Source organism: Hemisphaericaspora subhashii, assembly GCF_019202705.1.
Source record: "Hemisphaericaspora subhashii strain CBS 10753 chromosome Unknown scaffold95, whole genome shotgun sequence".
In the NCBI taxonomy this organism is placed as follows: Eukaryota; Fungi; Ascomycota; class Pichiomycetes; order Serinales; family Debaryomycetaceae; genus Hemisphaericaspora; species Hemisphaericaspora subhashii.
In genome coordinates this window covers 1-53,511 of record NW_026057261.1, presented here as the reverse complement: position 1 = coordinate 53,511, position 53,511 = coordinate 1, and the positions used below count along the sequence as shown (strand labels likewise).

Here is a 53,511-nt window from a genome sequence, read left to right as displayed (position 1 = left end):
CTAAAGCTAATTCTCTATTACTTCCAGAAACCAAAACCTTCTTTCCTGTCAATTCAACAGCACTCCAGGCTCCTTTTCATAATCCTTCGAGATCACGCGTCCACGACATTTTCCGGTATATAGACCGAATTTTCCTGCATATAATAATTCGCAGAACAGCTTAAAAGGGGGCATTTTTTAAAAATTAAATGTAACGGAGTGGATATATATTAGATGCTATATACACGACGTTACCTAAAAAAAAGGGGAAAATAAGTTGTGAAGGGGGTTGAAGTTTAGGCAATACGATGTTATAACGGTAGTTCTTCTGTAAGGCATAGTTTATAGATAAAATATTAGTTAAAATATTAGTTACTTCCAAATGTTCCGTTGTAAATCGCAAACCCAGGAAATCCGGCCTCTTATATATCGCAGGGAATATACACATCCTGCACACAGGGAGTTTACACGTCCTGCACCTAATGTCTGTCAACCTCTTGTTTTTCTAGCCCACTAAATCTCAAGCTACCTGCATATTGGTGTGATATCCACCCACAACACTCTCCCCCCCTCCAAACTCAGTGTCCTCACTGAGTCAATCCGAAACGACTGCAGTGATTTGAGCCAGGGGTGAAGGAGAAAATGCCAACATGTGATGGAAAGATCCGGTTTCAAAATAATCAACTAGCTAGGAATCAAATTTTGCAACCAAATACAGCATTGAGCAAGAATAAACCAGACACCAATGAATGATCAGTTCATAGTGAAAGACAATCTTTGGAACTTATGAAAAATAGTGTGGACCTTGGACGGCGGTAGTATAGCTTGAACCCTCCTATAACCACGGCTGCCAAGTGGTGCATTACGACTTATGCTACCGTTTCTAGATGGATAAGACTTCGATTGGAACACAAAAACATGGCTACTTATGCCTAAAATCGTGGCTACTATGGCCTAAAATAAACACAATCGAATTAAAAGCAAGGGCATTGCTCGCGTAGCAAAGAATTCCGTCACTAGAATTCGAAGGGCCAACCAACCCTGCTAAATGCGAATTGTCTTACCATCCAGACCCATAACCAACATACGGCAAGATTTCCTGATAGGCCAAGGAAAAGTAGACACAACTCACTTGATGACAGTTGCCCATCACCAAGACATATTTATTTACTACTTCCCCCATACTGTGACACACAAAAAAATAACAATATAATAATAATAATAATAATCTCAAATCAAAATAATCTCAAAATAAAACAAATCAAAGTGTAAAACACAAAACACATGGTATCTGAAACCTAATAACAAATCAAATATCTGCTGAATGCAATAGTATACTCGAATATCATATCTTAACTCAATAAAATGACTTTGATAACTCTCAGTAATATAATGAAATATCATATAATAATCAGTAAAATAACTTTGATAACTTTCAGTAATATAATCAAATATCAATCTGCTAATGATTGTAGTATCTGTAATTGATTTTCAATAATGATGCAAATAATAAAGTGTGTAATAGTAACTTAATCATATGCTTTCAATAATAAGATGACACAAAATGATATCGAAATAGTAATTCAATGATTTCAGTAATAACAATAGTAACAATAAGTCTCAATAAAGTTTTCAATTTGATGAAGATAATTCTAATGATGCAATACTGAGCACTATGAATTGACAAAATGAGGTAACGAAAACACTAATGGAATACAATATGAAATAAACTGATATTAATGAATCAATAAATATGATGAAAATTCAATATTGTAATTTTGTAGTAGTCAAAGCAAAGTGAATATCAAATTTCAAAAGTAACTGGAAATCACAAGTGTCAATAGTGTACTAATTGCTTCTTGAAATAATGATGACGTGATAATAATCAATTAATTGTAGTCCATATAATTGTTAATAATATTAGATTGTTCAAAACTTCAATGAATAAATAATCACAAATTAAAATAATTGGACCTAATAATAATACTCAATTCCTAAAGCATAATTAATGTGAATGCTAATTCTGATGTAATAAACAAATTCAACTTCGTGACTTCTTCTGAAAGCTAAAGTGTAAACTAAAGTAAAAACCAAAATTGTAACAATGTCAAAATCTAAATCAAAGATGAACATATTGAATTTCATTGGATGGTAATGAATAATAAGTAAAGCCTGATGTAAAATCAATAACCAATAAAACTTTCAATTAAAACTTTTAATTAACGACTTCATGAAACAATAAACAAATCAGATTTCATTGCCAAGTTGTAAAGCTAATAAGATAATTCACTTCTTTGAATTCTGAAAGTTGTAAAAAATTGATCATAATATAATTGATATAAAGGTAATGAGAATGGTAATCAAAACAAAGCATTGCTAACTAATAAAATGTTCGAATAGTAGATGAGTTTCCATTAAGTAAGCTAAACTGAATAATGAATCAACAATGTCAAATTCAAAGGGATAGTAAATGAAAGGGAACCTCCTGACCAATAATCAATAACAAATAATGAATAATCAATAATGCAAAAACGAATAATCAGATGTCAATAAGCAATAAATGAATAAGTCAATGGGCAATAATCAGTAATCAATAATGAATAGTCATAATCAATCATCAGTAATAACGAATCCATAATCAATAATCAATAATGAATAGTCATAATCCATCATCAGTAATAAAGAATCCATAAGCAGTAATCAAGAATGCAATAACCAAGAATTAATACTCAATAATGAAATAATCAATAAGTAATAATCAATAAGCAATAAGCAATAATCGATAATCAATAATCAATTGTGAATGTCAATAATAAATAATAGATAATCAATCATTAATAATAAATAATGCAATAATCAAAAATCCATAAGGAATAAGTGGTGATCAATGATCAATAATGCAATGAGCAAAAATCAATAATGAATAATGTATCAATCACTAAAAACTTTCTTCTGAGCTTCAACAATTTTCAATAAGATTTCCAAATAAATGTAAGTATGCTAACTCTTGAAGTACTAGTTTCTGCAACAAAATAAAATAAAACGAGTTCTGCGAATCCAAATCCATCAATAATGTGGTTGTCGCTTTTGACTCTGTACATTTGAGATATTAATCTAATGATACTTTGCCAACAATAACTGAATCAAACTGGACATTTCTTTGTGACTCTTCGAAAATGTTATGTATATGTGGCCTATAGTAATCTTGATAATCTTCAAATATGTACCAATTAAACATGAAAAAAATGTGAATGAATAACTAACTCTTCAATGATAATGTAAACGTCAACAGTAATTCATAATATAGTAGTATATTCACTTTCTTCTTCAATTATTAGTTTCAAACAAGAAATAAACTTCAGCTGAAAAAAAATTGTATGGAAGTCCACATGGTAGCTCTTCCAATTTGTATGTACCATGGTAACTCTGAATAATTCTGCAATCCAATAGGTGTGATTCATAAGATAATCCACTTAATAGAACAATTTCTTCTGCCAATAATAATGATAATATTTCAAACACAGTTGTACAATGTCAGGTTCAACTTCAATTAAAATAATGATTCAACTGTAATTTAAAAATGTAGCAAATCCTGAACATGCAAATAAGTAAAATATTGATGATTCAATGAAGACAATGTGGAAATAATCAATAACAATAAGGGAGCAAGTACCAAGCTGGGAATATGATGATGTATATAATGATAACTCAATGAAAAACTACTGAAACTCAATAAAGATAACATGAAAATAACCAATAAGAATAATATGATAACCGTGAAATAACTGCAATGAAGATAATATGGACATGACCAAGAAGGTTAATAATGATAACTTCAATAAAGGTAATATGGAAATAACACATGAGAACAATATGATAAGTACCAATGAAAATAAACTTGTAATGAGCTTCAATAAAAGTAATGATTCCTCAAACACTGGAGATGACAAAGACAAATAATGATTCTTCAAATAAACTTCAAACAAAAGTAGTGATGTTTCAAACATTGGAGATAACAAAGACAAATAATGGTTCCTGAAAAAAATTTCATAATGGTTCAAATGTCACTAATAGTTGTAGATGATCTGAAACGATTTGTAGTTGAAGACAAGGTGAAACAATTTCTAATGTAGTGGTCGAACTATTTGAGCAAATTGAGATATAAATTCATAAATACAGAAGAGATTCAATAAAATTTCTCATTCCTCTTGGTGATGGTGGTGATGGTGGTGGACATTCCTATATTGATGTTGTATGACATTCCCGTCATTTTGCACTGCTTCAATATCGTGATCCTTGACGTCAAATAATAATAAGTTAAATATTGATAAACAAAACGAGTATCAATAAAGCAATGGGCAATAAACGAAAACAGGTGTAAAGGATAAAACAAAACAAGTGTAACGATCGGATAATAACAGGCAATAGGGTCTCATCTCACAACGATAATACTTCAAGTTCACAAATAGGATATCAATATATAAGGTCTGTATCTGAATAATGAATAAATGCTCAATCAACGAGTGGTAATAGGTTCTGGATGTTAGCTAAAACTTCACTAATTCTGGTAACTCATCCAATGAATAAAATTCAAATCATCAAATCAAGTAACTCTCCAACGTATGTAAGGTTTGTTCAATAATATCAATGTTTTCCAACATAATTCTCCAATATATACAAGCTTTGTTCAATCATGTCAATGTTCTTCAATATCATTCCAAGTAGATAATAAATTATTCCAAGTAGATAATAAATTCTATGATCAATTTCCAAATAATAATTTCAATGTATTCACAGTATAATATCCAATAATCAATGCATTTATTGTTCTCCAAACAACTGACTCGAAAAGTAACTGGTTCTTCAAATGCCAAATAAATCTTTTAATTGATAATATCAAATAATCCACAGTAGTTGTTGTAAAGTTAACTAGTTCCAATATAATTATAATGCATCTGACACAATAATATTAGATAGATTCCGATGTTGAATAAGTTCTTCTGGGGAGGAGGGTGGGATAATAAACAAGTATAAATCAATGATGATATAACAATAATCTCACTCTTGGATCAATAATGTTCGAAATTTCAACCAATTCTCTAGTCTTGATAATGCAAAATGAAGTTCCCATCTAAGTTGATGAATACTAATCCTTACTTCAATTATCTCAATTGTAAAATATTCCAATTCTATTCAGTATAATAAAGTTGCTTTCCAATGATTGCAAAAACTTGATCTTGAAAAAAATACTCAATTCTCCAAAACAATGCTGCAAAATCCACAAAAAATGCGCGAATTGGTTTGACTTTGAAAAAAATCCAAATTCTAAGATCTTCAAAAAATAATTCTTGCTCGAAAAAAACAATTTCCTAATTAGGACAAAAGCACGCCAATTCTATTGACAAAAAATTATGGCTTTCCTTCTGAATTCTGACAATGATACGGGGGCAAAATTTGTTGATTATTTTCATCGAAACCGATTCCCCAACAATTTGCCTTGTAAAAAAAATTTGCCTTCAAAAATGTAAATCTAATAAACTCTAATGATGTCTCTCTAAAAAAATCTAACCTGCGGGCTACCAAAATGTAACGGAGTGGATATATATTAGATGCTATATACACGACGTTACCTAAAAAAAAGGGGAAAATAAGTTGTGAAGGGGGTTGAAGTTTAGGCAATACGATGTTATAACGGTAGTTCTTCTGTAAGGCATAGTTTATAGATAAAATATTAGTTAAAATATTAGTTACTTCCAAATGTTCCGTTGTAAATCGCAAACCCAGGAAATCCGGCCTCTTATATATCGCAGGGAATATACACATCCTGCACACAGGGAGTTTACACGTCCTGCACCTAATGTCTGTCAACCTCTTGTTTTTCTAGCCCACTAAATCTCAAGCTACCTGCATATTGGTGTGATATCCACCCACAACATCAAAAAAAATTTTAGCGGCCGTTTTATAATGAATTTTGGTCAGAACGAAAATTCTGTTTCTAATGGGTTTATTGGAGAGTTATGGATGTCTATATCTTTCTAGATGGCACATTATGTGATTAAACTTGTTTTGGAAGTTCTCTTATACGTCAATTGTGTGGAATTTTATGGGTTTTTATTATCTGAAGATTTTGGTAAAAATCTCAACAAAAAAATATATTTATAGAGGTTTTTAAAATGGTTGCAAACTTATAAAAGGTCGAAGAAATATCACTAATGCTTGCTTACTTATACTAAAAAGTTTTCTAGATACCTTCAGATTGCTATTGATACCCAATATCCAGCTCAATTAATCATTCCTCTGATACAGGTTATTATATCTTCTAAAATTTCTTGAAAGATGAGGTTAGTAAAATACTTACAAACTTCTAATGGTAGCCAAAGAGTAAACAGCATTTCATAAGTCATTAACCACTTCAGAGTATAGTCATTAAACCCATTCTACACTTACCCATCTTAAATAGTTTTAGTGTTGATGATTAAGATACATACTATCCCACTTTACCTATCGCCCTTCTCTGTTGTTGTTGGTTTCCCCCAACCATCGCATCTTTTCTTCTTACCATACAAATTTTTTTGCAGCACAAGAGAAAAAACTCAAATTCAAACTCATCATGATCATCATTTAACCACATTTACTTTTGACATCAACTTATAATTTACACTCGCTTTTTTCAATTTATAGTTAATCTAAAGACTTAGATGTACATATAGTAATTAATTACACAGAACCAACACAAACAACACACACACACTCACACCCACATCCATGATACGACATACATCACTCTTACGATCATTTCTACCTTTTCATAAAAGAGTTGTTTCTTTATCATCAACAACTTCATTAAGATATTTGTCATCCAATGAGCAAGCAAGGGTCAATCTAGTAGGGATTCAATATCTATCAGAGAGTTTACATAAGAAACTTTTTCCAACCACTGGTATTTACGATTATAAAAAACAAGAAGGTAGTGAGTTAGGAAATATAGCTCAGGAACATCTTGAAAACAACGACTTACTTGGGAAGAAAACTCAAATAACAGAACCAATAACAATTAATAGTTTTCCTGACCTAATAGGGAATTCACTAGATGAACATTTTAATAAATTAGGACAAAGATCCTCGGAACATTATAGATTGATGGCAAATGAATTCTTTCATAAAAAGAATAACATTCCTCCATTACCCCAGGAAGGTACTTGGTTATTTCAACCTGGTTGGACTAGATATACTTCATCAAAACAACCAGAACTGGTACCGCATCCATTAGAAGATAGTCTAGTATTTGATGTTGAAGTTGTTTATAAAATATCAAACTACCCCGTGCTTGCCGTCTGTGCTTCTTTAGACGCTTGGTATGGCTGGGTCTCTCCTGTACTTATGGATATAGCCAAAGGGAAACAAGGTCCTGAATTGGATTGGAATCATTTGATTCCTATGGATTGTGCCACCAAGAAGAAATTAATCGTTGGATATAATGTCAGTTATGATCGAGCAAGAATATTGGAAGAATATAATATAAAACAAACCAAAGCATTTTATCTAGATGGGATGGGACTTCATGTTGCAATTAGTGGTATTTGTTCTCAACAGAGACCGACATGGCAGAAACATAATAAGCTGAAAAAAATACGACAGAATCAAATTGATAATGGTGAAGATGACGAATCTGTAATATCCACAGCTGATGATATCGTAGCTGATATACAAGCTCAACTTGAGAATGATCCTTGGTTAGAAAAAGGTGCCCCAAATTCATTGGCAAATGTATATGAATTTCATTGTAATTCAAAATTAGATAAAACCGATCGTGATTACTTTAGTACAGAAGAACCAAAAGATATAAGTGATAATTTTAATAAATTGATGCATTATTGTGCTAAAGATGTTGAAGCTACTTATAAAGTATCTAAAAAATTATTCCCCATTTTTCTTCAAAGAGTACCCCATCCAGTATCATTTGCAGCATTACGTCATATGGGGACTTTAATATTACCAACTTCGACTAAATGGGAAGAGTATATTAAATCAGCAGAATCATGTTATGAAGAGAATAGAGCCAAGATGATGAAAAATTTACAAACAAGAGCAATGGAATTAATCGAATATATCGAAAAAGATGATCCTTCCTTAGAACCAGAACACGAGACGGACCCATGGTTAAGTCAATTGGATTGGACATTAAAAGAACTAAGGATAAAGAAAGATGGAACCCCTTGGGCAAAACAAGCATATTTGACTGGATATCCAGAATGGTATCGAGATTTATTCAAAACCAGGAAAGATAAAATGAATGTCTCTTTAAGAACAAGAGTGACTCCGTTATTACTAAGATTAAGATGGGAAGGATATCCATTGTTTTGGCACCCAACTGACGGTTGGTCTTTCAAAGTCCCATATGATGAACGAGAAGCCATAGAAAAGAAAGGGTATACAGAGATATCAATATCAACGAAGACTCCAGAATTGTTTCAAGCACTTAGACCAGCGGGGAAAACTTATCATTTATTCAAAGTCCCTCATCCTGATGGACCTGCCAAAAGATGTACATCGATCTTATCTAAACAATTTGGTCGATTCTTTGATGAAGGTACCCTAACTTCAGAATATGAATATGCACTGGATATTATTTCTCTAAATAATGAGGCGTCATATTGGATGGGGAATCGAAATCGAATAATGGGTCAATTCGTGGTTTATAATCAAGAAGGCAAGAATAAATTCTTTAAAACCAAGAAAGATCGATTAAAACATAAAAATATGGGTATCATATTACCCCAACTCGCCTCAATGGGGACAATCACCAGAAGAGCCACCGAAAACACCTGGCTTACTGCCTCGAATGCCAAAAAAAACCGAATTGGATCTGAATTAAAATCATTAATCCAAGCACCAGAAGGATATTGCTTTGTTGGAGCCGATGTCGATTCTGAAGAATTATGGATTGCCTCCCTAGTTGGAGATTCTAAATTTGGAATCCATGGTGGGACCGCATTAGGTTGGATGACATTGGAGGGGGAAAAGAGTGAAAAAACTGATTTACATTCCAAAACCGCCAGTATTTTAAATATATCCCGTAATCATGCCAAAGTTTTCAATTATGGAAGAATTTATGGTGCTGGGGTTAGATTTGCCGCTAGGTTATTAAAACAATTCAATCCCGATATCAGTGATCAAGATGCTGAGAAGACTGCGATTACATTATATGCCAAAACCAAAGGACAGAACGGATATTTGCCAAAGGACGAAGGGAAAGAGGGAGATAAACAAGAATCAACGAAATTCAGAGGAGAGAACGGATATTTGCCAAAGAAGAAAGGGAAAGAGGGAGATAAACCAAAATCAAAAAGATTATATTTCGGAGGATCGGAATCGATTATTTTCAATGCTCTTGAAGGGATTGCGATGCAGGATGAACCAAGGACTCCAGTATTGGGGGCGGCGATTACTGACGCGTTGAAAAAAAAACATTTAAAAGAAAATGGGTTTTTGACATCTAGAACCAATTGGACAATTCAAAGTTCCGGGGTGGATTATCTTCACTTATTAATTGTTTCCATGGATTATCTTACGGAGAAATATAACGTAGATGCAAGATTAGCAATTACGGTGCATGATGAATTGAGATATCTCGTGAAGGAAAGTGATAAATATAAGGCAGCATTATTATTACAAATCAGTAATATTTGGACCAGAGGGATGTTTTGTGAACAATTGGGTATAAAAGAAGTTCCACAATCTTGTGCATTTTTCTCGGAAGTTGATATTGATCATGTCTTAAGAAAAGAAGTCGGTATGGAATGTGTAACCCCATCCAATCCGGTTCCAATCCCACCTGGTGAATCTCTTAATATTGGAAAGTTGTTAGAATTATGTGATCATGGATCAATTTTGGATGAAAGTAGTAAACCAATATCATTTGAAGAATACACTTATGAAGAAAGACTGCCGGTTATTTTTGCATTAGATAAAGACTTGCCGGATGATATCAAGACAATAAAGCTTGAATTGGAAACTGCTGTAGACGAGAAAGAATTTAAGAAGATAATTCGGGAGAAGCTTATGACCTTAAGCGTGGAATCAAATAAAGCTATTTCTCTTTAAGTAGATTATGAAATTTTTGTAACAATAGACCGTATAAATATATTTCTTTATCTCACGCGCCATCTGTATTTTTATTCAAAACTTGGCTGTCCTCAAGGCGAATGCCTCGACACATCCTGATTCTTGGATGTTACATACATTGGCTTCTCTGAGTTTGTTCTGAGCCTTATTGATCACATCTTCCTTGTCCCAGATCTTGGTTAGTTTCATTGCGTAGGAATACTACCCCAGGTTAAAAGGCAAGAAGGTGAAACCATGCATTGAATTTCATAATTTGTTGCCTTCCTTCACAAGAAATAAACGTGGAAAATATTTTAGACTTTGTTTGCAGTTTCAAATCGCTTAATGACTGTTATTCAGTCATACTATAACATCAGGAGATCTTGCAAGTAAAGCATCATTCATATTGGTAATTTTATCCGGTATATTCGATGAGTAATGATTCACCAGTCATCCCAAATTTCAATTTTCCATTGTCCTAATGTCAAAAGAAAAAAATGTAATGTTGCAACCGTGCATTAAAAAATAAATTTAAAAGTTTATTTCCAAATTTAGAAAATGACTTCATTTGGAGTTTTTCCTCCAATTGATCCGAAATATAAATTTTCATTTCTTTTCCCACTATTTCATTTCACTTTCTTTTGAGTATTTCAAGAATAGGGAGTTCATGTCTCAGATGTATATAACTTACTGATAATAACCTCCCCCTACCACCACGACCACCCCCTATGATATTACGATGAAACTGTATCATCCTGATAAGTTTTACTTATCTCTTCTATCCAACCATCATCATCATTTCAGTAGATGGTTACCCAAATTAAAATATAAATTATCCAAGATTAAAGAATTAAAGTATAAAATAAAACATAAGCTACCATCACCAAGATCAACCAAACTGCAACTAGATCAAGAAATAACTACAACTGAGAAAATTTGTATTGATTGTGTTGACAAATATCCTCAAGATATCAAATATCCATTCCTGGATTCGAATTCATGTATGCTTATAATATCCCATGATCCAACCCCATCACCCATTGAACCTGTTAGTCCAATGACTTTCCCCGAAGAAGAAGAGACAGAAGTAGAGGAACCTGAGCCTCCTCCTCCACGTTCTCCTAGAACTCGTGCCAGATCGCCGCCACCAAGATCAAGGTCGCCACCACAACCAATTTTGTATAAATCTCAACTCAACCATCTCAGAGCGATACGGCAAGAACCAGAAGTGTATTTCAGTGTTAGTGAACAGTATAGACTTAATAAGAATACATTTGCTAATTATTATCTTATAGATAGACGAGAGTATTTATGTCGTGATTATGAGGAATATCTCATACCTGAGATTGAAAGATTATATAATATGAACAGGAGGATTGATATTGGGATTAGAATTGTTCAGGGTTTGACTATTTTGATAATTGGTTTGCAGATTGCTAGATATTTATAACACTATTTATTTATTTATTTATTCAATTATTTCTATGTATAGAATTAGAATAGCATATAATAGAAGATTCTTTTAGATTAGTATGGCAAATGGTTTGAGACATTACTCTACTTTCCTGGGACTTGTAATCCCTTTTGAACATAAGCCTCTTGGGAAAAGAAGTATTTAATAGATTATTATTCTAGATCCCCAAGTCTAAATCTCTGGGACTTTAAATCCCTTTTGAACATAAGGCTCATTCGAAAAATTATCAAACCATTTCCCAACCAATGGCCAATCATGAATATCAATATCCAACCACTTCAAACTATTAGCCCAACCAATCAAAGAAAAATCAGCAATTGAATAATGATTACCAACAAGATATAATCCATTCTCCTTATTTCTTCTCAAAATCTCTTCATAAACCCCATAAATCCTTTTCGTATCATTTTTATATCTGTTAATCCCATATTCGATCTTTTCAGGAGCAAACACAGCAAAATGATTCGCCTGACCCTGGATAGGACCATTTTCACCCACTTGAAACATCAAATATTCAAGCTGTTTCCAATATTCCGGCGTGCCTGGTTCATAACTGAATTTTCTCTCCTTGTCATAAGTTTCAGCAAGATATTGTAAAATAGCACCAGTTTGAGAAATGGTGAGGTTGGTGTTTGGATCAACAATAGTAGGGATACGTCCGTTGGGGTTTAGGGTGATGAATGGTTCTTGTTTTTGGACACCGGTACTGATGTCGATTGGGTGGACATCATACTTGATATTCAAGGCTTCTAAGAAAATGGAGATTTTGAATCCATTGGGAGTACCCCAGGTGTATAATTGAATAGCTTTTAAGACTGATGACATTTTTGTTAAATTGTTGACTTTGTTGATTTGGAATTGGAATTAAGATGCAATTGGGATTGATTTGACTTAACTGAGTGAATTATAAATAGTAAGTCGCATTCCATCCTTGCTGTTGTAATTTCATTCGTACTCCTTATATTTTTTCAGGCTTACGGCCGTACTTCCTATTTAGGAAATATACTTTCTTCGAGATTTCTTTGACATAATTTTAAGTATGCACAACTGACAATTGAATTACCATAGATTCAGCAAGGGTAGATGGACAAGTAAGGTTCAAAAATACTGGGGGGAAGTGCGGTTTTGCCCCATTTCATACCTGAGAATGGAATGTTACACGCGGTCATCACAATGGCCATGTGAATGGATATGAAAACGGCATGAAGTATATTCAGCATAACAAACTATCAAACGTCGAGGACTCAAAAAAGCGTATAGGGATAATGATCAGTCAGATCACCAAATGGGAAGAATTGTTTATTAATTTTACAAATTCTTCTATGAATCATCAAGAGAAGCTCTCGTGGAAATTCCCCAACTTGGTCTGCGGAAGTTGATAAATGTGAAAAACATGGAAATGCATAATACAGATATTACTTTTCCTCACTGTTATTTCTCATTTCCCCACTATTTAGGTTAATCGCTAGATATTTATTTGTTTATACCACATACTATTTATTCATTCAATTATTTCTAAATAAATTATATAATTGGAATAGCATTTAATAGATTATCATTCTAGATCCCCAAGTCTAAATCTTTGGAACTTGAAATCCCTTTTGAACATAAGGCTCATTCGAAAAGTTATCAAACCATTGCCCGAGCAATGGCCAATCATGAACATCAATTTCCAATCTCTCCAAACGGCTAGCCCAACCAACCAAGGCAAAATCAACAATCGAGTAATGATTTCCGACAAGATACAACCCATTCTCCTTATTTCTTCTCAAGATCTCTTCAAAAACCCCATAAATACGCTTAGTATCATTTACATATCTTTTAACCCCATATTCAATCTTTTCAGGAGCATATAAAACAAAATGATGAGCCTGACCCTGAATAGGTCCATTTTCTGCCACTTGAAAAGTCAAATATTCAATTTGTTTCCAATATTCCGGTGTACCTTGTTCATAACTGAATTTGCGTTCTTTATCATAAGTTTCAGCAAGATATTGTAAAATAGCCCCGGTTTGAGAAATGGTGATGTTGGTGTTTGGATCAACAATAGTAGGGATACGTCCGTTTGGGTTTAAGGTGACGAAGGGGTCTTCCTTTTGGATACCGGTAGTGATGTTGATTGGGTGGACGTCATATTTGAGGTTTAATGCTTCTAAGAAGGTAGAGATTTTGAATCCGTTTGGTGTAGGCCAGGTGTATAATTGAATGGCTTTTAAGGCTGATGTCATTTTTTGTTAAATTGTGTTGGCTTTAATTATTTCTCTCAGGTGATTATGGAGGGATCAATGAAAAAAATTCAATTGGGAATATTGATTGCTTTAAGTACAATTGAACTGAATTATATTCGTAAGCCACAGTTTATGTAATTTAGTAATTTTGGTTTTTTCTTTGCAATTGGTGAAAAAGTGGAGTCCCCCAGTATTACGCTTAGTTTAAGTTACGGCTGTAATTCCTATTTAGGAAAAACTCAGTTCCCCCGAGGATTTTTTTGACATATTTTCAAATATGCACAATTGAATTATCATAGAATCCAATATGGCTAGATTAGCTTAAAGGTTGTTTAAGACTAACATGGAAGATTCATAAATACTGGCGGAAAGGGTCGGGTTTCCCAATTTCAGAAGCAAATAATGTCAATAATAAGTTGGATCACCAAGTGGGAAGACTTCCTATTGACAATTGTTCACCTGGTCAATTTCTCATGAATCCTCAACAGAAGCTCATGGGAATTCTTGATCTACAGAACTTGACAGAAATGAAACAAGCAGAAGCGGAAAAATCAAACCACCAGATATTACTTTTCCGCACTGTTATCTTTCATTTCCCTACTATTTTGGCAATTGCAAGACATTTATTTGTTTAAAAGCATACTTGTATATTCATTCAATTATTTCTATATAAATTCCATAACAGGAATAGTCTGGAAGTCTGGATATCATATAACTGGAATAGCACTTAACAGTTTATTACTCGAGATCCTTCCTGGGACTTGAAATCCCCTTTGGACATAAGGTTCTTGGGAAAAGTTATCAAACCATTTCCCGACCAATGGCCAGTCGTGAACATCAATATCCAAGTACTTCAAACTATTAGCCCAACCAACCAATGCAAAATCCGCAATTGAATAATGATTTCCAACAAGATATAATCCATTCTCCTTATTTCTTCTCAAGATCTCTTCAAAAACCCCATAAATACGCTTAGTATCATTCATATATCTATTAATCCCATATTCAATCTTTTCAGGAGCATACATTACAAAATGATGAGCCTGACCCTGGATAGGTCCATTTTCGGCCACTTGAAAAGTCAAATATTCAATTTGTTTCCAATATTCCGGCGTACCTTGTTCATAACTGAATTTTCTCTCCTTGTCATAGGTTTCAGCAAGATACTGTAAGATAGCACCCGTTTGAGAAATGGTGATGTTGGTGTTTGGATCAACAATAGTAGGGATACGTCCGTTGGGGTTTAAGGTGATGAACGGGTCTTGTTTTTGAATGCCGCTATTGATGTCGATTTTGTGGACGTCATATTTGAGACTTAATGCTTCCAAGAATGTGGAGATTTTGTATCCGTTTGGAGTTTGCCAAGTGTATAATTGAATAGCTTTTAAGACTGATGACATTTTGTGATTGGCTTTAATTATTTCTTTGGAGATTATGTAGGAATTAGAAACAAAATCATTTGGGAATATTGATTGGTTTAAATACAATCACCGAATTGTAAATTAGTAAGCCATAGCTCATAGTTCGTGTATTGTTTAGGAAAACTATAGAAGAAGTTGAGTCCCCGGATTTGGTATTTTTTTCAGTGGTGTCTACGGCCGTAATTCCTATTTAGGAAATATACTGATCCCCCGAGGATTTTTTTGATAGACCTTTCAATGCACAATTAATAATCATGATCTAGTGAACAGTACTGGAAGAATACGAGAGTTTTATTGAAATTTGTGAGAACAATGAAGTTGGCTGAATAGTGAAAGAACTAGTCCCCGTCTAACATGAATCGACCGAGCGAATGTATATTGGAATTCCGAGATGAACCAAAGTTCAATGTTGTATATAATCTAAGAAGATAGATAGTTGTTCCCCAACCAAATCCCAAAACCTCTAAAGGGAGGATCCACAGGTATTTATCCTCGAGTCCTAAACAAACGGGGAAGGTAGCGGACGAATCGAAGCTTTTCAGAAATCAACTGTAGTGTAACAAGTTACACACAGGAACCACTTCCGGAACTTAGCCATACAACACACTCACTAACGGCCGACGAAAGTCTATAGTCTCCGTGATTACTCCTATCAGGAAGGAGCACATAACCACTCCTTACGGGTAGGATCCTGACGATGGTTGGTTAAGATCGGAATAGTAGTGAATCTCAAATGGAAATGTCAGATACTCGAGGTAAGTCATTGTTTCAAGTTTGGAGATGGAAATTTAATGTTTTCAGAATGACGATGTGGATATCGACATGAAAATTAACAAGGTACCATTAACGAAAACTTGAAATCCTAGAGCGCAGTGTCAACTTTTTGGATGCAGTCGAAGCTGTCGATCTTTAGCTTCTCTATTGGCTATACCTATTACCACAATAAAGTCTTTCCAAAAGTATTTTGAATCATTCAAATCAGATTACCAAAAAAGACAACCATCAATTGGATCACCAGGGAAAAATCGTTTAGAAACATTATTTTGATAAAATGTCGACCCACCAGTTCAACATCTCATTCATCAATCAAATTCCGCAACAAACCTCAATATCAAAACCTTAATCAACTAACCAACCTACTTTGTAATATCAAGGAAAAATGCATAGTCAAACCCCAGATATTAATTCTCATTTTTCCGCACTTTATTATTTACATATTTATTTGTCCCACTTATTTTTCCGCACTTTTCACTCCCATACACGCATACACTCTATTCATCTATGATGGATGCATGCATGTGTAATCTGGATGATCTTAAGCCTATATAATACACTCCGTTATCGTATGATTTATTTTTCGATCTATGATTTCATCGGTCTTTGTTGATTCTTGTCCGCGAATCTAAGCCTAATCCCCCGCGTTGTTTAGCATGTCCTAGTTTTCCATTTAAATTGAATAACTACAATATGGAAAAATAGGTGGCGCTTCTTCCGTCCATTATTGGGCCCATTATCGCCAAAACCAAAACCAAAAACACAGATCTGTATTATTTGAAAGCTATGGCATGATGGGTGGAAAAATAAAAGCGATTATCATCGATACATAGGCATATATGACATGTGGGCAATAAATATTTCATATATTTAGGCAAATAAGAGATCGGCTCGGTTGATATAAAAATTATTAAGGCGTAATTATACCTCTCGTATATCTACTACTACTGGTATTTTCTAGTACACTCTAAGAATTATTATTATTAGGGGGATTAATAAATCTCTGATAACAAGTAAAAAAATGCAAAGAAAATCCTCTTCTTTCGACACCCCAGATCAAGAAAAAAGAAAAGTGATTTATTGGATCTGGTTCACAAAATTAGCTTTTTGCGGAAAAGTCGAACTAGAAACAGAAGATTGAAATATCAGGCGATTTTTAATTTCTGATAGACATTTTGTGACACACAGATATACAGAGATGAAAAGAAATGGCTTGATAGATAGATAGATAGAAAAATTCAACTGGATCGGTATATTACGGACCGGAACAAAGTCCGTCTAGTCAAAGACAAAGAAGATGTGTGGGATATGCCCCTCCCCCGCTTTGAAGGGTTCGCACACATACACACAACTCCGAAGATTATTTTTGAGATGATGATGGAAAGGTGAAGGTAATACGATTTTGTGGAGTAATAATGTAGAATATCCGTGTGGAACTTACTAAGCAAACAATTTGATTGCACGAGGCACAGATTTTGACACATTGTTCGACACGGAAAAAGCAAAAAATGTAAATATTATTTTTTAATTCAGGGCGCGGATTTGTAAATAGTGCTAGTACTAAAAAACTGTAATATTGGGAAGAACGCGGAATAACCAAATGGAGAGTATTTTTTTCTTTTTCAATGTAAAATCGGTGATTTGAGTGGGGTTTCTTTTTAGTCCGACGATTAGCAATTAAATAAAAAAAAAATTCAAGCCGATGGATGGAGAGACACATAGATTTTGAAATAATATATAAATGACATTCAGATTCCTCAAAAATTTTCAAAATTCAAATTCTATTCTTTCTTACTCATCAATAATCTCAAACTAACAGTTTAGATAATAATCTCCAATAACAAAAAGCAACAAACAACAATAATGTCTCAACAATTTACTGATTACGTCAAGGAATCCTTTGGTGCCAAAGCTACTCCAAAAGCCAGAAGAATTCTCACTTCTTTAATCCAACATATCCATGATTTCACCAGAGAAAACCACATCACCGTTGACGAATGGATGTATGGTGTTAATTTCATCAACAGAATTGGTCAAATGTCCGACAACAAAAGAAATGAAGGTATTTTAGTTTCCGATGTTCTTGGATTAGAAGCCTTAGTTGACACTTTAACTCATATGTCTGATAACGCCGGTATTACTTCTTCTGCCATTATTGGTCCATTCTATCGTGAAAACTCCCCAGAATACCCATATGGTGGTTCTATTATCCAAAAAGAAGTTGGTGGTGAAAAGACTTGGGTTAGTGGTACTGTTACTGATGTTAATGGTAAACCTTTGGTTGGTGCTAAAGTTGAAGTTTGGCATTGTGCTCCAAATGGTTTGTATGAACAACAAGATCCAGATCAACCTGAATATAACTTAAGAGGTACTGTTTATACTAATGAAGAAGGTAAATATGCTTTTGTTTGTTTAAGACCAACTGCTTATCCAATTCCATACGATGGACCAGCTGGTGATTTATTACAAATGATGGATAGACACCCAATGAGACCAGGTCATATTCATTGGATGGTTTCTGCTCCAGAACACCATACTTTAGTTACCCAAATCTATGACCGTGATTGTAAATATACTAAAGATGATTCCGTCTTTGCCGTTAAGGAAGATATCATTGTTGATTTCAAGAAGGTTACTGCTGATGATCCAGAATTAGGTGACAAGGGTGTTCTTAACAGATTAGATTACGATATTGTTTTAACTTTAGAAGAAGAAGTTCAAAAGGTTAGAGCTAAGGCTACTGAAAAGCACAAGAACATTGAAGCTGAATTAGAAGCTCACCATAAGGCTGTTGCTGAAAAGTTAGCTAACATGAAGGTTTAAGGATGTTTCAAACAAAGCTGAGAAGTTTAATTTAGTATATAAATTAGGATTTTTCGGATTTGAGCTGGACTTGAGTCTCTTTATTCCCCATTTCTAAACTGTTTGTTAGAGATTACTTATTTATAGTTTATAGTTTATTATTATATATGAAAAATACAAGAAAAATACATTTATATTATTCATCGTTGACCGGTAGTTTCATTTCTATATACTTAAGAGGGTAACTACTCCCCTAATACAGGAAGATGAAAGGGAATCCTTCAGGGGTGCCTGCCATAAGAAGGGAAGCAGATAGTCAGACAGGCAGAGAAACTGGGGAAGATCAAAGGTAGAATTGACAACTAACCGGTTGGATGTCTAGAGTATGACATAAGATTTATTGGACCAACTCCCATTGGTTGAGAATCAGCAAAGGGGGCACCCCATGTATGGAGAATATAGGGCCAAGAACCTAACTTAACCGGAGATGTAGTCGCTTTTTCCTACATACTTCGGTTTGAAGTTCCACTACGTGCATATTATTCTGCCAGCCAGCTATAACAAAGGCTCCTTGCTATTGTTTTATTGAGAATATAGGGCCAAGAACCTAACTTAACCGGAGATGTAGTAATCTTCTCCTAAATACTTTGGTTTGTAGTTCCACTAAGCGCATATTCTGCCAGCTATAACAAAGGCTCCATCATATTGTCTTGCAGATGAGAGAATCACCGAGCCATTTTTTAAAGAGATAATAACAATATCGGTACAAAGCGGAGGATAATAATTAAGTGGCTGGAAAATATTTATATGTATGATTAAAAAATAAAATATTATTTATTTTTTCTGATTTATTTCTCAGATTTCCCCCCTCCCCACATTGCATACATAATAAATAAATAATATTTCTTAGTTATTAACCAGAGAGAGATATTTAACGACATGGAAAGATACACTATACTTGACCAGATCGGCTCGGCCTAAATATTTATACGCATATGCAATGAAATAAAAAATGTCTCCCTTTTGATGCATTTATATCTGCAAAGAATGTATGCTCTTGTGTAATAGAGAGTACATACGGACTAATACAAAACTCATTGTTTACTGCAATGGGGAGATGCATCCGTAAGAACCCCAACATGAATTATCTAAGCATGTAAATACAACTCCGAATTTATAAAGCTCGTGATTATATAGAATAATTAACCATTACAACATATAGTGAGAACTTGTGGTTTTTGTTTTGTGGAAGGGTCCGACCGGAGCTAAAATTAAGGTTGGGGTAAATCTAGTATTTCCGTAAAAATTTGCCCCACTTCCAAGAGTTTATTTTAGGGTCCTCCATAGCTTGGGTGTTTTTTTTCTAACCGTTCTGATTCCTATACTAACAACCAAACAATTGAAAGAGATACACATATATTCAACTAGTTTAATGTCTCCTATTCAAATTGAGGTGATACTTATTATTATTTCAATTGGGCTTAGTAATTAATTTTTGATTTGTGTGTTAAATAAAATATTTTTTAAGAATGACCTGAAAGACATTTTTTATTTTCTAAGCAAAAAAGAAATATTTTTCTTTGTTGAATCTCTCTTTTTTTTTTGTTTTTTTTGGAGACACTTATTAATTAATAATTAGACAGACAGAAGAAGAAGAATAAGTGACCTAAATTATTTTTATAAAAAACTTCCCATCGTAATTTTAATACAATCCAATCCAAACAGTCAGACAGACAATTAATAAATTAATTTTCTTTAATGGAAATTTGTCAATTTTAGATTTGTCATTTTCTAACGGGTTTATTTTTATTTCCATTTCCATTCAGACAGTTTCTGAACTTTGATACATCAAAGACAAAGAGAGAGAGAGTAAACCCATCAGTCAGTCAGACAATCAGACAGCCAGAGAGACAGACGTACAGTCGCACATACATCCAGACAGACATCCAGACAGACAGACATAGTGTAAATAAAGATGGAATCCAAGATTGAACCAAAGACATCCAACATTTCAATAATCAAGAAAGATTCAGTTAGTGATGGTACAACTCAATTTATTACAACTAATGAACCAAGAAAGAAAGTAAGTAAAGCATGTGATTATTGTAAGAAAAGGAAATATAAATGTAGTGGAATTGCACCATGTAATCTTTGTACTAAGAAGAAGATTCAATGTCAATTCAGTAGCATTGATGGTAGAAGTAAGAAAGGAAGTATCACCAGACATCATAACCAACAACAACGAGAACTACAACAACAACAAGAAGCATCAAGAACAACGATGATGACATCCAGTCGATCAAATGGATCAACCAATTCAACTGTAACAGATACAACCAGTCAAATATCAAGACATGAATTACCAATAATGGAAGTATCTCCAGGTACAATACGATATGATCCAACAGTACCTCAACAACAAATGTCAATTGGTCAACAACGAATCTATCCAACTCAAGTTCCATTCCCTCACTATCAAGAATATCAACCATCACAACAACAACAACACCAACTACCACCACCTCCACAACTAAACCAGAATGGAAGAAGCGGATACACACCCCTCCAACCCACCTTTTCATCCATCTCATCAATCAACACCACCACAACAGCACCATTACCACCACCAGTACCTTCCTCATCCCGAATGGACAATACCAATACAACATCCAGTAATAATTCAAATGCAAGCACTTCCATATCAAATCCATCTCCCGGATCAAATGATGGAAGATTAACCCCAGGGGGGTCGGATCGGTATATTCCAAAAAGCTTACAACCTTTGTTATCATTCCCATTAGAGGAAACAAAGGGAGCAGGGAGGGAGAAGGATGATAGTAGTGGCACGACTTCCAATTCAGAAGAGGATGATGAGGCGGAGCCGAATAATAAGACACAGGAAGGTGGTGGTGTGCAGATTGAGAAATCGATTTCGGGGAATAGTCTGAATGGAATAAGAGATGGGGATGAAGTTGTGAGAAAGAGGCGAAGATCGGAATTGAGTGATCATAGTGATAGTAGAAAGCGACAGGAACACCAGCAACAGTCGCAAGAGGTCCTGGGAGGAGGCAGTGGAGGAGGGAGTGTTACTTCCCCAACGGGTAGTACTAAAAGTGCTGGCGCAGCTTCTGAAACATCAGGTCCGAAACCAAAAAAGGGATTATCAAATGATAGAGGTAAAAGCACGAGATTATTATATGATTCAGCCGGTAATCTCCGATACATCGGAGAAAGCAGTCCACTATCCCTCCTATTCGATTGTCGTAACATCTTCACCGCCACCATCGGACAATCAGAATTCACCGGTGATCCTCAGGGGGTAAATATAATCGATGGTGCTGGGATCATAAATCAAAGAACCCCCATGCAATTACCCAAACGGGAACATTGTAATATCATGGTGAAATTCTTTGAAAATAACATAAATCAAACCTGGTACGTCTTCAACATGAAACATTTCAAAGTCTACGTCGTTGACTACATCTATGACAACCCCATCAGGGCTGAACCGGAAAAACTCGCGCTATTACATCTCGTCCTCGCCGTGGGGTTATTATTCGCCGAAAAAGCCCAAAACTACCTCATTGAAGAACTCGAACCCACAAAAGTCACCAGTATGGATTTCTTTGAGAGTGGGTTTAATCTAATGCGAAACATCATCGATGATGGGAAATTATGGCTCCTGCAGGCCTATTTCTTGATTTATTTCTATTATCAATCCACCTCCAAGAGAAGTTCAAGTTGGTTGATGTTAAGTACTGCAATTAGGAATGCTCAGGCGTTGGGATTACATCGAAAAGTCATAAATGAATCATTCCGAGATCAGGATTATATCACCCATAGAAGAAAATTATGGAAGAGTTTATATATTTGTGATCGAATTTCTTCGATTTTATTGGGGAGACCATTGTTGATTAGTGATTATGATTGGGATGATTTTGAATTTGGGAATAATACTATGGTTTATCATGTGGATGGGAGTGTGAATTTGGTAGATACTTGTTTGAATCAAAATGCTCATTTGGCAAGCATATTGGGCAAGATTATTCAACATTTTTATATTGATGGGATTGTTGATTTAAGAAGAGCGGAAAGGATAGCTATTGATTTGAAATTATGGTCGATTAATCTACCGTCGGATGTTCAGATTGATAAGATGTTAGTTGATTATCGTCCTAATCATGCCCCATCGCCTACTGATGAAGCAGTGAGGAATATCAAGCGAGATAATTATTCTTTGTTGTTGATGCATATGTCACAATTATATGGGATTATGTTATTGGGAAAACCGTTTTTCATGTATCAATTATTTAAAAGAAAGAATGAGGCACCGAATTATCATAGTAGGAGAAGTAAACAAGAAGCAATCATGTCTAATTTTTGTTCCGCCAGTATTAAATCTTCAGTATTAATGATTCAATTGATTCATTTTTATAAAGAACATAATCCACAAAGAATGGAACTGTACGTCACCGTGAATTGTTGCTTCAAGGCAGCATTGATACTTGGATTGACGATCTTGTATAGACAGACTAATGAATATGAACCCGATGAATATACTATTGATATCTTAGCCGAGAAATTAATGATTGCGAAATCGATTTTGTTGTTTTATAGTAGTGTTAGTGCCACATCGGCCAGGTTCCATAGTATTATCACCAAGATGTACAAGGCATTAGAAACCGCATTCAGACAACCCAAGAAACAACCCACCACCAAGAAGTCAGAACCAGTGTTCCAACCACAACAATATTCAACATATCCAATGAGAAGCATAAGTGAACACACCCAAATCCCAATCCCAACCCCATTTCAACAAAACGGCTCACCCATGGTCTCAACCCCATTCCTATCACACACCCACTCCCACCGCACCCAACCAGGTGGACATCAACATCCCTTACAACAAGAACAAACCCAAACATCAGACCTAAACCTAGATCAAGGCTTCGAAAGCCCGGAATCCGTCACTTCTAACCCGCCAACACAATTTGCTAGGGGTGCTGGGATTGTTCAATCACAACTCCAATCCCCACTGAGTTTCCCCACGACGTTTGAGATTGCCACCACGAGTGAATTAGAGAATTTGATGAATTTTCAACAGTTTTTTGTGCCTTCAGTTACGAATTCGTTGATGTCTGGACAAGAAGGCGGACGAAAACCACAAGAGAGACGAGAAGAGGAGGGGAATAACAATGGTACTGGTGGTGCGGTTGGTGTGAATGGTGGCGGAGTAGGAGAACAGACGTTGGATGCGTTTATGTATAATATCGGTATTAATGATTTACTTTTTGAAGGAAGTACCCATCTCAACTAAAAAAAACCAAACTTGTATTAATTACTCTATATAAATAATAATTGTATAAATAATAATATATAATGATTAAATGAATTCTTTAATAGCTTTCAAAACTGCCTCATCATCTTCAATAGCAATCCAATGTCCCACATCAAGTTCCACAAGACTCTTATTCGTCAATCCATTGGCAATCTCTTCCACACATCCCGTCCAAGGACTGGTCATATCTTGTTTTCCATAAATTATCAAAACCGGTTTTTCAACTTTACTATAATCAAAATCATAATCCATTCCACTGGCAATAGCATGACAATTGGCAATATATCCCTCCACTGTCTGACTTTGCAAAAGTTGTCTAATATATGATTTCCTGAATCCGGAACACTTATCCCCCGTGGCGGCATTTGGGATATTGTTGGAGAAATCAATTAAGGATGGTTTGACATTCAATGCTTGAATACGGTCCAAGAAAATCTGGGTGAGTTTTGCCGTGGGGTGAACGGGTCCAATAAGGACGTTTTTGATGATGTTGAGTTTGGTGGAGTGGAAGATGTTTATATAATTGACCAACATCCCGGACATTGAGTGTCCAATCAAAACAATTTTGGAGTCCTGGAGTTGGAGTTCATGGATGGTGGAGATGACGTTTTGGGATAAGTCTTCAAGAGTGAGTTTTGGGCGGTTTAATTTGGATTGGTTGGCACCTTCATGATCGAGTAATAAGACGTTGTGGGTGGAGGATAAGGCTGTGGCTATGGAGTAGTAGAAGTTTTGGGATGATCCGAGACCGTGTAAGAAGACCAAGAGGGTGGAGGTTGGGACCGGGGATTTGATTAAGGTGTAGAATTGGTTAGTGGAGGTGAAAGCAGCAATCATTGTTAGGTTGTCTATATCGGTATCAACTATAATCTTAGCGTTTGATAGTATTGGTTATAAGAAGAAGAAGATGAAGAAGAAATCGATGGATTTGATATCTGAGGAATCGTGGGGGATCAACATGAAAATTCCGGAAATGAAAGAAAAATCCCGATTACGGATATTCTCTTTTTGGAAAACCCGGGGTGATGACATTGGTAGCCCCCACAAAAACCAAATCCGCAAACAAATTCGAATGTGTTGATTTGTCAATGTTCCCCTGAACTCTGAAAATCCGTTCCTAAGAGCTTAGTAAGCATTAATCATCATTGTCTTCGGCGATTGGAATCCTTATCTGAATAAAAAATTCCACTGTGGAAAATTAGAAAATCCTATTGTTATCCGATTCTCAACATTTTTCAGTCCATCGAAAAGAAATATCATCAATTTCAATTTTCTTCCTCTTCATATTGAATGAACATATCAAGACTCATATCAACCCGAACCATCCACACAATGACTAACTACTCCCCCACCCTCGCCACCAACACCAAATTCCAAGACTTCGTCGTCTCCTTCTACAAAACCTCCGACACCGCCCCTCCATCATCCCCATCAGTCGACCCATATCTCCAATTCTTCACCCCTGAAGCACCATTAACAATGGCATCCAAACGTGTCGTTGGCCATTCTGAAATCACAGAATTGAGAAAGGGGATGTGGACCTCCGTGACCAAGAGACATCATGTGGTTGAGAATGTTGCTAGTGTTGACGATGAGACTGTGTTGGTGAATGGATATGTTGATTATAGATTGATTAATAACAAGGATATAACTACTGAATGGGCTGCTATTATGAAGTTGACTAAGAGTGAGGAAGGCGAATATAAGATGAAGTTCTATCAAGTGTATTTGGATCCTAGTGTTGCTGCTAAAGCTTTAACTGAATAGATTGAGTATCTCTGTATCTCTTAAGAAGAGAACCTGTGTATAGAGTATAGTGTGTATATTTATTTTTTAATATATGATGGAGTCGTTACTATAACAACCAGCAAAATTATGCATGCTGTCATATTACAGATTGGGTATTTCCGTACTTGCTTGGTAGTGCGTCAAATTGAGTGGGACAAAAAGAAATATAACGGAAATATCTCATCCTCATCTTTTACGGCCCGAATAATTTTTCCATAAAGTTGTTTACGAATGATGAAAAAGAAATCCATATCCGCGATATTACTAATAAACTCCTCCTCAATATAGATACTCGGTGTTATTGAATACCGGAGATACTTTCTTCCTGGAATTATTTTATGATTAATAAATCCTTGTAATTCCTGTTTAAATTATTTCTTAACTTCTGTTTTCTTTCTTCCTACTCACTAGCTATCATCATCATTACCTTTCGCTAAACCAACCAACCTACCCATTATGACTGTTGATTATTCCGCCTTAGAAGAAACAGAAAGAATCTTCTCAACATTAATAAATTCCAATCTTATTCCAGAAGAATTAAAATCCAAAGCAAAGCAAATCAAATTCTATAATGAACGTAAGAACTTAAGTGTCCCATGTCCATTAAAACAAACCGAAATGATCTCCGCCTTAAAGGCCTTAGAAGCAACCGTCGCTCTCGCAATCTCCGAAGAAAGATATGGTAAAACTGAAGATCAATGTAAGATTGATTTACAACATGCTTTATTATTCTTATTCTCCACTTATTGTTCCAGTGTGAATGGGTTTTTCAAGGGGGATAAATATGAAGTTCTCAAATATTTGAAACAAACTGATTTAAACCAAGCACAAAGTGATCCATATCGTAGAATGTCTGCCAATTTATACAGAACAAAAGAGGGAAATAGATATTATCACATTCATGGATCCTTGGAAGCTTCAACTACTTTGAATATGATTGGATTACCAGCTTTTATTCCCGGATTTACTGATTATGAAGCTATTGTGAAGAAATACCAGGATGTTTTGGATGAATATACTTGTGATGAATTAGAAGCTTTGAATACCAAAAATAATCAAGCTGGGGTTGAAGCTTTTAAACCAGAAGAATTTTTACAAACTCCTCATGGTAAGACTATTAGTAATACTCCTGAATATGAAGTTGATACTTTAGAAACCACCACTCCTCCAGTTCCATTTGTTCCAAGTTCTAATAAGAAATTATTGGAAGGAATTAAAGTATTGGAATTATGTAGAATTATTGCTGGTCCTACTATTGGGAAAATCTTAGCTGAATATGGTGCCACCGTTATCAAAGTCACCAGTGATGAAACTTTACCAGATGTTCCATTCTTCCAAGTTGATGGAAATATGGGTAAACATACCACTAATTTAAATTTAAAGAATGCTGAAGATAGAATCAAATTCGAAGCCTTATTAGCTGATGCTGATATTGTTATTGATGGATATCGTGCCGGTGCGATTGAAAAATTAGGTTATGGTCCTAAAAAATTAGCTGAATTAGGTATTGCTAGAGGAAAAGGATATATCTATGGATCTGAAAATTGTTTTGGATTAACTGGAGAATGGTCTCATCGTGCTGGTTGGCAACAAATTGCCGATTGTGCTTCCGGTGTAGCTTGGATTCAAGGTCAATCTTTGGGTAAGGATGAACCAATGGTTCCACCATTCCCAATGAGTGATTATGGTACTGGATGTATGGTTGCCATTGCTATTTTGGTAGCGATTTATAAACGTAATAAGTATGGTGGAAGTTATTGGGCTAAATCTTCATTAGTTCAATATGATTTATTATTAATGAATCAAGGTCAATATCCAAAAGAGATTTGGGAATCTCAAGTGATTAATAATCCTATTTTTGCTGATTTCTTAAAGTTGAATTATTATGATTCAGTTGATAGAATTAGTAATACTGCCTTGAGGGCTTTATTGGTTCAACAACCTGATATTTTAAAGAATGATCATTATTTCACTTCAATGGAATCAGAAGGGTTCAAGGGAACTATTAGAGTTTTAAGACCAGTTTGTGAGTTTGATAATCTTGAATTGGGATATAGATGTGTTAGTAGACCAAATGGTTCTGATTCTCCTGAATGGTGGTAGATCCTTACCATTACCCATTAGTTCATTATTAAATTGCATATTTTCATATTTATTTAAATCAGAGTTATTTATAAAATTGTATAAACAGAATATTATAAACAGAATATTATAAAATAAAATAAAAAAAAGTAACGTTGTATTTTTTGAAATTTAGCTTGTGTACTGCTTGTAGTTTTGTAAGTCTAGACTAGAGAAGATGAGATATCATTTGTCATCAAATGATGTAGTTGAATTATATGTGGAGGAATTACAACAATATTACTCCACTTACTGATTAAGAAGAAAGAGAACAATCTATGAACCCGAGGTATAAGAGAAAGACAAACGATAAACGACAATTGTCTGCCTTGTATTATTTGATAGATATTGTTTAATAGGAAACAATAACCGAATGCTCCATGTTGCCGAATTCATATCTGATTTGAAGATCTACATGTATTTATATTCACAGGTTTAGCCCTAAAATATCAGATCTCCGGAATTACTTACTAAATTAAGAATAACGCAACGTCGTGCGACTGAAACGTTTTAGTACCCGTTGTCTAATAAGGAATTCTCTATGCGGTTCATGTACAACACAAACGCGCGTTTTATGAATTAGCACAGACATATACCATTACACAATATTGAAACAATGTAAATCTAGATCATTCGGAAATGTACTCGGAAAGTACAAAATAATTATTGGTGCCTTATAAGTCATTGTTCTTGTTGCTTAAAAGGGAAATCAACCCCCCCACGTCCGAGATCTACAAACGACTACAAAGAGATCTTACTGTGTCTCTCTCTCTTATTCTTAACATAGCCCCCCCATACTTTGTACTATTCGCTAATTCTTCTATACGAAAGGTTATATGAGTCAAGGCGGAAGAGAGTTTCCTGTCTCTCTCTGTTCCGTCCCTGTCACAACTTTAACTACTTCTTCTTCCATCTTCTATTTTTTTTCTCTTTCTCTTCTTACTTTGTCTCTTTTTTCAAAAGGGTTCATATTCATTTTCCTGTCGTATATATCACTTGACACACACATACACATACACATCCAGACATATTGTTTATCGGTATACTCATCATACAGAATACAAAGCATTCTTCTATTACGTACAAAGAATCAATAGATACAAAGAAAAGCCATTCTCCTCCTCTTTCCCCCAAATTTTTCAATTTCTTTTTTTTTTTTATTCCCGATATTTGAACCGAGGTTAAGTTTATAAAATAAAAGAATAAAAAGACTTTCAATTCCAATTCCATATAATTCATAAGATTCTCCTAACTAGCCAATAAGCTTTTAAAAGAAAATGGATTCATCATCAATTGAAAGAACTAAAGTATCACGTGCTTGTGATTATTGTAAAAAGAGGAAATTTAAATGTAGTGGAATTACACCATGTGATTTATGTTTAAAGAAATCAATTGAATGTACTTTTAGTATAATTGATAGAAGAACTATACGACGTAAGAATAAAAAGAGAACTACTAAGAATAATATCACTAAGAATAAGATTAGTAAAGATGATACAATAATAGATAAACATATCTTGAAGATCTTATCTAAAAAGAATAATATTCCAAAACATTATCAACCGTTACTTACTTTCCCTTTACATAAAGTAGACGCTACAACAACTAAGGATGAGGACGAGGATGAGGATGAACATGAAGGTATAGATGAAGATAGACAAGATCATGAAGAAATCCTCAACAATAACCCCGTCTCCAAACACAATCCAGCTGCAGCATTATGCAACGATGGAGACAATGGAATATGCGAAGACGGTACCCTTGAAGAAGAAGACGACAGCAACAACCAACCAGAAGATTCCAAAGACTCTATACCCAAACCAAAGAACCCAACACAAAAAGAATTAGACGCATTATTAGCCGGTACCACCAAACAATCATCATCATCATCAAAACAGCGAGAACCACCAAGAGTCTTATATGATTCAACCGGAAATTTACGATATTTCGGTGAAAGTTCCCCCCTTGCATTTTTATTCGAATGTAGAAAAATCTTTAGTGATAGAATTGGAGAACTGGCATTCACATCCAATCAATCCAATGTAGAAATCACCGATATACCCGATGAATCAAGTGATGCTATACAAGTTGAATTACCCACTCGAGATATTTGTGATTATTTGGTGAATATTTTCTTTATGAACATATCTCAAGCATGTTATTTATTCGACATGAACCATTTCGTACTCAATGTTGTTGATTTCGTATATGATAACAAACACCCCGATTCATCCGCCACGTCGCCACCTCCACCTGAGAAAATCGCTTTGTTGTATTTAGTTATCGGACTCGGATTGACATATGCGGAATTATCCCTGGATGATATAATTCAACAAATCCCCAATCCGACAATCATGACCGGTAAGGCATATTTCGAATTCGGAATGTATTTAACCAAAAAACACATGAATAATGGCAGATTATGGATAACTGAAGCTTGTATAATTGCGTTTTATTATTATCAATCGGTCCAACAACGAAACACGGCTTGGTTGATGTTAGGTATGGCAATTAGAAACGCTCAAGCTTTAGGATTACATCGAAAATTCATTAATGAATCATTTCGTGATCAAGGATATATTAGACATAGGAGAAAATTGTTTAAGAGTCTTTATGTGAATGATCGAATTGCGTCGATTTTGGTGGGGAGACCATTGATTATTGATGATTATGATTGGGATGATTTTGATAATGAAGATATTTATGAATATGATACTCTGGGGAAACCGATAAAATATCAACGGATAACTTGTTTGATTGAGGCTACTAAGATTGCAAGACTAAATGGGAAGATTGTCAGGAATTTCTACGTTGATGGGATTTTGAATCCTTATAAAGCGGAGAAACTCGCTATTGAATCAAAAATATTATCACTTAATTTACCACGAAGTATTCAGATTGATCAAGTTGTTGAGAATAATTTAGTTCCCAATACTAATAATGAACAATTGATCAGAGATACCAAGATCCCATTGTTGTTAGTCCATTTGTCTCAACTATATGGAATAGTCCTCCTTTGTCGTCCATTTTTCATGTATTTAGTCTTTCACAAAAAGAAAAAGAAAGCATTTACCAAAAAACCAAAATCTCGTCAAGATATTGCCCTTTGCAATTTCTGTAAAGCAACCGTCAAATCATCATCCCTTGTCATCCAATTAATAGATTATTATATAGGATATATCCGTTTCCTCCCACAACGTGTTGAATCGAATGGAATTATCCATTGCTGTTTAATGGCGGCATTAGTTATCGGATTATCGATATTATATTTTGAATTGAATCAATATACTGAAGAAGAAGGATATCTGGCCCGAAAACAAATGGAATATTTAAATTCAGCAAAAATGGTATTTGAATTCTATTCGAAATCAAATCCAATATCAAAAAGATTTTATATAATTGTGGATGATATGCAAAAAGCATTAATGGAAAGGTTTGAATTGGATTTGAATGGGAATAAATTATCCATGGTCCCACCAACAGCACCTACATTTACAACAACCACAACCAATACTTCCCCAACGACAGCCAACACCTCCGTAACAACTACTATTCCAGAACAACAACCACCGGTTGCACCTCCAATCATCGCCGCCCCAATTCCAACCCAGCCCGTCCAACCCCAATTCGATCCCCTCCTCAAACAACAACCACAACCTAACTTCATCCCACCACCACCACCACCTCATCCAATTCCATTCCATGCAGCCCATGATCAGCACGATTATGTCACGTTCAATGAAGACTACGACAATTTTATCGATTCATTTGGAGCCCTACTCCCTATGGCAACTATGAGTCAGAGCATAAATCCAAAAATCCCCCTCATGATCAATCATCACCACCATCAGCATCATCAATTTCAATCATATTCGAATCCGAATCTGTCGTCATCGCCTACTACTTCGGATTCTAGTCGGGAAGGTCAGATTGTGAATAATGGTGGGAATGGGAGTGGGAATGGATCGGGGACGGTGAAAAGGGAACCGTTGGATATGTTTATGTATAGTGTTGGTGTTAATGATGTGTTATATGATGGACATGTTTAGTTTATAGTCTTTCTGATTTTTTAATAAATTGTAATAAGAAAAGATGATTATTTCTCTAGGAAAGGTCATTATTGTAATTACAGAATAAATAAGTTTTAATAATATTATAAATAAATACAGTTTTTAAATACATAGCCAACAAACAACATCACTATAAAACAACAGAAACAAGTAGGATATATAATTATCTATCCCATTAATCGTGATTCATTTTCATTCAAGAATTTTCTAATTTGTGCCAAACTACCACCCAATTTCTTAAATATACAAACTTTAATATTGAAATCATAAACATAATTCAAAACAATCTCACCAATCTTTAAAATATAAATCGTATTCTCCAAACTCTTATCACTACCAGGTTGTTCACCACCACCAGTACTAGATCCTCCATTGTATAAATGTAAATTAGTAAAATCTTGTTCTAACTTCAAAGCCATACTACTTGCAATAGTGCCAGCACCACCTGCAGCAGCAGCAGCAGCAGTCTGAAGCTTGACCTTAAGATAATTTTCAATCTTTTCTAATAATTTCAAAACCATACTAAATCTTTGATTCAAAGCAAAGATTAAATCGGGATTATTGTTATTGTTGCCAGGAGAATAAGCAGCATGTCCAGTATTATTATATTCATTCTTCTTTAATATATAAATTGAAAAGATTGCCAAGATTGTAAATACATGGAATAACATTTGTGAATGAACTAAATTACTTGAAGAACTAAATTCTTCAATTATTCTTAAATGAATATTCTTTTCAAATATAGCCAAACTATTTTCTTTATTCTCATGTAAATTATTCTCATCAGTGAATAATGCTGAGACTTGTTTATTATCATCATGAATGAAATTTCCATTATTATTATTCAAATATCCAAAATCAGTACTAAATGACGACTTTGTATCCATAGAAGTGTGTTGCAGCTGATGATGATGATCAGGTATATCTTCCGATTTAAATAAAACCAACTTAATAATCATCATACAACAATCAATAATCTTCAAATAATCATAATCATCAATTGGATTAGATGAATTACCAGGACTATTATCAATTAATACTTTATTAAAATTTCTGGTCAATTCTTCAAAATTACGTAACCAACTTTGTTCTTTAACTAATTTAAAATCAATTAATGATGAAATCTTAGTATAACTTGCTAATAAAACATAATCCAATTTTTCAAAATCTTTATGAATTCTTGAATCATTATTAATGGTAGGTAAGAATTTAGCCAATTCATCCAAAATCTTAAATACATCAATCTTTTTCATTTCTTGATATTGCTTTATTTCATATAATCCATGCACCAAACAAATGAAACCATATCTACTTAATTTCGATAATTGATTAATAATCTTTTGTTCAACATCTTGCAGAAGGGTTTTATCAGGATTACCAGCTTTGGTTAAATTCAATAATAAATTCTTAAATATGATAGGTTCACTAGAATTTAAATAATTCAGTAATGTCTTATTATTCTTTTGTCCGAATTCTTGAAATTCTTGATAATTCTTAAAACTCCATAATATTTCATCATCTTGATTCGAAATACATAAATTATTCAAATCATTCAGGGATAAGGTTAATGGAACATTATACATCATCAACAAAAAATTAGTTAATCGATAAATCATAAATACAATTCTCACTTGTGATTGAATATTAATATTATTCTTAAATTTCATTTCATCATTATGATTACATGAAAATAATGACATACCACCAGCATCATCAGAACCACCATGACCACCACCAGAAGAAGACAACTTATTATAAATCTCTTCATCCTCTCCATTAATACTAAACAATATAACCCGATTACTTCTAATACTAGTCTTAACCAATGAATTCAATGCATTCAATTGACGAATCACAATATAGACATTATTCTCATTATCAGAAAACAACCCATAAATAACCGACAAAGTCAATGATTGAATCAACCATAATGGATTCACAGTAGAACTATTATTATCCCCCTTCTCCTTCTTACTCTCATCACTATTACCACCACCAACTGAATTCTTCCGACTTTCCAAATATATATGAATAGTTCTTCTAGAGGCTTCATATAAATGTTCAGCATCATTCTTATTATTGGCCAATAATGCACCCATAGTGGCAATTAATAAAGGTAAACAAACTCGAGCACTTTCATTATTCATATCTTCATTCGAAGTCATATTCATAATTTCATATTCATTTAATTTGGAAATATGTATAAATGGGAAATGACTAAGAAATACTTGGATGAATGTTGTAAGATAAAATTCCAATTTTTCATTTGATGGGATTGTTGGAGTCATAATGCCACTGATTGGATATTTACCTAATGCTTTATTAATCATATGCCTCATATGATTGGTAAACAATTTATTCCGGGAATAATTATTCAATTTCAATCTATTCATCATTGCATGGTCAATATGTTGTGGTTGTGGTTGTGGTTGATGATGTTGTTGCTGTTGATGGAGTTGTTGTTGTTGTTGGGGATGGGGAGATCCATGAATATCAGCTAAATTTCTATTAAAATCAGGACTTCCAAGTTGTTGTTGCATTTGTTGAGACATCAAAATATTCTGACGATCATATCCATTACTTCCATTCTGGGGTGGTTCTGAAATAACACTACCTGGTTTATTCATATCATAATTGTTCATATTAGAAGGTGAAATCAAATTAATAGGTGAATTAGCATCGATGCCAGAAGAACTAGCGGAATGATTATCAACATATAACGAATAACCACCAGGTATAAATTTGGAATTAAAATCAAATCCATGATATAATTCATCAATATCATTAAGAAAAGTTAAATCAAGATCCATGTTATTTCCAGTATCATGGTTCTTTAATTTCTGTACTTCAGCCACAGGAGATTCAGATTCTTGTTTGATTGGAGTTAATGTTCTAAAACCTTGTATGGGATGGGTAAGTGGTGGTTCGGAAGGTAATAAATGTTCAGGAACGTCATAAAATGAATATCCGAAATCACTATAATCTTCAGTCTTGATATTTGAATCTTGTTGTCCAAGCGTTATTGGATGATTTGGTGAGGCGATATGCAGTATTGGAGTGCGACCCATTGATTGTTGATGTTGTTGATGCTGTTGCTGTTGTTGTACTTGAAGTTGATGTAATGGCGGTACTTGTTGTGGGTGTTCCTGTTGGTTCATGGCATTTTGAATTTGATTTGCAATTGCTGCACCTGGCATTATAAACGATGCATCAAAATTAACACTGTGTACACTTGTTGATCGTTCAGAACCAAGTTGATTTGATGCGAAATTTGCAGCATTTGTGAATGATTGTTGTTGTTGATTACCAAATTGTTGATTATTCATCATTGAATTAGAATTGTCTGATAAGCCTGGAATAGAAGATAAACTACCTAACCAATTCATTTCATCATTAAAAGCAGTTGGACCTAATTGAGGAGTCGAAAATTGAACATTTTCGGTATTTGGATAATTCTCAGTAAATTCAGGTTCACGGGCAGCATAATTTGGACCAGATTGTGCTGAAAATGAAGCACCTCTTCTCATTTTAACTCCAGAAATCCCTCTCTTGACAGCTTGTCTTTGTAATGGTGCAGCTAATGAATTCTTTCTAGTTGAATTAGTAGTAGAAGTATTTGAACCCCGTTTACTTGTTCCTATCATAGAACTTCTTTTAGAACTAGACTTAGTAATCTTTGATTTTGAAGTATTTACATCAGGACTAGTATCAAAAAGATTCAAATTAAACTCCACTGGATCATTATTTTTGGCTCTGGCTATAGGTGTAGTTTCACCAGAATCATCATCTCCCATGTCTGCATCATCATCTTGACCCAGTTGAGAACGTTTAATTGACTTTCTTCTTAATCTAGTTATTGCATCTGAACAACCTGCATGTAATTTCTGAGCATGTCTTAATAATAAATCACGACGACTGAATTTACGTTGACATACTCCACAACTGAATGGTTTTTCTTTGGTATGTGATCTTTCATGTCTTCGTAGATGTTCCAAACGAGCAAATGCTCTTGTGCAAACTTGACATACAAATAAACGTGGTTTACCTGATGGTGTTGTACCATACGCTGTTAATTCCAATGGAATATTCTTTTGTTTCTTGCCAGTGGTGGTAGTTGCTTTAGGACCGGTAGTTGTTGTTGTTGAGTTTGACGGATTGGAGCTAGATCCGATCGGAGTTGAGACTTTTTCATGAGAATGCTCCGCCATAGATAGTGATGTACTCAATAATGAAGTATCTGTTATACCTCCAGGGTTTGCTGTATTATAATTCATATGAAATGTTGGGTATTGAGCTTGAGAAATCATTCATTAATTTATATTTATGTATATATTATTGTTTCGTTGTCTGTACTTGACGTAGTTCCTAAAGTCAAAAAAAGTATGTTGAAACTTATCTTTTTCACTTTATCCATATATTAGTTAATTAGTTAATTAAATTAATTGTTCCCTTTTTCTTGGTTCAGTTCCACAATATTGTATTTGTAGTATATAAAAACAAGGGGGAAACTCTATTGATTTTTCTGTGTTGAATGTGGGGGGGATGGGGAATGGGAGATTGAAGTTGAAGTCTCCTTAAGAAATAACAATAGTTAACACTTCAAGTGTTTATAAAATGAATGATTGAATGGGTTTTATCTCTTTAGAAATATTAATCAAGTGATTTTCTAAAACTAAAAAAAATCTCGATATTCGTTTCTTTCTTTCTTTAAAAAAAAAAAAATGACTGATGATTCTTTTTTAAAAGACAGACAAAAAAATTCTAACCGTGTTGTTCGTGTACTTTGAATCAAAAAAAAAAGTTGAATTTGAATTGAATTGAATGTAAAGTTAAATTGTTATGCGTGTACCAGCTTACAAAAAATAATTTATTATTTTATAATAAAATTTGTGTCTGTTTTAAAAATAAATTTTAATAATAATGTGGGGGGGACGAAGAAAAAAAAAAACTAATTTGGTTTGCTATTTTTCTTCTTCTTTCAGAGTCTCTCAATGGAAAATCTTTTTCTCTCTCTCAGTGTAAAGAAAAAAAAAAGGGGTGGCGATTTTTGTGGAGTGTAAAAACTTTCAATCAAAATAGTTTTGTGTGTCTGTTTCAAATGCAAATAAAAAACAAATGGATGGAGTATGTGGTGTGTGTCTGTGGCGTAGGCTATCTCTATCTATCTAGATTGATTGATTGATTTCAAAAAAGTAATTGGTAGTTGATTTTCCAATGAGGAAGGAAGTAAGTAAGTAAATTATCCTTTGATGAGTAAAATTTTTTTTATACTCAATTGGAAAGAAAGAAAGAAAAGGACCAAAAAAATGAAGTTCTGGAAAAAAAAAAAATCTCTTTCCTTTTAAAAAGGGGAGGAGGGGGTGGAGCACTAGCGACAGGATTAAAATAAATCAGACAGAAAAAAAACTCTCTCTCTTGAACTTTCTATGTTTCTCTTTCTTTCTCTTTCTCTTAACAATAATATTATTTTATGATTTAAAGTTTTTTAAAATATTGATTTTCTAATTACGGGTTTGTTGGGTGTTGTCTTTTTTTTTTTTGGTTGTTTATTTTTAACTGAGTAATTTGTTGAACCCCTAAAATTAACACTTGATCTGTCAAAAGTAGTAACAATAAACGTGTGATTCGTCAATCTTAAGTTATGTAAGTCAATCTAGACTAGTGGAAATTGAATAGCGTTCTTTTGAAGGTATTTGTCTTATGTACAAAAGTATGTGAAGGTACAAGAAAGTAAGGTTTTAGTATATGCGTAATTTGTGTCTGAAAATTAACCGAAGTCCCAAAAAAAAAAAATGTCGCGGGAAAACTCCGATAAGCAAGTTAATCTCGTATAAACCTGTCGTATAGGATATGATTATTAAGTATCAGAACAGATTGGAGCCTTTGCTGGTTGTTGATGTCAAATTTATCGTCTCTGGTATGTAGTTTCTAAACCAATTGGATAACCTCCTTTAACTATCAGCAATTGAAATTGATTAGAAGTTAAAATATGTAAATCTGTTTCAGCAATTGATTTTTAAGGTTCAACTTTAAAATTTTGGAAATTGTTGCAAAACTTTCTAAAAACCTTTTAAGCAAATCAAAAACAAGCACCAGCAAAAGTAAAACAAATTAACAACGTATGTAATGGAAGAGACGGTAGTTACCTTTCAATGATTCTTCAATTAGCACTTCAAAGTATATGATTGATTGAATAATGATATGAAGAATAAGAACATTAAAGAGTAAAAAGTCAAATTTTTACAACCAAACCAAATCACTTTTGGCTGCCAGAAAAGAAAAATTAATGGCGAAGAACATTCATTGCAAATCCTGATAAGAGAGGCCTACTACAGAAATACTCTGATTGCCATGAATCTGACACTAACGCCATACATATCAATTTCTCTACTTGCAACCCATCCTTACTAATTGAAAACTCCTGACCATCGTATGCCCTCGCTTACTATCGTAGTCCAGGCTTTTTGTGTATAAAGGAAAAAGATGTTTGATTTCCAGCTTTATGTTTACCAAAAATGTCTGTAAGCGCAATTAAAACAGCACTCTCTCACGAGTCACAACCACCAAAGACAAAACCCTGATAAATGTGGGGTAAGGACACAAAATTGAAATACGTCACACAAAAAAAAGTGTCTGAAAATTTGAGACTTACCCCACTGCCAGTTTGTCATATAGAAATTCAACTCCGACTCCGAAAACTTCTTTTACGAGCTAAGGGAAATTTAAAATCATTACCTAACTCTATAAAAACACTTTGACATATTACAAAAGGGTGTTGTTACAGTTTATATGTCAAAATTGATATTTTAGTTTATGCTATGACATACATTAAGAGAAATAATCAAACATTTTGAAAGAGTCATTCTATTATCTTTCTGTACGTGTCTGTCTGTCTGATTGATATTTGTCTGATACCATAAAAATTTAAAAGGATAAATAAATCCAAGAAATTTATTTATTTCTTAACCAAAAAAAAAGCTTAATCCCATTAAAGTAATAACAAATTCGTTTTTTTTATTCAAGGAGTTATACATTACTCGGAGATGTAAAAAGCTGGGGGATTAGAAGATCACCCCTCTCTTATGCCCCCCCCTCCCCCAGATAAATTCAAGAAGTTGAAAGATGAGCGAAGATGAGCAATTGATGAGCATCAACGAAACCTTCGCGGTATGGAATAGCCGCGCCATTTCTTCAAGTCACTCATTTTCAAAAAGAATAAGCTAACTACAAACACCGGGCTTCGTTCCATTTAATTGATAATTAGCCAGCATAAAAACCATAAATGACCCCAAAGAGAATTGATTAAACTCCCGTATCAGGGATATCTAACTTGTTTTTCTTAATTGTCTTCGGACTTTAGGAATATGGTCGAGTAACTATTGTAATGAAAATGCATCTGCTCCTGTGATACGAATTAGACTTGATGATCATCGAAGGTCTCGATTACCGAACGGAACAACTCCTCTTCCTCGTCTATATTCATGGCAAATGAAACATGATATCTTTATGAGATAATGTCAATCTAGAGCCAAGAAACTTAATCAGCTATAGTCTAAAACCTTAGACCTTAAAAAAGGGATCAATAAACGCACAAAACCACCGATACGGTTAATATCACTGCAACAAATTAACCTAATCAATGATTGGTTAGTTGAGCTTGTCGAACTCTATTCATTGTAAATTTTTTTGCAACCAGGTGCTCAAATATTCTCATAAACTCTCATAAATTGAAGTTGACTTTCTATTCCTTTGAAGTGAGAAGAGCTTGCAATTTTATTCGATATTTATTGCCTTTCGAGATAAAGAAGAATACATCTCATCTGACTATATACAATATAATTATTACCTAGTAATAACTATTACAGTTGAAAACAGGTAAGTTACCAGAAGTCCCATATTTGTCGGAAGTACGCGACTAGTCACGTGACAATCGACAATTTTTTTTTTCTTTTCTTTTTTTCTTCCCTCTTCTAAAAATTAATAATCAATTTGATCAACCACAATTCCTATTCTCTTTAACAAATCTAGACATACATATACATTAACACCAAGGACATTTCACTATGGCAGTCATTGAAATCGAATCAGAAGAGCAGTTCACCGAATTAACCAAATCAGATCCATCTAAATTAATCGCCCTTTATTTCCATACTCCATGGGCAGCACCTTGTAAAACCATGAATAGTGTTTTTAAAACATTAGCAGAATCAAAAGCCACCGATCCATCCGTTTTATTTCTTTCGATAAATGCTGATGAATTGGCCGAAATAAGTGAATTATTCGAAGTGAGTGCAGTTCCATATTTTATCCTAATTAGAAATTCAACCATATTGAAGGAATTATCAGGTGCTGATCCAAAAGAATTCATTCAAGCTTTGAATCAATTTTCAAATAGTTCCCCAGCAGCCGCTCAAACTACAAATATACCACCACAACCTACTGCACAACAACAACTGGCAGCACCGGTAGGTTCCACACCTGCTGAAGAATCAGAAGAAGCACTTAATGAACGACTCAAGAAATTGACCAGTGCGGCTCCAATAATGTTATTCATGAAAGGATCCCCCTCGGCTCCACAATGTGGATTTTCAAGACAATTAGTGGCAATTTTGAGAGAACATCAAGTTAGATTTGGATTTTTTGATATTTTGAAGGATGATAATGTAAGACAAGGATTGAAGGCATTTAGTGATTGGCCAACATTCCCACAATTATATATTAATGGAGAATTCCAAGGGGGGTTGGATATTATTAAGGAAAGCATTGAAGAGGATGAACATTTCTTTGAACATGCGCTTGAAACCACTGCTTAGGGGGAATCAGTGAATCTACGAATATATAATTTATGTGTGTGAGTGAGTTATTTATCTAGTGTAATTAATCTATAGAAATATTTGTATTATCATATTCGTCCTTGGGAGATTAGGATATCCAATTCAGGATCAGACAGGAATCCGTCTTCATCTGTATCAACATTCTTCTCTGCCTCGGAGTCTTCAATTGGATCACTCAAATATCCTTCATCTCCAATATCATCACCATCATTGTCACCTCGCATCTCTTGATTAATCTTCTCGGCAACATCAGCCTGAAATTGATCATATTCATACATGATCCCCCCGCCCCGCCCATTCTCATTATGATTCTCAAAGATAGGCAAATCTTCATCGGCATATATCTCACAAAATCTCCCCCCTAATCGTCCATATCTCAATTTCTTAGGATATTTCCGATTATTTATCATCGGTAAATAATATCCATCAATAAGATTCAAATCGGAGAATGATACTTTGGGAGCAATATATTTCTGATATGATTTTATTTGTGACATGGTTTTACGTTCCATTCTTATCATTTTGAAATGTCTTGGAAATTTGATTTTTGATTTATATGTAGAATGAACATTATTGGTTGTTGTTGGGGTCTTACGGAGATTGATCCTAGTTGATCTGATTCCAATTTCTTGTAGTTGTGGCGTGGACATATCTGATAAACTCAAGTCATTGACTATATTACTGGCGATTTCGATTGGATAGTTTGAATCACGAAATATATGATAGTTTTCTAATAAGGATAGATTGAGTAGTGGAAGATTGGTGGGGAATTGAGATAGGACTTGTTCTACAGAATAGAAATCAGCATTATCTTGAGACAAACTGGCAAAATTTGATGAAGAATAGATGATTTTCCCAATTGCATAAAATAGATTTATCTGATTTTCTCGTATAAAATTAGGCAGAAGATTAATTGTTTCGCCCCCGTCTATTTCTTGTTCAGCTAATGTGAATATTGTCCACATTTGGAGATTAAATATCATAGATCGTATATCTCCAACCTTATACATTTCATCCAAAAATGCATTAAGTTTAGTCTTTGGTATTTGCCTGAAAACCTCATCCTCCAATTTGATTATTCTATTCACCGTCTTTTTTAAAAACATAGTAGCAATTGAATTAAACTTAATAATCTCCACTTGTGGTAATTGACTCAATTCCTTTCCCAATAAAGTATCCACCGTCAAATTATTCTCGATATTAAACCACATCACTTGATCCCCTCCTTCATTATATTCAATCTCACTCAAACAAATCACTAATGGCGGCAATTCTCCTTCATAATATATCCAATTCATCAATGCATGACGAAATTTCATCAAAGTATCATGATGGTACACATTTGGTAATTCTTCAAAGAGGACTACACTTAAATTAGACCCAATCTTATATCTACAATCATTTAAGAACTCATCCACATTATAATTCTCAAAATATTCAATTACCGGATCCTGAAATATTGAACTTGTCGGTATTAATTCCTTTGCTAGAAGCTTTATGGTTGTTGATTTAGAACTACCTGAAGGACCAGTTAGGATTAGAATTCGTGACTTCAGTGTACCCTTTATCATTGCCGATAGGGAAGATTTGACTTGGGAGAGTTTAGTTGGATTGATGCATATATCTCTTGTATTTAGGGGCGCGTATTTGTCTACCCATTGGATTGCTGATGTTGATGGTGGTGGTTGTGTTGATTTGATGGGGGATGGTTGTTGCTTAATAGGTGATTGTTGTTTTCTTGGACTAAGATATACTTCTTCATCAGTATCATCTTCTATTTCTTCAAATGACGATTCTATTATTGTATATTTTGGTTTCTTTCTTTTTGGTGACATTTATCTCATCTTTGATATAAAATTATTCAAATTCAAATCATAAAAGAAAATTCAAAATTTAAATTAAATGGTTGAAAATTCAATAAATTTGTGCGAACGATTTTTTTGGGAATTTTTAGTTGCAAAAAAACAAAATCTGGAACCAGATTGTCCCGATTATAACTGAAGGAATTATTAAACCCTATTGCATTTTAGCTAATCTCACGCAAGCACCCCCACCCTTTGTTATCATTGGAGCAATTACATAAGACACATAAGAAATTTGTGTATGGTGAGAGTAGAATTCTTATGACTAGAAGGAATGAAAAATGGCCCCGAATCAGTAATAGTCTTGAACAACCAGTGAGGTCATAGATTGACCTTAGAGCAGTTCTGATTGATCGGGGAGATATCAATATACAGTATAAAGTAACAGTGGGATGGCGAGGAGTTTTCTATTGAGTCGATGACTTAGATAATGAGGCAAGTTTAATTCCAGCACGCTAGCTCTAAAACTTTCAGCGTTTCTCATTACTAACTAAAGTATGTTACAACAGGGTGATTCGAGCAGAACCTCCTACCTAAAACTGTTCTTAATCAACACCATCAGCTACAAATTTACTTAATGTATTACTTGTAGGGTATGACAATATCCTAATAAATGATCAGAATGGATTAAGTATATCAAATAATAATAGATCTATCAATTAAATCTCGAGTCGGCGGCCGCCCATGAAATGAACTCTGCCTGGATGTCACCAGAAATATAAAAAGCGTACATTTCTCCGGAAATAAGAATCGTTTCTAATCGAACTAAGATGCATGATACATTGTACTGTTACCAAAATGGCATTTGGCACACTGATCACACTAAATATTCCAGAAAATCAAATTATTATTTACTAAAATATATTCCTTTAAAAAAATATCAAAAATGGTTGATGGACATCGCCGCCCCTGATTGAGTGAGATCTACAGGTGATAATGATTGATTTGACAACCTCGGTTTGTCCATTATTCAAGAATCCAAAACTCAATCCCATGAGATATTTCTCATTATCAATTTAGATTATCTGGGAATTTCCTTCAGATCTCTTTGGGACCTGAATTATCAATTCGTACGTATACATATAAATGTGCTCATGCTGGTAATACGAAAGTAATAAAATAATTATATCCATGTCATTGTCTCATGAATAAGTATCTTACAAATATTATTTATTCAACGAAAAATTATTTTTATTGATTTATATTTTTTTTCCAGTTTAAATTAATTTATTATTTATGATTTCTTTATTTTATCAGATTGATGACCATGACAGATCATCCCATGTAAACAAATGATTTAAATAATAAAAATATAAATTTCCTGTGATGGTTAGGAACTGACAAGAATAGTCTTATACCACTCGTCCAGTACTCCACGTCTCCAAATCCCCCCCCTTGATGAGAAAAAGATTGATGTTCTTTCAGCTGTTGTTAAATTCTTTTTTTTGCATTTAAATTAAAATTGATTTTTGAATTGTTCAGGTTTTTCTTTTCTTTTTTTGCATTTCGGATTGAACAATTTATATTTATTTATTTATTTATATTTCTTATAAATAAATTTTTATTTATGTTTTTCAACTAATGATGTTATTTTAAATCAAACTTTATAGACTAGTGGTTTATTTAGTCAAACAACCAACGATACATTATGGGGTATTAATTAAGCCTGTTCTTGATTGTGTCAACAACTCCCAAATCCAATCAAAACCTTTCATATTTCCTAAAATGATGGGCCACTATTTCTTGTTTACTCAAGATGATGACTTGGTACATCATTAATTTATTAATAATAATAATATTTCATTTTACGAAAATATGATGACTTTTGTTAAAAAAAAAATATATAAAATTAGATTGACTTTTTTATTTATGTAGTTACACTCTCTCTCTTTATTTAAACTTTTTATTTTCTTTAACTTCTTTTTTTTTTTGCAGCCCAATTTAATTTTATAACTCATCAGCATCATCAACATCATCAGATCATACCAGATGAACGGCATTCTCTTCTTGCATAAACAGTGCCGTATTGATTTTTTTGGTGTTCAGAAAGACAAAAGTCTTCAAGGGTTTGAGAGATAACTGTTTTTAAACTTATTATAAATACACTGGTAATACTAGAAATTTATCAATTCTCTTTCGACTAATTTTTTTTTTTTGGTAATTACTACTATTATTCAAGATAGCAATTTTTTCTCGGAATGCATAATTATTTACTTTTGCTATTACCACTACTATTATTCGATTCATTTTCAAATTGCCTAGATGTGGTGGGGGAACTTATTCTTAGAGGAGATCCGCAATTTGCTCCGAGATACTGGATTGCAGGTACATTGTCCATTGTCGATGTTTACGAAAGCAAAATTCGTCTTGCGATTATTGATGTTGAGAGAAGTGGAAAATTCTTCTTTTCTACCTCATTTCCGGACTACACTTATAATCTTCAAGAAATTCAATTTGAAAATGTTGTGAACTTTGGAACTTTCCGCTTCGACTGTCGTAATTATAGAATCAAGAATTTCCTTTTTCCATTCTTTGTAAACGATGGTGATATGGCACTTGTTAGCAATTTTCTGTTTCTGACAATGACTACCGAATTGTTCGCGAATTGGGGAAGTATATTTCTTGAGAATTTTGACCTACGCGTCGATTCTTTTGAAAACCATGGAGAAATCTGTCTCGTATCCGACAGCAAGTTAGAAATCTACGACCAATACCCCCAAGAAAAAGGAGATGGATGCATTAGTATGTCTCAGGGAAACATAATTACGGTTCCAGGAGATATACATTCCAGCTTTTGCTTTCCAACGGGTGGGAAAAATTCACTCCTTCGTGTTACTTCACAGACTGGCTATGGCTATCCTATTCGATTGGCAAAGTTTGGTGGAACTGAAAATTCCTTGAGTCTTATTGGTTTACTGAAAACTTCAAAACTCATCTACATTGCTCCATATTTAAAAATTGTGGATGAGAATCTGATAACCTTTACCTTTGACATAGGAAAAGGATATCTTCAGAATAAGTTTCAGAAGGACTACTTTCTTGACTTTGTTGAAACTTACATTGTATACAACGGCCCTGTTCCAGGTGAGGCTAATGTCTGTCGCTGCAAATGCAAGTTCACAAGTTATACTGTCCCAGGTACGATACCCACAATTTCAACTCAGACATCGTCTGACCGTACTCGAACACTTACAATTACCACCACTGATTATAGGTGGACCACAATTGTTGATCCAGATCCGGATCCATCAACGTCAGAAATAGAATCAACTACCTTAGATCCAGATCCAACTACGTCCGAAGAAGGATCCACTTCGTCAGAACCGGAATCAACTACTTCCGAACCTGAGTTAACTACTTCAGAGATTGAATCGACTGCTTCAGAAGATAAATCAACTAGACCAGAACCAGAGACCACTACGTCCGAAGAAGAATCGACTATTTCGGAGATAGAACAGACTTCTTCAGAAGATGACTCAACTACATCACAGCCAGAGACGACTACTTCAGAATCGGAATCAACTACTTCCGAACCTGAGTTAACTACTTCAGAGATTGAATCGACTGCTTCAGAAGATAAATCAACTAGACCAGAACCAGAGACCACTACGTCCGAAGAAGAATCGACTATTTCGGAGATAGAACAGACTTCTTCAGAAGATGACTCAACTACATCACAGCCAGAGACGACTACTTCAGAATCGGAATCAACTACTTCCGAACCTGAGTTAACTACTTCAGAGATTGAATCGACTGCTTCAGAAGATAAATCAACTAGACCAGAACCAGAGACCACTACGTCCGAAGAAGAATCGACTATTTCGGAGATAGAACAGACTTCTTCAGAAGATGACTCAACTACATCACAGCCAGAGACGACTACTTCAGAATCGGAATCAACTACTTCCGAACCTGAGTTAACTACTTCAGAGATTGAATCGACTGCTTCAGAAAATGAATCAACTACATCACAACCGGAAGCAACGACTTCCGAATCCAGGTTAACTTCTTCAGAGATAGAATCAACTACTTCAGAAACCGAACCAGCCACTTCAGAAAACGAATCCGCTACTCTGGATCCAGACTCAACTATCTCAAAATCAGATTCAAAAACTTCAGAAGTAGAATCCACAAGCACTGAACAAGATACCACTAGTACCGAACCAGATTCAATTATTTCAGAACCTGTATTATCATCGGAGACAGAAGAAACGAGTTCAGACACAACAACCCACTCATCAATGGATCCTGATCCTTCCGACTTTACCAACTCAAAAACTGATTCCGAATCAAGCACAATTCTGCAGACGGACTTTTCCTCCTTTACAGATCCAGGAACAACAGGACTCGAGTCTCGTGATAGCGAATCAACAACAAGTCTGATATATTCTACTTCCTCGGACCCAGACCCGGTTGAATCCGATTCATCGTCGAATCCCGTGTTCACCAGTAGTGAAGGACCAGAAACAGCACCGGACTATTCAATACTTAGTGAAACTAGTAACACCACCATTGATGAATCTAGTACCCCGCAAGAATCAATCAACAGTTCTAAGCTGGAATCTAGCACCACAAATCCTCATCCTGAACCTAGTACTTCTGATCACCTGGACTCGCCTCTGACGACAAATCCTAGTAGTGTTTCGGAATCTTCAACAAGTACTTCGTCTGTAACAAAAAGTACAATTCCAGTTACACAAACGATTACAGAGACCATTCTTTCCACAACACCTCGTGAAACTACCTCTGAAAATCCTGTCCCTACTAGTTCCTTTATTAGTGTAATAACAACCACGATTGATGGGACATTGACTACCGTCACTGGCACGATCACAGGGAGAATTCCTATCCCAGCAGAATCGGGTCCTAGTTTGGGAACTACTATCATTGATGGTACACTTACTTCTATGGCTCTACCTGCTTCCAAGACAGCAGTACAACATACTCCATATCAAACAGTAGTGAGAACGGCAATTGATGGTCAGGTATCAGATGTGACAATGACGATTTTGGGAAGTACAATACCTAAAACAGACGGGTATGCAACAAGCTACACACAAGGTGATACAACAATTCCCGCTGGCTCACAGATAACAGTTGAAACACTGGAGGTTACAGTTTTGTCTGTTGAAGGTTCCGGCTCTAAAGTGTTTGGTAGTGGTATGTCTCTCTTAGGAGCAGTAATTTTTTTGACTAATATTTTTATTTAGTTTGAAATAAATATCCCAATAAATAGATAGCACGTAATAGAAATTTCAAATTAATTAAGTAGTTATCGCTTAAATCCCGAAATGACAGCTCACATTAAATGGTTTCTAGATGGATCTGGCAAACACAAATGTCGGGAGGACATAAAGACGTAGATTATCCTGATACTAATAAATTTTTTCAATGCAACTAAGTTGCCTGATACATCGTACTGTTGTCGAATGGCATTCGAGACAGATGACCCATAGAGATTCAAGAAAACTAACTTTTATTTACTAAAACATATTCATTAAAAAAAATATCAATGATGTTCGAAGGGCATCGCATGTCATCCCTGAAGGCAAGCTTGATTTTGACCTATGTCAGGCGTCGACAATACAATCCAATGAAATAAGCATTTATAAGTTTTTTTTATCCGAGTTGTGATTCAAGAAGGATCGGCAAGGGAAGTTTGCATAATAAGAGACTTAGGCATTTGTTCATTTAATTTTTTTTTGTTTTGTTTCTACAAACTAACCGGGCATTTACTGATATATATGCTATATAAAAAAGGTTATATACAATACCGTCAAAGTAGCTTACCAAAAAGATTGTACATAAAATTTAAAAGAAGTTAAAATCCTTAAGTCGAGAAGACCACTGGCTCGGTAAAATATTTTATTGCTCGCCTATTATTATTTTTTGCAAAAAAAAAAAAAGAAATCATTGCCTAACAAATGTGCCCGGAAAAAATCTTAATTTCGGAACAATTAAAAAAAATTATTTCTTTTGCCAAGCATCTATATTTAGATCTGTTGATCAGGTCAATCCAGTCTTAACCCGTGGTTTCCGACCCAAATATTGATCATCAGTATTGATAGTAATATAAATGACATTGAATGTATGGGATCCCCTAGCTATTCATCTCAGCGATATCCATGAGCCTTACAGATAATGAAGGTGTTACTTTAACTGACAATATGGCATAAAATATGGGCCAACACATTCTTTTTTTACACAGAACATTTATTTTTTAACATTTCAAAAAGACACATTTTAAACTAAGAAATTTAGTGAATTATTTTGCTGCAAAATTATTTTTTATTTTTAGCAACATCATCCGTTCAACCATTAATTGTAATTTATATTATTATTATGACATTTTCGGAATGTCATGGCAACTTATTATAAATACACCCGCAATACCGAAATTTTCTCAACTATCTTTCATCTATTTTTCACTACCACAATAAAGCCAATCCCAAATTTTATTTCACAATGTTTAATTTTTTACTTTTGCTATTACCACTATTATTATTCGACTCACTTACAGTGAGCAGGGAAGTCATTCTTAGAGGAGCAACAGAAATCGATCGAAATTACGATGTCACTGATATAACGTCCCTCGTTGATATCTATCTAGATCAATTTGACATCGATTGCCTTACAATCTTTGATGGAGGACGATTCTTCTACGTTTCAACAATTCCTGGTGTTCATAACGCAACTTCGTTAAGTATTTCAGATATCGCGAATCTAGGAACTTGCCACATCGACCTTTCTGTCGGTCAAAACCATTTTGACTCAGTTAAATTTAATCGTATAGCCAATTATAATACCACTATCCTTAAGGGTATTCAAACAACTGACCCTATACAAGTCAACAATCTCCAGAATTCCGCCAATGGTCGTCTATATATTGAAAATACAGATTTGACAGTAGTTAACCAATTGTACAACTCAGGGACAATCTGCCTTGGACCCGAGCTGTCACTCACGATTGAAACCGATGACTATACGAGTCTCCAAAAAGGATGGATCAAGCTATCACCAAGGAGCATTGTTACTGTACCGGGAGATATACTTTCAAATTTTTGCTTTCCAGAAGAGAACGGTTATCTTTCGGTCACATCAAGTATTCCTGATTACATTACCTTAACCAATTTTTTTGGTAAAACCAATAAGATCCTTCTCAATGAATCTTCGATAATTACCGAAGGATCACTTATCTACGATGAACCATATTTAAAGCTTATATTGAGCGGTCACATGACCTATTTGTTTAATATCGGAAAAGGGTATAATCCACTCAGATTCGTTATGGCACATGTATTGGGTGGGTTCGAGATTTACTACGACCGTGAAGCAGAAGGGGCACTTCCCTGTCCCTGTGATTGTAAGATGCCTACATATACTGTACCAGGTGCGACTCCCACATTCTCAACTCAAATACTTCAAATCACGACTACCAACAATCATTGGACCACAATAACTCAAGAAGATGGGACCAAAGTGACTCATTTGGCAACTTCTGCAGCAGAAACTAGCTTGGAGCCAGTGCCAACTACTGGTAGAACCTAAAATCATAAATAGTTTTATAATGATTATTAGGATGTATTTCTAAGTTTGAGATCAAAATTATTCATATATATATATAGTCATTGATAGCTTTTTGTAAGTACATTATCTAGAGTACATGCAAAAGTAACTAATTGCATTTTTTTTCCAACCCTCCGTATGTGGTAGTGTCGAAGTAAGTACAATAACTGCTTTATTAACTAATTGAATAACCAATTGTACTCACTTCAGAGAGATTAATGTGCAAGGAACTAGAATAGCGCGGTTGCATTTTCGGAGTGCACATCCTTCTTTTTACCCTTCTGAGAAATGTGGGTTTCTTAATCTAATCACTGGAGATGATGAGGAGGTGCCAGGCTAAAGAAAAACCTGGGAATCTAGAGGTTTATAGTGAATTAAATAACTGAACCATCGGCGTGTTTTATATGCAGTATATTCTGAATAGTCAGTATTATTAAAATTGAGACCAGAAACATCTACAAATAAGTTGGAGATGTGTGATTAACATAATTTACTGGTATAAACCATAATATAATGCCTTGTTCACTTATTGTGTTCATCGTTATCCTTAAATATATATGACTATTTATAATTCAACTTTATGGACACTGTCCACCTTGTGTTTCAGAACGGTACGACGATACACTTGTGTTCGGTTGAGTTTAGGCCTAGCTTCGTCTGTCCCATCTTCGTCATACCGTGTCTGAGCTGACTTGGATAAATATCTGTGGGCTTTCCCCTTCCTCGAATTGGAATCAGGAATGGATGAACAAGAGTCCTTCTACGGTTCTCTCCGCCGTTCTCGACAATGACGACTTCTTAGCTTGCATATAAAGAACTATGTTCACCTCCCGTATTGCAATACATAATCTCTCAGTTCCTCTGCGAACAGAGAACAGGTGCCATCAAATATGCTTAGCATCCATTCCGGCCAAATGTGGCTTCCTTCTTAGGGTCTTTACCCTTGGGTAATGTCTCAAACATCGACTAACAAAAGATGCAGCTGGAAATATTTTTTAAAGTAAAAAATCTAATGAATTATTTTTTGTGTATTATTTTTTTTTATTTTTGCATTTATTTTTTGCAACATCATCCATGAATCGTAATTAATATAAACTATTATTTTGACTTTCTAACCACAGTAGGTCACGGTCAGAAATTAACGGTCATCCATACGTAAAGTAGTACTCGCATTTATCAACTGTTTTGCAACTATTTTGTCATTTATTTCAAGCAATCTGTGATATAAACCTATATGAGCGGTTCGGTTCCAATACAATCCAATAGGCCCTGTTTCAAAAAGTGTGTAAGTCTCATTGGTGTTACATCTTCCTAACTCCCTTTGTTGTAGATGTAACATCCGATGGTTTGGGAGTATTCTCGTCCGCCGTGTTATCACGCTGGTAGCCTCCGACAACGGCTGATGTCGTGTTATCCGAGAGTTGGTGGTTAAGCTCTGTAAGTCTCGATATCGATATAAATAGTCCTTTTTATTCCCTTTATTTGTTTTAGTCTTTGCATATCTTTTTATCAATCAGCATTAATCATTTTATTTACATAAGATAGTCTTTAATCTGATACAATCCAAGAAAAACATTTTGCTCAGAATGTTCAATTATTTACTGTTGTTTGTGCCTCTATTATTACTCGATTCATCGGTGGTGAGCACGGAAGTTATTCCTAGAGGAGAAGAAACTCAAATTCAAGAAAACTACTATGTCAGTGATGCAATGCTGCTCCTTGATGTCTATACTGATTACGTCGACATCAATCGCATTAGAGTCTTTGACGGAGGACAATTCTTCTACGTTTCAACAATACCTGGTATTCATATGGCAACTTCGTTCAATATTTCAGAACTCGCAAATCTCTCAAATCAAGGCATTTGCTATTTCGACCTTTCTGCCAGTGAAAGCCGGTTCCAGTCAGCTTACATTAATCGTATAATTAACATTGGAACCATGGTATTTAAGGATTTTCATACAACATGTCCTATGAAAGTCGATGACCTCCATAATGGTGCCAATGGACTGACATATATTGAAAATACCAACTTGAAAGTAATTGAACAATTTTCCAACTTAGGGACAATCTGCCTTGGACCCAAGTTATCGCTCGCGGTTGAAAACGGTGCCCCGATTAAGACCACAAAAGGGTGGATCAAATTATCACCGGGGAACATTGTTACTGTCCCAGGAGATATCCTGTCAAATTTTTGCTTTCCTCAGGAAAATGGTTATCTTGAAATTACCTCAAGTAGTGGTTCTGATACCATAACGTTGACAAATTTTTTTGGTCAAAGCAATAAGATCTTCCTTATAGACTCTGAAAACTACTCTTCGAAAGGATCACTCGTCTACACCGACCCATATTTAAAAATTACATTGGATGGGAAGTCAGTCTATCGCTTTAATATAGGAAAGGGGTATGCTTCACAAAGATTCGTTATGATTCATATAGACGGCGGGTATGAGATTTTCTACGATTATCATGTCGATAAGCCACTGCCCTGTCCCTGTGATTGTACGATGCCAACATATAGTAATTAATGAATATGCGACGACTTCAGAAGCAGAAACTAGCTCAGAGCCAGAGCTAAATACTACGATACCGTAGAACCATGAATAGTTTTATAATTATTATTGAGATTGATTTCTAGGTTGGAGATAAAACTTATGCATAATATATAAATTTTTATAGTCATTTATATCTTTTCGTAAGCACAAAATCTAAATTAAAAGTATAGTCTTTTTTGTAACCCTCTTTATCCGATAGTAGATGCAAATGCAGTATCGTCTTTATCATTTAATAGCCAATTATACTTATTTAAGAGATCAATTATCTGCATTTTCCATCCATTATTCTGTATTACATTGGTAGTGGTCCCCTTAATACGATGGCCACTCCAAGTACTATAACTTGGTGAAGAAATAGCCTTGTTAGTTCATTTGCCATGTTTTTTTTTTAACCTAATCAGTTAAGATGAGGTGATGTCAGACTAAAGAAAATCCTCGGCATCTAAAGTATAGTAGTATGGTCTAAAAACTGAACTATTGCTGTATCTTATATGCATATCAACTTTTAGTTTAGTGAATTTTATTTTTTTTGCAATTTTATTTTTATTAATTTTTATTTTTTGCAACATCTTAACCTGAATGATCAACTCGATCA

General features: G+C 34.5%; 17 protein-coding genes across 17 annotated transcripts; 11 read left to right on the top strand and 6 right to left on the bottom strand. All coding sequences in view use genetic code 12, as the record gives it.

The window, feature by feature from the left end:
- Positions 1-6,744: 6,744 nt before the first annotated feature.
- J8A68_002154 (uncharacterized protein) lies at positions 6,745-10,083 on the top strand (the record flags this gene model as incomplete). Its single annotated transcript, XM_049405874.1, has 1 exon — positions 6,745-10,083. The coding sequence occupies one exon, from the start codon at positions 6,745-6,747 to the stop codon at positions 10,081-10,083; it is 3,339 nt and encodes a 1,112-aa protein (XP_049264567.1).
- Positions 10,084-10,822: 739 nt separating this feature from the next.
- J8A68_002153 (uncharacterized protein) lies at positions 10,823-11,533 on the top strand (the record flags this gene model as incomplete). Its single annotated transcript, XM_049405873.1, has 1 exon — positions 10,823-11,533. One exon carries the CDS (start codon positions 10,823-10,825, stop codon positions 11,531-11,533), a length of 711 nt encoding a protein of 236 aa, XP_049264566.1.
- Positions 11,534-11,728: 195 nt separating this feature from the next.
- On the bottom strand, positions 11,729-12,382 carry J8A68_002152 (glutathione S-transferase family protein; the record flags this gene model as incomplete). The annotated part of the gene is made up of 1 exon (XM_049405872.1): positions 11,729-12,382. One exon carries the CDS (start codon positions 12,380-12,382, stop codon positions 11,729-11,731), a length of 654 nt encoding a protein of 217 aa, XP_049264565.1.
- Positions 12,383-13,131: 749 nt separating this feature from the next.
- Positions 13,132-13,785, bottom strand: J8A68_002151 (glutathione S-transferase family protein; the record flags this gene model as incomplete). The annotated part of the gene is made up of 1 exon (XM_049405871.1): positions 13,132-13,785. The coding sequence occupies one exon, from the start codon at positions 13,783-13,785 to the stop codon at positions 13,132-13,134; it is 654 nt and encodes a 217-aa protein (XP_049264564.1).
- Positions 13,786-14,492: 707 nt separating this feature from the next.
- J8A68_002150 (glutathione S-transferase family protein) lies at positions 14,493-15,185 on the bottom strand (the record flags this gene model as incomplete). The annotated part of the gene is made up of 1 exon (XM_049405870.1): positions 14,493-15,185. One exon carries the CDS (start codon positions 15,183-15,185, stop codon positions 14,493-14,495), a length of 693 nt encoding a protein of 230 aa, XP_049264563.1.
- A 2,658-nt stretch (positions 15,186-17,843) lies between these two features.
- J8A68_002149 (uncharacterized protein) lies at positions 17,844-18,803 on the top strand (the record flags this gene model as incomplete). The annotated part of the gene is made up of 1 exon (XM_049405869.1): positions 17,844-18,803. The coding sequence occupies one exon, from the start codon at positions 17,844-17,846 to the stop codon at positions 18,801-18,803; it is 960 nt and encodes a 319-aa protein (XP_049264562.1).
- A 1,954-nt stretch (positions 18,804-20,757) lies between these two features.
- On the top strand, positions 20,758-24,099 carry ZCF25 (Zcf25p; the record flags this gene model as incomplete). The annotated part of the gene is made up of 1 exon (XM_049405868.1): positions 20,758-24,099. The coding sequence occupies one exon, from the start codon at positions 20,758-20,760 to the stop codon at positions 24,097-24,099; it is 3,342 nt and encodes a 1,113-aa protein (XP_049264561.1).
- A 66-nt stretch (positions 24,100-24,165) lies between these two features.
- On the bottom strand, positions 24,166-24,957 carry J8A68_002147 (uncharacterized protein; the record flags this gene model as incomplete). Its single annotated transcript, XM_049405867.1, has 1 exon — positions 24,166-24,957. The coding sequence occupies one exon, from the start codon at positions 24,955-24,957 to the stop codon at positions 24,166-24,168; it is 792 nt and encodes a 263-aa protein (XP_049264560.1).
- A 495-nt stretch (positions 24,958-25,452) lies between these two features.
- J8A68_002146 (uncharacterized protein) lies at positions 25,453-25,887 on the top strand (the record flags this gene model as incomplete). The annotated part of the gene is made up of 1 exon (XM_049405866.1): positions 25,453-25,887. The coding sequence occupies one exon, from the start codon at positions 25,453-25,455 to the stop codon at positions 25,885-25,887; it is 435 nt and encodes a 144-aa protein (XP_049264559.1).
- Positions 25,888-26,364: 477 nt separating this feature from the next.
- On the top strand, positions 26,365-28,011 carry J8A68_002145 (uncharacterized protein; the record flags this gene model as incomplete). Its single annotated transcript, XM_049405864.1, has 1 exon — positions 26,365-28,011. One exon carries the CDS (start codon positions 26,365-26,367, stop codon positions 28,009-28,011), a length of 1,647 nt encoding a protein of 548 aa, XP_049264558.1.
- Positions 28,012-29,306: 1,295 nt separating this feature from the next.
- ZCF26 (Zcf26p) lies at positions 29,307-32,078 on the top strand (the record flags this gene model as incomplete). Its single annotated transcript, XM_049405863.1, has 1 exon — positions 29,307-32,078. The coding sequence occupies one exon, from the start codon at positions 29,307-29,309 to the stop codon at positions 32,076-32,078; it is 2,772 nt and encodes a 923-aa protein (XP_049264557.1).
- A 188-nt stretch (positions 32,079-32,266) lies between these two features.
- Positions 32,267-36,373, bottom strand: ADR1 (DNA-binding transcription factor; the record flags this gene model as incomplete). The annotated part of the gene is made up of 1 exon (XM_049405862.1): positions 32,267-36,373. The coding sequence occupies one exon, from the start codon at positions 36,371-36,373 to the stop codon at positions 32,267-32,269; it is 4,107 nt and encodes a 1,368-aa protein (XP_049264556.1).
- Positions 36,374-40,162: 3,789 nt separating this feature from the next.
- Positions 40,163-40,912, top strand: GRX3 (monothiol glutaredoxin; the record flags this gene model as incomplete). Its single annotated transcript, XM_049405861.1, has 1 exon — positions 40,163-40,912. The coding sequence occupies one exon, from the start codon at positions 40,163-40,165 to the stop codon at positions 40,910-40,912; it is 750 nt and encodes a 249-aa protein (XP_049264555.1).
- Positions 40,913-41,001: 89 nt separating this feature from the next.
- Positions 41,002-42,768, bottom strand: J8A68_002141 (uncharacterized protein; the record flags this gene model as incomplete). Its single annotated transcript, XM_049405860.1, has 1 exon — positions 41,002-42,768. The coding sequence occupies one exon, from the start codon at positions 42,766-42,768 to the stop codon at positions 41,002-41,004; it is 1,767 nt and encodes a 588-aa protein (XP_049264554.1).
- Positions 42,769-45,525: 2,757 nt separating this feature from the next.
- J8A68_002140 (uncharacterized protein) lies at positions 45,526-48,353 on the top strand (the record flags this gene model as incomplete). Its single annotated transcript, XM_049405859.1, has 3 exons — positions 45,526-45,537; positions 45,639-47,955; positions 48,349-48,353. The coding sequence occupies 3 exons, from the start codon at positions 45,526-45,528 to the stop codon at positions 48,351-48,353; spliced, it is 2,334 nt and encodes a 777-aa protein (XP_049264553.1).
- Positions 48,354-49,260: 907 nt separating this feature from the next.
- Positions 49,261-50,343, top strand: J8A68_002139 (uncharacterized protein; the record flags this gene model as incomplete). Its single annotated transcript, XM_049405858.1, has 1 exon — positions 49,261-50,343. One exon carries the CDS (start codon positions 49,261-49,263, stop codon positions 50,341-50,343), a length of 1,083 nt encoding a protein of 360 aa, XP_049264552.1.
- Positions 50,344-51,947: 1,604 nt separating this feature from the next.
- J8A68_002138 (uncharacterized protein) lies at positions 51,948-52,889 on the top strand (the record flags this gene model as incomplete). The annotated part of the gene is made up of 1 exon (XM_049405857.1): positions 51,948-52,889. The coding sequence occupies one exon, from the start codon at positions 51,948-51,950 to the stop codon at positions 52,887-52,889; it is 942 nt and encodes a 313-aa protein (XP_049264551.1).
- Positions 52,890-53,511: the final 622 nt, after the last annotated feature.